The following is a 72,089-nucleotide window of genomic DNA, read 5'->3' as shown; positions in this document are numbered from 1 at the left end:
AACTTTCTCCTAATCTCATTAGGAGGTTTCTAGATCTGAATCACATTCAGATCTGGACTCTCTGAGTGGATAGGGTCAAGACCCTATCCTATCTACTAATCCATCTCAGAATTCGCCCCATTATTAACTAATTAAATAGCCTAGTTCGAAATGGGCTTTAGGCCCATTAAGCTTATGTGCTCACTTAACCTTCTTAACTGCAGCCCAGTTGGGCTTCCTTGTATGGCATGGGACCCAAGCATTGATCTACACATCAGCCACATGGGATCGGCCCAACCTTTATTACAAGGCCTGGACGAATACACTGTTATGGACAATGCACCCCCTGAAACCCATCAAATGGGCTCTATGGGCCCAACACTTACCCTAAGTGGTCCCTGGGCCAAGCCACCTTGTAACACCCAAGGACTATGGGCAGATGCAAGATTAGCCCATCAAGTATTATCCTCAATGGTCTTACACTTAACCTCTCAGCCCATAAGGAACATACACTACCTAACAAAAGAGGACCTCTCCCTCGGCTGCAAGGAACAGTGTTGCACTCTCTGCTTATATGGATCTCGGGAATTAAAACCTTTCGCAAATCATTTCAAAAAAATAATATATATACTTTTATATCTCATATAAAATATATTTTGCAAATAAAATCTCAATGATTGAAATCGGCTGCCGACAGTCTTGGTTTCCATCAGTGAGAGTGCATCCCCGATCATTACCTTTGTCCGACAAAGGGGCTGATCCTATCACTATGATTACCCACTCAGATGAATTCTCAAATTGTCCAAACATACCCAAGTTTTGACCCCCACTAAGGATCTCATTGATTGGTATATCAAAGACAGCCCAATCCGACACCTAGTGCAGTATCATAATCGAGTCTAGGGGTCGGGTGTAACTTTCCAGTTTTGCCCATCAATCTCCAAGGTCCAGGGCAATAATGAAAATCTGGTCCAGTTCAAAGATTCAATTAATCCTACACTGTATGTGCCTAGGGTCTCACCCTGGCAGCTGAGACAGGCCACCCCAACTGACTTGGTGGCGCAACAGTGTCAGCCTTATCAGGATAGGTCTCCCCAGATTGACCCACTGGCTGTGTACATTCTAAACTAACACGAATCTCATTAAGTGTCCAGTTTAAGGGGATTACACAGAAACATACCAAGGGAACAAGAATCAAATATCCACTTTTATTCATTTACAATAAACTCATAGAGTACATCATTCTAATTGAATCTCAGGGCATACAAAACTGTCTAACAGCTCCCACTTGCACTTAGGTCCAATCAGGTAGAAGTCGGAGTCCCATGCTTTCCACGTGTTTCTCAAACACTTTCTGTGATAGTGGCTTCATCAATGGGCCTGCTACATTTTCCGCTAACGCTACCTTCTGAATCAGGACGTCCCCTCTACCAACAATCTCTCGTATTACGTGGTACTTGCTCTCGATGTGCTTCGACTTCGACTGGGCTCGTGGCTCCTTAGAATGAGCAATGGCTCCATTGTTGTCACACAACAATGGGATGGGTGATGTGCTGGACGGAACTAATCCCAACTCGTGAATGAACTTCTTCATCCACACAGCTTCTTTGGTAGCCTCACTTACGGCAGTGTACTCGGCCTCGGTCGTGGAGTCTGCAGTGGACTCCTGTTTGTTGCTTTTCCAGCAAACAACACACGATCCGACTGGAAATCGACATCTATATACCCTTGGATCTGTAGTGAGCTACCATCGAATACTAGACAAAACTCTTTTGTCATTCCCAGGTACTTAAGTATGTTTTTCACAGCAGTCCAGTGCTCCTACCCAGAGCAGGCCTGAAATCTGCTTACTACACTCACTGCCTGAGCAATGTCGGGAATAGTGCATAGCATGGCATACATGATGCTTCCTATGGCAGAGGCATAGGGAACGTCTTTCATGCCATCAATCTCCTTAGAAGTCTTGGAAGACATCTTCTTGGAGAGCATGACTCCGTGCCTGAAAGGAACATTTCCTTTCTTGGAGTTCTCCATGCTGTAACTTTTGACTATTTTGTCAACGTAAGCAGATTTGGATAATCCTATTATCCTCTTTGATCTATCTCTATAGAGTCAAAGACCTAGTATATAGGAGGCTTCTCCAAAATCTTTCATGGAGAATTGCTGTGAAAGCCATACTTTCACCATAGTTAACATTCCTACATCATTTCTAATGAGTAGAATGTCATCTACATACAGAACCAAGAAGGTAACCTTATCTCCACAGTACTTCCTGTAGACACAGGGTTCATCCAGATTCTACTCGAAGTCAAAACGGATGTTCCAACTTCTAGAATCTTGCTTAAGTCCATAAATGGATCTATTAAGTTTACATACCATGTTTTCTTGACCTGTAGTAATGAAGCATTGCAGCAGCTGCATACAGATATCTTCAGTAAGATCTCCATTTAGGAATGCAGTTTTGACATCCATCTGCCAAATCTCATAGTCATGGTATGCTGCTACAGCTAGCAGAATCCTAATGAATTTAAGCATGGCCACATGCGAAAATGTTTCCTCATAATCGATGCCCTCTTTCTGAGTATACCATTTCGCCACCAGACGAGCTCTGAAGGTCTCAACCATACCATCGGGGCCCTTCTTCCTCTTGTAACTCCATTTGCAACCGATTGCTTTTACCCTGGAGGGTGGATCTACTAGAGTCCAGACTCCATTGGTCTCCATTGAGTTTATCTCTGCTCTCATGGCCTCCACCCACTTCTCAGAATCTATGTCCAACATAGCTTCCACATAAGTCACGGGATCCTCCTCACTAGTCAAGGTTTCCACTAGGTAACCTGGTCATAACCATAACGGACTGGTGGCCTGGATACCCGAGTGGATCTTCTAGGTTGGTCACTACCTGGAACTTGTGGGACATCTCCCACTGCTCCTGGGCTCTCCTCATCAAGAACAACTTCCTGACGATGGGTGTGCAGGATGAAATCGGTTTCCAAGAATTGTGCATTTCGACTGCAGAACACTTTCTGCTCACTTGGGTCATAGAATAGGAAACATACAGAGCCTTTTGGGTAGCCTACAAATAGGCAAAGACTAGTCTTGGATTCCTACTTGTCTGCACTCATTCTTTTAGCGTGTGCTGGACAACCCCAAATCATCAAGTGTCTAACACTTGGTTTTTTTCCGGTCCAAAGTTCATATGGAGTATTTGGAACCAATTTGTTTGGAACCCGATTTAGCACGTAAATTGCAGTCTCTAATGCGTAACCCTAAAAGGATGTGGGTAACTCTGAGTGTATGAGAAGCGACCGGACCATATCCAATAAGGTCATGTTCCTTCTCTCTGAAACACCGTTAAGTTGTGGTGTAGCAGGAGGAACTAATTGTGATACTATCCCATTGTCCTTTAAGTAGTCCCTGAATTCGTCAAAGAGATACTCGCCACCTCGATCAGATCGAAGGGCTTTAATTTCTCTCCCCAACTATTTCTCGACCTCTTGTCTAAATTCTTTGAACTTCTCAAACGATTCAAATTTGTGTCTCGTTAGGTATATGTTACCATATCGTGAAAAATCATCTGTGAAGATGATGAAATACACGTTTTGATTTCGTGTCCTAACACTCAGGGGACCACATACATCAATATGTATTAGGTCAAGTGTGCATGTACATCTTTTAGGTTTACCGTTAAATGGTCGTTTCATCATCTTGCCTTGTAGGCAAGCCTCATAGGTGGGAAGATCTTCTACAGTTAGAAAATCCAAAGGACCATCCTTTACCAACCTTGTGATTCAATCAACACCGATGTGGCCAAGTAGGTAATGCCACAGACACGTGGGGTTAAATGTATCACGGGCTCTCTTCTTGGGGATTCAGCCGACGTAGTTTCGGTTATGTTAGTTTCTAGAGAAGGATGTAGAACATAGAGACTGTTCTCCAGTTCCTCGTATGCGATGAATCTGTTATTTCTTTTAATAGTAATCGTATTACTAAAGAAGACAGAATAACCATCTGCACACAGTTTTGAGACAAAAATCAAATTTCTCCTTAAATTTTGTACATAAAGACAATCTTTCAGTACAATTGTTCTTTCTCTAAAAAGTAACTCCACCGTTCCTAAGGCCGCGGCTGCAACAGTTGCAGTAGTCCCAAGTAGAGTGTGACCTCTCCTTCACTCAAACTTCTGCTTACCTTGAACCCCTGTAGTGAATTACACGAATGAGTTGTAGCCCCGAAGTCAATACACCAGGACGTAGAAGCTACCAACAGATTGGTTTCTATAACACAAGTTTCGAGATTACCTTTCTTGGATTCCAGGTAGGCAGGACAGTTCCTTTTCCAGTGGCCGGTCTTCTTGCAGACGTGAAAGGCATCCGATGCTTTGTCTTTCTTTTGTTTCTTACCCTTAGTGGCTTTCTTCTGAGGCTTCTTTGCCTTCCTCTTTCTCTTGCTTGCTTTGCTAGCTTCAACAAGCATAGCTACAGGTTCATCCTTCTTAATCAGTTCTTCAACTCTTTGCAACATATTGTTGAGCTCTTGCAAGCTGACATTCTGCTTGTTCATATTATAGTTCATAATGAACGGATTAAAGGAAGAAGGCAAAGAATTAAGGATAGCATCTATCTGGGTTGCAAGGTCCAGCCCGGATCCAAGAGCCTCCAGTTCGTTGATTTATCCCATCATCCGAAGATAATGGTCGTGAACTTGTTGGCCCTTGGTCATTTGTGCGGTCATGAACTGTTTCTAGACCTTTTGTCGAGTAGAACGATTCTGCTCTTCATACATCATCCTCACACTGTCCAATATGTCATTGGAAAGCTCGTTCTGATCGAACTGCCTTTGTATTGGGTTTGTCCAAGGAGGCAATGATGTAACACCGGGCAAGAGATTATTTCTCCTCCCATTCCTGATAGTCTCTCCTTTGGGCCTCAAAAGCCTTATCGCCTGGACGCTCCGGGGCAAGATTCTTTGCCACTCTGTCTAGCTTTTCAGAAACTAGGACCAGCTTAAGGTTCCTATACCAGTTAGCATAGTTTGGGCCCTTAAGCTTGTTGTCGTCAAGAAGATTTGCAAATGATCCGTTTGCCATTTTCTGATAAAAGAGCAAACATCAGTCCACAACCTAATTTGATTCATGTTGATTACATAGATATGGATTCTAATCTACGTTACATTTCCATTTATTCATCTCTAAGATTTCCCTCCTTTCTCAGTGACGAAGACTACGGGTTGTCTCTGGAAATGTGGGATATTACATAGGGTGCATGGAGCCAATTGTTTCAGCTGCTTAACCCCACCACCTTTTTGTGAAGGACCATGTCCACTCATCATATGAGTTTTCCCTTTGGCCTCTGTCAGACAAGGTTCAGAGCCATTTTTAGGTAAACCTTTCTGTCCAGTGAATGCTTACCCATCATATTCGTGAACGCCAAGGTATCGTGAGAGAGTTTCTATTTTCTGGTGAAGCCCCTCCCACATCGGTCTATGACGTCCCTATCATCTTATGAAACACTCAGACAAGCCCAACAGCAAATGGATAGCCCATTTTCTGGTGTGTTTCCTAATTACTGAAGGACCCATCCTCATGCTAATGATGGAACGCCTTTAGAGAGTTCATCATATGAATCTCCCTATCACATGCACTCATATTAGTTGGAGGGAACAATTAAATACACCCTAGTTTGATCTAGGTCAAACCAAGGTGGCTCCCATTGACTTTCATAAAGTCAGATTTCGGTGGGCCTAAATCGGCTAGGGTTCCGTACTTAACCTCTTGATGAGGTGTGGGGTCCACCACTGAGGGAGGTCATCCAATGACCATAAGGAACACCATGGCAATGATGAGCATTCAGCCATGGTGTGCTCAAGAGCCACTGTCGATTGGGCATGGGCCAAGCACTTATGGCCCATGTACGTAGCACATCACACATCCATACATCTCATGTAGGGATACATTGATTCAATCAATTAATCATCTATAAGGCCCATTTGAAGCCCATTTTAAATCCATAACATTAACCATTAATATTATCTAGGTATATGGGTCGAATGGCTCAGCTCATGTAGCTTTAAGTGGGTTTTTAGCAGTTTTAACTATTTAAAACTAGGCCTTTATAGGTTGGGCCGAATTAACCATTTAATTAAATATCAATCCTCAGGCCCATTAGTGGAAAAATTAGGGCTGACTTTCAGCATTGATTAAACCCTAGATTTGGTCCAAACAGTTTGAACCAATCTTGGTTCGAATGGGTCTAGGGTTTGATCTTTAATTAAATCTTTAATTCAAGAAAATAATCTGAAATTAAATACTGATAAAAGAAAATCAAGAATCAATCAAACAGGGTTGTTCACACAATCCATCCTGCCAAACAGAGGTTAGATCACAGTTTGCAGTTTCATAAACTGCAAATCGTAGATTGTATTTCTTCCATCTGCGAAATCTTCTTCTCTGTGAAATCTCCCTTTCTGCACTGCCATCTTTGATCAAAAAATAAAAATAAATAGAAATCCTATTTCTATTAATGATTACATCAGATCGAATACCTATACATTTAGTCAAAAAAAGTTATTTTACAAACCAAATGTAATAAAGCAATCCAAAAACTACAAAATCATAGGTTCCCTATGCAAATCAAGATTTCGATCTCCTCTTGTACGAACAACCCATAAATCAAGAAAATCATAAAGAATAGTTTTAAATAATAATCAGATTTTTATAAAATTAATTTCAGATTATTTGCCCATTAATTTTGGGAACAAGTTTCCCAAAACCCATAACTGTGCAAATCGGGTAGAATGCCTTCTGCCCATTTTCGCAGGTTCAGATCTAAAACAAATTGGTTCAAGATTTGAATCATGGCTCTGATACCACTGAAGGGATGAGAGATCCATCCTATGGATGCCCAAAGATTGCGGAATAAGGGGATGAATTTCAAAAGTTTTTCTCTCCCTTCAACTGGGAATCAAATTCCCTTTTTAGAAAATCATATTTTCAATGATCATTCTTGAACCACAAACTGAACCAGATCTGAACCAAAAGGAGTAGGAGAGGATTATACCTAATATGGAGAAAAAGTATCCCCCAACGAAGGTGTTCACGCCCAAGGAAGGATCCAAAGACTGCTCCCACTGATGATGGCGCAGTGCAGGATGGAGCAAAATCAGTAGTGTTCTTCTCCAAGAACTCTATCCTTTGCAAGAATCAGCAGGATGGTACATGAGCACAATTTCCTATCAATTCTTTCTCAAAGAACTGATGTCAAGATCAAATCTTGACTTCTCCCACAACTAGATATCGAACTGGCATACAGGGCGGCAAGAACAGGGAGGCAGCTAGAGAGAATTCTGCAGGGTTGCTTAATTCTTTCTTCTCTGTGATTTCAGCTCTAAAAAAAACCTAATTGTGTGTCTTCTAAAGGCTGACGCCCCCTCCTTCTTTTGTTAACCTAAAAGATAAGCTCCTAATCCAATTAGGAGCTTCTTATCCAAATCATATTTGGATAAGACCTCTCTTTAGGTGATAGGGATAAACCCTTATCTTATCTGCATATTAGATTAGCTTTCTCCTAATCTCATTAGGAGGTTTTTAGATCTGAATCACATTCAAATCTGGACTCTCTGAGTGGATAGGGTTAAGACTCTATCCTATCTGCTAATCCATCTCAGAATTTGCCCCATTATTAACTAATTAAATAGCCCAGTTTGAAATGGCCTTTAGGCCCATTAAGTTTATGTGCTCACATAACCTTCCTAACTGCTGCCTAGTTGTGCTTCCTTGTATGGCGTAGGACCCAAACATTGATCTATACATCAGCCACAAGGGTTCGGCTTAGCCTTTATTACAAGGCCTAGCCGAATACACTGTTATTGATAGTACACCCCCTGAAACCCATCAAATGGGCTCTATGGGCCCAACACTTACCCTAAGTGGTTCCTAGGCCAACCCACCCTGTAACACCCAGGGACTATGGACAAATGCAAGATTATCCCATCAGGTATTATCCTCAATGGTCTTACACTTAACCTCTCAGCCCATAATGATCATACACTGCCCGACAAGAGAGGACCTCTCCCTCAGCTGCAAGGAACAGTGTTGCACTTTCTGCTTATATGGATCACAGGAATTAAAACCTTTTGCAAATCATTTCGAAACCATAATATATATACTTTTATATCTCATATAAAATATATTTTGCAAAACAAATCTCAACGATTGAAATCAGCTGCCGGCAGTCTTGGTTTCCATCAGTGAGAGTGCATCCCTGATCATTACCTTTGTTCGACAAAGGGGCTGATCCTTTCACTATGATTACCCACTCAGATGAATTCTCAAACTATACCAACATACACAGGTTTTGACCCCCGCTAAGGATCTCACTGATTGGTATATCAAAGACAGCCCAATCCGACACCTAGTGCAGTATCATAATCAAGTCTAGGGGTTGGGTGTAACTTTCCAGTTTTACCCATCAATCTCCAAGGTCCAGGGCAATACTAGAAATCTGGTCCAGTTCAAAGTTTCAATTAATCCTACACTGTATGTGCCTAGGGTCTCACCCTCGCAGCAGAGATAGGCCACCCCAACTGACTTGGTGGCACTACAGTGTCAGCCTTGTCAGGATAGGTCTTCCCAAACCGACCCACTGGCTGTGAACATTCTGAACTAACACGAGTCTCATTAAGTGTCCAGTTTAAGGGTATTACACAGAAACATACCAAGGGAACATGAATCAAATATGCACTTTTATTCAATTATAATAAACTCATAAAGTACATCATTTTGATTGAAGCTAAGGGCATACAAAACTATCTAACAGTACTATTCCTAAAAGACTAGGTGAGAAACACTAACCTAAGTTGTCCATTCTTCTTCTTTTCTAGTACTATATTGCCTAGCCACTAGGGGTGTGCTATAGGCTTCATGAAACCTACTTTCAGGAGTTGCTCTACTTCCTCTTTGATCTTCAAGGTTATTTCTGGCTCGAAAATCCTTTGTGGCTGCTTCACTGGTTAGAACGTGGGATTTATGCAAAGGGAGTGTCTAACGAGGTCTAAATCTAATCCCGGCATCTGGTCGTATGACTAGGCAAACACATCTTGAAACTCTATGAAGGTACACAGATTAGACTATTTCGAGTTTTTAAGTTTTGTGATATGGAGAGCTCCTTACCTTTTAGTAGTGTGATAAGCTTTTCTTTGTCCTCGGCTGCTAGTTTGGTGGACATGTACAATGGTCTTTTTTTATGTTCCTTCGCTAGCTAAGTTGATTTCTTCCTACGGTTCTTCTACCGTGTCAACGAAATCTGTCATGCACCTGGGAGGTGCTCTGACTTCATCATAGTATTCTAAAACATCATCTTTCAACTCCTGTCATCGCTCACATTAATATTTTTCTCATATTCTTTGGTTTTTTTTGTTTGGTATAATTGTGATTAAATGTCGTACCTTTGTGTCAATCTCAGTGGCTAATTTATTCTCCGATGGCATTACTATAGTGACATCAGTTTGTGAGGATGGTGCGATGAAATAATGTTGGTTGAAACATTACTTAGAGTTTTTTGTTAGATGATTATGATGACTTTCTTGGAAGAAAATATGCATATGTAGTAGCAATATATTTGGAGGGAATTGCAATTCATGATGTATTTTCTTGATGATCTTGCAAACAATCAGAAATAAAACTAAAGAGGATCATACATGGATTTTTGAAAAAAGAAAAACATTTAGCATCGATACAAGTTGCGATAAGGCTACCTTTTCATGTTTAGCAGATTTGAATGTCACAAGATAAACTATAATTCTATGAAGTCATACATCAGGGATGACCTTCTTGGCTACTGGTGGCTCGCTGTCCTCGTAATCCACAACGATGGTGTAATAGTCTTTTCCATCGGTCCCTGTCACTTGGATGCACTTGCTTCTTTTCTTCTGCTTGACAGTCTCTGCAAGCTTTCTCTCTGTGGGATTAGGTAGTTCCGTCCCTTTGACCTTGGCTATTCTTGTCTCCTCTTCGTCTTCTAGCTCTGTAAAGTAGATAGCATCTTGTAGGTGTGCTTTTGACTTATCAAAGGGAACCCTAGTAGCTGGGATCCTGATTAATCATCCCCGATGTTTGGATTTAATGCACTGGTGGTATGTTGAAGGGATGAGGGCCAAGGCATGTATTAGCGGGTGTCCCAAGAGGGCATAGTAAGAGGTCCTCCCTGGGATCACCTAGAACTCCTATGTGATGCTGAACGGGTCGATCGCTATTTGCAGTTTAATGGACCCCTCTGTGATGGATGCATTCCCATTGAAATCTGTCACCTCTAATGGCAGTCCCTTGATATCTTCCTTCTGTACGTTCATCAGTTTCAATGTGTGGTTGGAGATGAGATTGATAAAGCTTCATGGGTCGACCATCGACCTTCTCATTTCAAAACTACCTATTTTCACCAGGATGTATAGTGGTATGTTGTGGTGGGGGTCAGCGGCTAACATGTCATTTGTTGTGAACTCTACATTGTTGCAGTCATGGCTATAGGGCTGTACGGATTGGATGCTTGAAGACTTCCACCAGCGCTCTGATGGCCAATTTCTACATTGCTATGTTGGCCCCTTACTTGGTGAAGAACTATTGTAACTCTTGGCTCTGCTCCAGCTTTTCTATTAGGGCATCGGACTGGTACTAGCTGGCTGCTCCTACCACATTGATGATACCTCCCTTGGTATGGGCTGGGAGGGGATCGGTTTCTACACGTGTCGGGTCTCTTTTGACAAACTCATCCAACTTTACCTTTTGTACAAATAATCTTCTCAAAGTAATACAATCCATTAGGTCATGATGCGGCAACGGTGAAAGTTGCACCATCTCCCACCGCGCTTATCCTTCTCCAGGTCTACTCCTGCTGGTGGTGGCCACAAGTTGATGACCCTATCTTCAACTAGTTTATTCATTATCATGATCACCTCCTCCCTTGTACAGGAGAAGTGGGGAGGGATGCTTCTTCTTCCTAGGGCATTTCCGCACTGGTACGGCCCCTGTCCAGCTCCTTTGTTGCTCCTGGGCTTCCAATCAACTGCATATGCTTCAATCTTGTTGTATAGAGAGGAGTCTTTGATGGTGCATGCCATCCTCTCCGCACACCTCTAGGGTTGGCTAAAAGTTTCAACTTCAATGTTTTCGATGCCAATTCTGTACATAGGGCACACGCCCTGTATGCACTACTCAACGAAACTCTTCTTTGTAGCGTATTCTTCAAAGACAGAGTGCATTATCTTCTGGAACCTGATGACATAGGCTAGAAGATCCTTCCCTGGTCCTTGTTCCATGTTCAGCATATTGGCCATCGTCAGTTTTCTCTCCAGGGTGAACCACTTTGACAAGAACTTTTTGGCCAGTTCACCCCATAAATCGATGCTCCCGGAGGTGAGGCTTACGAACCAGGTGTATGCTGGGCCGATCAAAGATTTTGAGAACTCGCGTACTTTGAGGTCCTATCCAAAGCAAAGGAACTGAGGGTGTCTTCGAACTTTCTGACATGCTCTTGTGGGCTACCCCTCTATCTGTTGTACTGTAGCCATTGCTGGGGAGGAGTATCCCATGCGGGGTAGGGCTTGTATAGGATGTAGTCAGAATACGGCTTTTGTAGGACAGCCGAATCCTGTGCCCAATTGCGGCTTTCAACTACCAACCCCTGGACATATTCCTTCAGCTCATTTCAGCTGAGGGGGGTTTCTACAATCGAGTTGGCATATGGAGAGGCGTGAGACTGGTGGACAGGTTGGTGGCTTGTCTAGGTTGGAATTGTGTTGGCCCTATTAGGCTGCTCTAGGACGGTGGGAGTTTGGTTGGAGGCGTGGCTGCTGGGTTTGGAGATGTTAGACAGTTATGCCCTTAGATCCAATTAGATTGATGTATCTTTTGATATTTATTGTAAATGAATAAAGTACATAATTGATTCATGTCATTGTGGTGTGTTTCTATGTAATACCCTTAAACTAAACATTTATGAGACTTGTGTTAGTTTAAAATCTTCACAGCCGTTGGATAGATCTGGGGAGATTATCCTACCAAGGTTGACACTGATGTGCTGCCAAGTTGGTTCGGGTCGCTTGTCTCAGCTGCCAGGGTGAGACCTGAGGTACATGCAGTGTGGGTTTCTCAAAACCCTGAACTGGACCAAAATTCCAGTATTGCCCAGGACCTTGGAGATAGATGGGAAAAACTGAAATGTCACACTTGACCCCTAGACTCAATTATGGTACTACACTAGGTGTCGGATTGGGCTGTCTTTGATATGCCAATCAATGAGATCCTCAAAGGGGGTCAAAACCTAGGTATGCTGGGAAAATCTGAGAAATTCACCTGAGTGGGGGATCATAGTGACAGGATCAGCCCCTTTGTCGGACAAAGTGAATGATCAGGGAATGCACTCTCTCCGATGGAAACCTAAACTGTCGTTAGTTGATTTCAACCATTGAAATTTGTTTTTGCAAAATATATTTATATAGAGATAAACATATATACTATGGTTTCAAATGTTTGCAAAAGGTTTTAATTCTCAGGATCCATGGAGTAGAGAGTGCAACACTGTTCCTTGCAGCTGAGGGAGAGGTCCTCTCTTGTCGGGTAGTGTTTGATCATTATGGGCTGAGAGGTTAAGTGTAAGACCATTGAGGGTAATACCTGATGGGCTAATCTTACATCTGCCCACAGTCCTTGGGTTTTCATAAGGTGGTTGGACCCAAGTGTTAGATAGTTTTGTATGCCCTTAGCTTCAATCAAGATGATGTACTTTATGAGTTTATTGTAAATGAAAAAAAGTGCATATTTGATTCATGTTCCCTTGGTATGTTTCTGTGTAATACCCTTAAACTGGACACTTAATGAGACTTGTGTTAGTTTAGAATGTTCACAGTCAGTGGGTCGGTCTGCGGAGACCTATCCTAACAAGGCTGACACTGTGGTGCCACCAAGTTGGTTGGGGTGGCTTGTCTCAGCTGCCAGGGTGAGACCCTAGGCACATACAGTGTAGGATTAATTGAATCTATAAACTGGACTAGATTTCCAGTATTGCCCTGGACCTTGGATATTGATGGGCAAAATTGAAAAGTTACACCCGACCCCCAGACTCAATTATGATACTGCTCTAGGTATCGAATTGGGCTATCTTTGATGTACCAATCAGTGAGATTCTTAGCGGGGGTCAAAGCCTGGGTATGTTGGGATAGTCTGAGAATTCATCTGAGTGGGTGATCATAGTGACAGGATCAGCCCCTTTGTCGGACAAAGGTAATGATTGAGGATGCACTCTCACTGATGGAAACCAAGACTGTCGGCAACTGATTTCAATCACTGAGATTTGTTTTGCAAAATATATTTTATATGAGATATAAAAATATATATATATATATATATATACATATATATATATATATATAATATATATATATATATATATATATATATATATATTGGTTTTTAAAAGGTTTGCAAAATGTTTTAATTCCTAGGATCCATATAAGCAAAGAGTGCAACATTGTTCCTTGCAGCCAAGGGAGAGGTCCTCTCTTGTCGGGCAGTGTATGATCATTATGAGCTAAGAGGTTAAGTATAAGACCATTGAGGATAATACCTAATGGGCTAATCTTGCATCTACCCACAGTCCCTCGGTGTTACAAGGTGGCTTGGCCCAGGGACCACTTGGGGTAAGTGTTGGGCCCATAGAGCCCATAAGATGGGTTTTAGGGGGTGCACTATACACAATAGTGTATTCGGCCAGGCCTTATAACAAAGGTTGGGTTGAACCCATGTGGTTGATGTGTATATCAATGTTAGGGTCTCACGCCATACAAGGAAGCCCAACTGGGTACTAGTTTGGAAGGCTAAGTGAGTACATAACCTTAAATGGGCCTTAAGCCCATTTCGAACTGGGCTGATTTGATTAGTCATTTAAAGGGGTGAATTCTAGATGGATCAGCTGATAGGATTGGGCCTAGACCTTATCCACTTATAGAGTCTAAGATTTAAATAAGATTTAGATCTAGAAGCCTCCTAATTAGATTAGGAGATGGCTGATCTAATCTAGATAAGATAGGGGTTATCCCTTATCACTTAAAGGGACTTCTAGTCCAAATTTGATTTGGATCAACAACTCTTAATGGGATTAGGAGCTGATCCCTTTAAGTCTATAAAAGGAGGAGGGGGAGGCAGCCTTTAGATATGCAATACACAACTCCTGTCTTCAGAGTGGAAATCACAAGAAGAGAGAATTTCTGCTCCCTGCGAATACTCTCTTGCCGCTTCCTTCCTACAGCCGCCACCTCCAGCAGTTCAATCTCCTACTCTATAGGAGTAATCAAGATTTGATCTTGATAACAATCTTTTAGAGAGAAGATTGATAACAATCTTGATAACAAGTCATTCTGTTGATTCTTGCGAAGGGTCAAGTTCTTTTGGAAGAACACTGTTGATTCTGCTCCATCCTGCACTACGCCATCTTTAGTGGGAGTAGATTTTGGATCCTTCCTTGGGTGTGAACACCTCCATTGGGAGATATTGTTTCTCTGTATCAAGTACATCCTCCCTCTCACTCCTTTTGGTTCAGATCTGGTTCAGTTTATGGTTCAAGAATGATCCTTGAAAATATGATTTTCTAAATAGGGAATGCAATTCCCAGTTGAAGGGAGAGAAAAATTTTGGAAATTCGCCCCTTATTCCACAATCTTTGGGCGTCCATGTGATGGATATCCTATCCCTTCAATGGTATCAGAGCCAGGTTCAAATCTTGAACCATTTTGTTTCAGATCTGAACCTGCACAAATGGGCAGAAGGCGTTCTACCCAATTTGCGCAGATATGGGTTTTGGGAAATTTGTTCCCAAAATTAATGGGCAAATAATCTAAAATTAATTTTATATAAATCTGATTATTGTTTAGAATAGTTCTTTATGATTTTCTTGATTTATGGGTTGTTTGTACAAGAGGAGATCGAATTCTTGGTTTGCGCAGGGAACCTGCAAGATTTGCAGTTTCTTGATTTATTTATTACTTTTGGTCTGTAAATAATTTTTTTTATTCTTAGACTGAATGTATAGGTATTCAACAAACTAGAGGCTCATGGATCCGGGCTAGATCCGGTAACACAGATCGATGCTATTCTCAACTCTCTGCCTCCATCCTTTAATCCATTCATCATGAACTACAACATGAACAAGCTGAATGTCAGCTTGCAGGAACTCAGCAATATGTTGTAGAGGGCCGAAGAATTGATTAAAAAGGATGAGCCCATTTCCATGCTTGTTGAAATTGGCAAATCGGGCAAGAAAAGGAAGGCAAAGAGAAAGCCCTAGAAGAAGGCTGCCAAACCCAAGAAGTAGAAGAAAGACAAAGCATCGGATGCCTGTCACTTCTGCAAGAAGAACGGCCACTGGAAAATGAACTGTCCTGCCTACCTGGAACCCAAGAAAGGTAATTTTGAAACTTGTGTTATAGAAACCAATTTATTGGTAGCTTCTGTGTCCTGGTGTATTGACTCTAGGGCTTTAACTCACGCGTGTAACTCACTGCGGGGGTTCAAGGTAAGCAGAAGGCTGAGTGAAGGAGAAGTCACACTCTACATGGGGACTACTGCAACTGTAGCAGCCACGACCAAAGGAACCATGGAATTATTTTTTAGAGAATGAACAATTGTACTGAAAGATTGTCTTTGTGTACAAAATTTAAAGAGAATTTTGATTTCTGTCTCAAAACTGTGTGCAGATGGTTATTTTGTCTTCTTTAGTAATACGATTACTATTAAAATAAATAACAGATTCATCGCATACAGGGAACTGGAGAATGGTCTCTATGTTCTACATCGTTCTCTAGAAACTAACATAACCAAAACTACGTAGGCTGAAATCCCCAAGAAGAGAGCCGTTGATACATTTAATCCCACGTGTCTATGGAATTACCAACTTGGCCACATCGGTGTTGACCGAATCACAAGGTTGGTAAAGGATGGTCCTTTGGATTTTCTAACTATAGAAGATCTTCCCACCTGTGAGCCTTTCCTACAAGGCAATTTGACGAAATGGCCATTTAACGGTAAGCCTGAAAGATGTTCAGGCACACTTGACCTAATATATACTGATGTATGTGGTCCCCTGAGTGTTAGGACATGGAATCAACACGTGTATTTCATCACCTTCACAGATGATTTCTCATGATATGGTTACGTGTACCTAATGAGACACAAGCCTGAATCATTTGAAAAGTTCAACGAGTTTAGACAAGAGGTCGAGAAACAGTTAGGGAGAGAAATTAAAGCCCTTCAATCTGATCGAGGTGGTGAGTATCTCTCTGACGAATTCAGGGACTACTTAAAGGACAATGGGATAATATCACAATTAGCTCCTCCTGCTACACCACAACTTAACGGTGTTTCAGAGAGGAGGAATAGGACCTTATTGGATATGGTCCGGTCGTTTCTCATACACTCAGAGTTACCCACATCCTTTTCGAGTTACGCATTAGAGACTGTGATTTACGTGCTGAATCGGGTTTCAACCAAACCGGTTTCGAAAACTCCATTTGAACTTTGGACCGGAAAGAAACCAAATGTCAGACACTTGAAGATTTGGGGTTGTCCAGCACACGTTAAAAGAATGAGTGCAGACAAGTTGGAATCCAAGACCAGTCGTTGCTTATTTGTAGGCTATCCAAAAGGCTCTGTAGGTTACTTATTCTATGACCCAAGTGAGCAGAAAGTGTTCTGCAGTCGAAATGCACAATTCTTGGAAACCAATTTCATCCTGGACACCCATCGTCAGGAAGTTCTTCTTGATGAGGAGAGCTCAGGAGCAGTGGGAGATGTCCCACAAGTTCTAGGTAGTGACCAACCTAGAAGATCCACTCAGGTATCTAGGCCACCAATCTGTTATGGTTATGACCAGGATAGTTACCTGGTGGAAACCTTGACTATTGAGGAGGATCCCGTGACTTACGCGGAAGCTATGTTGGACATAGATTCCGAGAAGCGGGTGGAGGCCATGAGAGCATAGATGGACTCAATGGAGACCAATGGAGTCTGGACTCTAATAGATCCACCCTTCGAGGTAAAAGCAATCGGTTGCAAATGGATTTACAAGAGGAAGAAGGGCCTCGATGGTAAGGTTGAGACCTTCAAAGCTCATCTGGTGGTGAAAGGGTACACTCATAAAGAGGGCATCGATTATGAGGAAACCTTTTCGCCTGTGGCCATGCTTAAATCCATTAGTATCCTATTAGCTGTAGCAGCATACCATGATTATGAGATTTGACAGATGGATGTCAAAACTGCATTCCTGAATGGAGATCTTATTGAAGATATCTATATGCAGTAGCTGCAAGGCTTCATTGTTGCAGGTCAGGAAAACATGGTATGTAAACTTAATAGATCCATTTATGGACTTAAGCAAGCTTCTAGAAGTTAGAACATCCGTTTTGACTCTGTTGTCAAATCATTTGACTTCGAGCAGAATTCAGATGAACCCTGCGTCTATAGGAAGTATAGTGGAGATAGGGTTACCTTTTTGGTTTTGTATGTAGATGACACTCTACTCATTGGGAATGATGCAGGAATGTTAACTACGGTGAAAGTACAGCTTTCACAGCAATTCTCCATGAAAGATCTTGGAGAAGCCTCCTATATACTAGGTCTTCGACTCTATAGAGATAGATCAAAATGGATAATAGGATTATCCCAATCTGCCTACATTGACAAAATAGTCAAAAGATACAGCATGGAGAACTCCAAGAAAGGAAATGCTCCTTTCAGGCATGGAGTCACTCTCTCTAAGAAGATGTCTCCCAAGACCTCTGAGGAGATTGATGGCATGAAAGACATTCCCTATTTTTCTGCCATAGAAAGCATCATGTATGCCATGCTGTGCACTCGTCCTGACATTGCTCAGGCAGTGAGTGTAGTAAGCAGATTTTAGGCCAACCTAGGGAAGGAGCACTAGACTGCTGTAAAAACATACTTAAGTACTTTCAAAGGACAAAAGAGTTTTGTCTAATATTCAATGTAGCTCACTACAGATCCAAGGGTATACAGATGTTGATTTCCATTCGGATCCAGGTGATAAAAAGTCTACATCTGGATATGTTTTCATGATAGGATCATGTGTTGTTTGCTGGAAAAGAAGCAAACAGGGGTCCACTGCAGACTCTACGACTGAGGCCGAGTACATTGTCGCAAGTGAGGCTGCCAAAAAAGCCGTGTAGATGAAGAAGTTCGTTCACGAGTTGGGAGTAGTTCCGTCCAGCACATCACCCATCCCATTGTCGTGTGACAACAATGGAGCCATTGGTTAGTCTAAGGAGCCACGAGCCTACTCGAAGTTGAAGCACATCGAGAGGAAGTACTACGTACTGTGGGAAATTGTTGGTAGAGGGGACATCCTGATTCAGAAGGTAGCATCACCGGAAAATGTAGCAGACCCATTGACAAAACCACTATCACAGAAAGTGTTTGAGAAACATGTGGAAAGCATGGGACTCCGGCTAGTACCTGATTGGACCTAAGTGCAAGTGGGAGCTATTAGACAGTTTTGTATGCCCTTAGCTTCAATCAAGATGATGTACTTTATGAGTTTATTGTAAATGAATAAAAGTGCATATTTGATTCATGTTCCCTTTGTATGTTTCTATGTAATACCCTTAAACTAGACACTTAATGAGACTCTGTTAGTTTAGAATGTTCATAGCCAGTGGGTCAGTCTGGGGAGGCCTATCCTGACAAGGCTGACACTGTGGTGCCACTAGGTCGGTTGGGGTGGCCTGTCTCAGCTGCCAGGGTGAGACCCTAGGCACATACAATGTAGGATTAATTGAATCTATGAACTAGACCAGATTTCTAATATTGCCCTGGACCTTGGATATTGATGGGCAAAACTGGAAAGTTACACCCGACCCCTAGACTCGATTATGATACTGCACTAAGTGTCGGATTGGGCTGTCTTTGATGTACCAATCAGTGAGATCCTTAGCGAGGGTCAAAACCTGGGTATGTTGGGACAGTCTGAGAATTCATCTGAGTGGGTGATCATAGTGACAGAATCAGCCCCTTTGTCGGACAAAGGTAATGATTGGGGATGCACTCTCACTGATGGAAACAAAGACTGCCGGCAGCCGATTTCAATCGTTGAGATTTATTTTGCAAAATATATTTTATATGAGATATAAAAGTGTATATATATATAAATATATATATATATATATATATTGGTTTCTAAAAAGTTTGCAAAAGGTTTTAATTCTCGGGATCCATGTAAGCAGAGAGTGCAACACTGTTCCTTGTAGCCGAAGGAGAGGTTCTCTCTTGTCGGGCAGTGTATGATCATTATGGGCTGAGAGGTTAAGTGTAAGACCATTGAGGATAATACCAGATGGGCTAATCTTGCATCTACCCACAGTCCTTGGGTGTTACAAGGTGGTTTGGCCCAGGGGCCACTTAGGGTAAGTGTTGGGCCCATAGAGCCCATAAGATGTGTTTCAGGGGGTGCATTGTACATAACAGTGTATTCGGCCAGGCATTGTAACAAAGGTTGGGCTGAACCCATGTGGCTGATGTGTAGATCAATGTTAGGGTCCCACGCCATACAAGGAAGCCCAACTAGGCAGCTGTTTGGAAGGCTAAGTGAGTACATAACCTTAAATGGGCCTTAAGCCCATTTCGAACTGGGCTAATTTGATTAGTCATTTAAAGGGGCGAATTCTGAGATGGATCAACTGATAGGATTGGGCCCAGACCCTATCCACTTGGAGAGTCCAAGATCTAAATAGAATTTAGATTTGGAAGCCTCCTATTTAGATTAGGAGATGGCGATCTAACCTGCAGATAAGATAGGGGTTATCCCTTATCACTTAAAGGGACTTCTAATCAAAATTGGATTTGGATCAGCAACTCCTAATGGGATTAGGAGTTGATCCCTTTAAGTCTATAAAAGGAGGAGGGGCGGTAGCCTTTAAATATGCAATACACAACTCCTGTCTTCAGAGCTGAAATCACAAGAAGAGAGAATTTCTGCTCCCTGCGAATACTCTCTTGCCGCCTCCTTCCTGTAGCCGCTGCCTCCAACAGTTTGATCTCCTACTCTATAGGAGTAATCAAGATTTGATCTTGATAACAATCTTTTGGAGAAAAGATTGATTGGAGCTATATTCACAAGCCATCCTGTTGATTCTTGCAAAGGGTCAAGTTCTTTTGGAAGAACACTTGTGATTCTGCTCCATCCTGTACTGCGCCATCTTTAGTGGGAGCAGATTTTGGATCCTTCCTTGGGCGTGAACACCTCCATTGGGAGATATTGTTTCTCTGTATTAAGTACATCCTCCCTCCCACTCCTTTTGATTCAGATCTCATTCAGTTTATAGTTCAAGAATGATCATTAAAAATATGATTTTCTAAATAGGGAATGCAATTCCCAATTGAAGGGAGAGAAAAATTTTTGAAATTTGCCACCTTATTCCTCAATCTTTGGGTGTCCATGTGATGGATATCCTATCCCTTCACCAATGACCATTTAGTGTAAATGCTAGGCCCATTAAGAGTCCATAGTGATGGATTCAAGGGTTCACTGTCTTCTACATTGAATTCGGCCAGACCTTGTAACAAAGGCCGGGTTGATCCCATGTGACTGATGTGTAGATCAATGTTTTGGTCCCATGCCATACAAAGAGAGCCAACTAGGTAGCATGTTAAGAGGTTAAGTGAGTACATAAACTTAAGGGGCCTAAAGCCCAGTTCAAACTGGACTTAAGTTAGTTAATTAAAAGGAGGCAAGATATGATTTATAATTTGATTAGGATTAGCTGAAGGATAAGATAAGTCTTATTCAATCAAGAGTCTAGATCCAAATATCAGATTTGGATTAAGGAACTGTCTCCTAATTGGATTAGGAGGCTAATCCTGAGAAGGATATAAATAAAGGGGGCAAATTCCTTAGTTATACACAACACAACAACTAGCATAATTATCTCCTATTCTTGCCATCCCTACCCAGTTCGATCTACTCTTGAAGAATTGATCAAGAAAGGTTCTTGATATTGTTTCTTAGTTGAAGAAACAATCTTAAGTCATGCTCACTAGCTCCTATTCGATTCTTGTTTAAGGATCCTGGTTCTTGCTGAAGAGCCATCATGCTGATCCGACTTCATTACACACAGTGTCATCTGAAGGGATAGGAAATCCATCACATGGACGCCCAAAGATTGCGGAATAAGGGGGCGAATTTCAAAAATTTTTCTCTCCCTTCAATTGGGAATCGAATTCCCTATTTAGAAAATCATATTTTCAAAGATCATTCTTGAACCATAAATTGAACCAGATCTGAACCAAAAGGAGTAGGGAGAGATAATACTTGATACAGAGAAATAATATCTCTCAATAGAGGTGTTCACACCCAAGGTAGGATCCAAAATCTACTCCCACAGAAGATGGCACAGTGCAGGGTGGAGCAGAATCAGCAGTGTTCTTCCAAAAGAACCTGATCATTCTCAAGAATCCCCTGGACGGCTTGTGAATGCAACCCCCAACAATCTTTTCTCCAAAAGATTGGAATCAAGATCCAATCTTGATTTCTCCCAAGGAATGGAGAACGAACTGCTATAGGCGGCGGCTGTAGGAAGGAGGCGGCAAGAGAGTATTTGCAGGGTGCAAAATTCTCTCTTCTGTGATCTCAGCTTTGAAGACAAGACTGTTGCTGGTGGTTGTCTGTTGTGTTGTGTCTAAAGGTTGCCACCCCCTCAGCTCCTAATCCCATTAGGAGTTGCTAACCCAAATCATATCTGGATTAGAAGTCCCTTTAAGATAAGGGATAACCCTTATCTTATCTATAGATTAGATCAGACATCTCCTAATCTAATTAGGAAGTTTCTAGATCTAAATCTTATTCAGATCTTGGACTCTCTAAGTGGATAGGGTGTGGGCCCAATCCTATCAGCTGATCTTATCTCAAAATTCGCCACTTAAGTGACTAATCAAATTAGCCCAGATCGAAATGGGCTTAAGGCCCATTTAGGGTTATGTATTCATTTAGCCTTCCAAACAGCCCAATTGGGCTTCCTTGTATGGCGTGGGACCCAAACATTGATCTACACATCAGCCACATGGGTTCAATCCAGCCTTTGTTACAAGGCCTGGCCGAATACATTGTTATGGATAGTACACCCCCTGAAACCCATTAGATGGGCTCTATGGGCCCAACACTTACCCTAAGTGGTCCCTGGGCCAAGCCACCTTGTAACACCCAGGGACTGTGGGCAGATGCAAGATTATCCCATCAGGTATTATTCTCAATGGTCTTACACTTAACCTCTCAGCCCATAATGATCATACACTGCCCGACAAGAGAGGACCTCTCCCTCGACTGCAAAGAACAGTGTTGCACTCTGTCAAATATGGATCCTGGGAATTAAAACCTTTTGCAAATCATTTCGAAACCATAATATATATACTTTTATATCTCATATATAATATATTTTGCAAAACAAATTTCAACGATTGAAATCAGTTGCCGGTAGTCTTGGTTTCCATCAGTGAGAGTGCATCCCCGATCATTACCTTTGTCCGACAAAGGTGCTGATCCTGTCACTATGATCACTCACTCAGATGAATTCTCAGATTGTCCCAACATACCTAGGTTTTGACCTCCGCTAAGGATCTCACTGATTGGTACATCAAAGACAGCCCAATCCGACACCTAGTGCAGTATCATAATCGAGTCTTGGGGCTGGGTGTAACTTTCCAGTTTTGTCCATCAATCTCTAAGGTCCAGGGCAATATTGTAAATCTGGTCCAGTTCAAAGATTCAATTAATCCCACACTGTATGTGCCTAGGGTCTCACCCCGGTAGCTGAGACAAGCCACCCCAACTGACTTGGTGGCACCACAGTGTCAACCTTGTTAGAATAGGTCTCCCCAGACCGACCCATTGGCTGCGAACATTCTAAACTAACACGAGTCTCATTAAATGTCCAGTTTAAGGGTATTACACAGAAACATACCAAGGGAACATGAATCAAATATGCACTTTTATTCATTTACAATAAACTCATAAAGCACATCATTTTGATTGAAGCTAAGGGTTTACAAAACTGTCCAACAGCTCCCGCTTGCACTTAGGTCCAATCAGGTACTGGCCGGAGTCCCATACTTTCCACGTGTTTCTCAAACACTTTCTGTGAAAGTGGCTTACTCAATGGGTTTACCACATTCTCCGCTGATGCTACCTCTTAATACCATCCTCCCATAGGTCCAGTGTTGTCATACAACAGTGGAATGGGTGATGTGCTGAATTCCAAATTCAGGAATGAACACCTTCATTCAAAAGGCACCTCACTTACGGCAATGCGCTCAGCTTGGGTTGTGGACTATTAATTTGCTACTCAGGACCTCTGTTTGCTGACATTCAGGAAACAACACACGATACTATCGTGAAAATATATCTAGATGTAGACTTTCTATCATCTGGATCCGACTGGAAATCGACATCTGTATACCCTTGGATCTGTAGTGAACTACCATCAAATACTAGACAAAACTCTTTTGTCATTCAAAGGTACTTAAGTATGTTTTTCATAGCAGTCCAGTGCTCATGCGCTGGGTTGGCTTGAAATCTGCTTACTACACTCACTGCTTGAGTAATGTCAGGGTAAGTGCATAGCATGGCATACATGATGCTCCCCACGACAGAGGCATAGGGAACGCCTTTCATGCCATCAATCTCCTCAGAAGTCTTGGGAGACATCTTCTTGGAGAGAGTGACTCCGTGCCTGAAAGGAACATTTCCTTTCTTGGAGTTTTCCATGTTGTATCTTTTGACTATTTTGTCAATGTAGGCAGATTGGGATAATCCTATTATCCGCTTCGATCTATCTCTATAGAGTCGAAGACCTAGTATATAGGAGGCTTTTCCAAGATCTTTCATGGAGAATTACTATGAAAGCCATACTTTCACCGTAGTTAACATTCCTACATCATTACCAATGAGTAGAATGTCATCTGCATATAGAACCAAAAAGGTAACATTATCTCCACTATACTTCCTGTAAACATAGGGTTCATCCGGATTCTGCTCGAAGTCAAACGATTTGACAACATAGTTAAAACAGATGTTCCAACTCCTAGAAGCTTGCTTAAGTCCATAAATGGATCTATTAAGTTTACATACCATGTTTTCCTAACCCGTAGCTATGAAGCCTTGCGGTTGCTGCATATAGATATCTTCAGTAAGATCTCCATTCAGGAATGCAGTTTTGACATCCATTTGCCAAATCTCATAATCATGGTATGCTGCTACAGCTAGCAGGATCCTAATGGATTTAAGCATGGCCATAGGCAAAAAGGATTCCTCATAATCGATGCCCTCTTTCTAAGTGTACCCTTTCGCCACCAAACGAGCTTTGAAGGTCTGAACCCTACCATTGGGACCCTTCTTCCTCTTGTAAGTCCATTTGCAACTGATTGCTTTTACCCCGGAGGGTGGATCTACTAGAGTCCAAACTCCATTGGTCTCCATTGAGTCCATCTCTGCTCTCATGGCCTCCACCCACTTTTGGGAATCTATGTCCAACATAGCTTCCGCGTAAGTCACGGGATCCTCCTCATTAGTTTAGGTTTCCACTAGGTAACTAAAAAAGCCAGTTTACGCAAATCTGGTAGAACAGTTTCTGGCCATTTGCGCAGCTTCAGATCTGGTCTAAATTTGGTTCAAGTCTTGAACATGGCTCTAATACCACTGAAGGGAAGGGACATCCATCATATGGATGGCTGAACAATGCAAGGAGGCTGGGAAAATTTAAAAAAAAATTATTTCTCCCTTTCGGGAATCGTATTCCCATTTTTAGAAAAACTACATTTTTCAAGGTTTGTTATTAAAACAAATCGGACCATATTTGAAACCAAAATAAGAGAGAGTTATACCTGATACGAAATCCACAAACGTAGCTCAAAAAGTAGGTACTCACGCCCAAAGAGGTCACCAAATCCTACTTCCACTGAAAATGGCACAGCTTGAGATGAAACATGATCAACAAAACAGTCCAAAACCTTCTAATTCTTTTCAGAAATTGATTTATTTCCCAAATTTCCCCTTCATATCAATCGTCCAAAGGTAAATCTTCAACTTTAAATTCTCTTATTTTTTATATTTTTTTTCATAAAGTTTGTATTATTATTATTTTTTTTTTGTAGAAACCAGCCTCAATAGTAACTATAGGGCCATTTTGGACAATTTTCATGCCCCTTGTTAGAGGATTCTAATAGAGGGGGTCTACTTGCACCTATGTCCAAAAGTTTAGGAGAGATGATTGCAATTACCAAACTTCATGGCGGGTTTTAGCAACGATCAAAAGCTTTAGGGGAAGTTTCGACAATTTATATATTCTTTATTATTTGTCTAACAAAACTATGAATGACATCTTTAATGTAGTCCCTTTCTAGCTTAAAATGGAATTTTTTTTTTATAGTTTGAGGGTGAAAATGGTTATTTTCTTTTACAAAGTTGAGTTGTTGGAGCCAAAAGTCCCTTTCTAATATCATATTATATCATATATATATATATATATATATATATATATATATATATATATATATATATATATATATATATGTATATGTATAAACAAAGCGGATATAAACAAAGCGGTCATTAAATTTTCTCCTTTTTTTATTCCATGTCATTTTTGAAACAACCAATGAGATGCACTTTCCCAATAACTTAAATAATCTCTTCTTCTAAAATTTCTCCAAAACTACCTCCCCCACTTTCTCCAAAATTATCTCTAATGTAGTGAGACTTTTTCTCCTAAATTATATAAGTATTCTAACAAAATTATATAATAACTTTAAAATATTTATTAAAAACACAAAAAATAATTCTATATATTTACAAAATATATCACGAAATTATGTACCAACAATTTAAATTATGTTTTTCTGTATTATCAATTTAAATGTTTTTCAAATATTTAATAATACGTAATAGCTTTAAATACATAAAATTCAAATATTTTATAGATTATTTAATTATTTAAATATTTAAACAACTAAATATTTATCATGACTATGCTTTAAATAGTTAAAATAACGAAATTATCTAATAAATAATTTTATATTTTTACAAAATATATCACAAAATTATATAGTAACAATTTAAATTATGTTTTTCTGGATTATCAATTTAAATGCTTTTCAAATAATTAATAATACATAATAGCTTTAAATAAATAAAATTCAAATAACAAAAAAACTTAAATCTTTTATAGATTATTTAAATAGTAAGTATTTACCATAACTATATTTTAAATAGTTAAAAAAAATAAAATTATCTAATAAATAATTTTATATTCTTAGAAAATATATCACGAAATTATGTACTAACAATTTAAATTATGTTTTTCTAGATCATTAATTTAAATGTTTTTCAAACATTTAATAATATGTAATAGCTTTAAATAAATAAAATTCAAATAACAAAATATTTTATAGATTATTTAAATATTTAAATAACTAGATTTTAAATAGTTAAAATAACCACATTATGTAATAAATTTAAAAAATTTCTTTAAAGAAAAAAATAATTATAACATAATATTGAAATTAATAATAATTTAATATTATGTAAAATTAATAATGAAATTATGTAATAATAGTATAAATTATGATTTTATGGATTATTAAATTCCATAAATAACTAATATTTTACATATTATTTAAATATTTAATAACTAAGTATTTTAAATAAAAATATTTAACATAACTATATTTTAAATAGTTAAAATAATGAAATTATGTAATAAATTTAAAAAAATTCTGAAAAGTAGAAAAATAATTATAGCATAACATTGAAATTAATAATAATTTAATATTTTTACATAATATTGTAAATAACTAATGTCATTTTTATCAAGTAATAATTCAAGAAAATTACTTTTAAAAAAATTTATATTTATTAATAATAGTTTTAAACTCTAAATCTGTATTTATTATACAATTATATATACGAAAATTAATATTTATTGTATTTGAATAATTATTTTTTTTGTGATAAATGTATTTTCAATGATTATGTATAAATTTATTTTGTTTTGTTATTTAATATAAAACTTTCAATAATTATTGGAGATTAACCTAATTTTTGTGAATTTTTTAAATTTAATTTATTGTACTTATTGTATTTATTATATTTCTGTTATGACTTGTTGATTAATATTTATTGGAGATTAAATTATTATTTGGGATTATACTATTTATTGACTAAGTTAATATACTTTTAGTACTTATTTTATTTTTGTAATTATTGTATTTTTTTCATTATCAATATATTTTCAATAATTGTGTATTTTTTCTATAAATTTTCAATAATTATTGGAGATTAAACTATTGTTATTTATTAGAGATGAGACTATTAATTTAGCTAAAATTATGAGTGTTCATGAGTTGGTTCAGTTCGGTCGTAGGCTATTTGGCCAACCAAATTGACATGGTCAGGTTGGGGAATTGGTCAACTAAAGCTGACTAACCTTTTGTGAAAACTGACCCACTCAAGTTGTAATGGTTTGGGTCGATTTTTTGGTTTGGTCAGTTGGTTCAAAAGATTTAAACTTAAAATTATAAATTAAAATTTAAAAATTATAGTATAATTATTACAAAATAAATTTAAAATTAGGTTTATGATATAAAACATTTTAGACTAAGAAATATGGGAAATTTTCCACTTTTTCATATTAAAAATATAAAATATTAATATATATCCATGGTTAGGTCATTTGATTTTGGTTGGTTTACAAATGGCCAAAGTGAAATTGATCCAACTTGGTCAAATTGGGAAATTTTTGAATCAAAGCCACCCTAAAAACTAGAAAACCGACCAACTTGGGGCGAGTTGATCGGGTTGGTCGGTTTCATTAGTTTGATGAATAAACATAACCAAAATTAATTATTTTTATTTTTGTATTATAAAAAAATATTAAAAGTAGTATATAAAATATGGATAATTATTAATTATTTAAAAATTTGAAAATGTAAAACAATTGCATACTCTTATGTGATTTTATTAGGGTCATTTAATAGAACACATCTTATAGTTTTACATATTTACTTAAACATACCTTATAGTTTTCATTTTATTAAAACATCCCATATATTTTACAACTTATTTACTCAATCAATCTTTCATTAAGGAGTGTTTGTTTTGCCATTTGGTCCATGATGTTGTATTCCAAAAATACCCTTAACACTTTTTTTTGTATGAAAAGCAAAATTAACTAAATATAGTCAATAGAGTGGTTGTTTATGTCTTATAAAGGGCAAAAATGGTATTTTCATTTTTATTTTTATTTTCTTTTGATTAAATTTATTTAAATGAACATTGGGGTCAACACTGTCATTTTCCATTGTCATCTAATGGAAGATTGATTGAATCCATTGCAAATTATAAATGGTGTTTTAGTAAAATTTTAACTATAGGGTAGATTTTAGTAAATCCATAAAATTATAAGGGGTGTTTTAGTAAATGACCCTTTCTATTATTTAACTTTCGCTTAATAAATCCCATGCATCGCATGGATCCTCACTAGTATATATATAAAACAAGGTTGTCCACGTCACCATGTCTCTCCTTGCTCAAAACCCTTCCTAATTTTTTGTTTTTTGATTTTTTTATTTTTTAATTCCATTAAACCAATAAGGAAACAAAATAGTCTAAATTATCTCTAACAACTAATCTTTCCCATCCATGTCATTTTTTTAAACAACCAATGAGATACTCTCCTTCCCCATAAAAAAATATCTACTCTATCTTTCTCTCTCTCTTGCCCACATGTTCCCAATAATCTCCTCTCGTAAAATTTCTCCTAAACTACATCCCCACTTTCTCCTAAATCATCTCCATTTCCTATTTATCTCCTAACTTATCTCTAATTTACTAGAGAGTTTCTCTCTAAATTATCTATAATCCTTATTTATCTTCTTCCCACATTTTATCTATATCTATCTAAAGAAAGTTTAAATTAAAAAATTTAAGAATTATTTAAACATTTTAACCAAATTATATAATAACTTTAAAATATTTATTGAAAACACAAAAATTAATTATAATAGATTTAATAATATTCATATTATTAATAATTTTGTATTTTTACAAAATTCATCATGAAATTATGTACTAACAATATAAATTTTGATTTTCTGAATTATTCAAATTAAATGTTATTCAAATAATAGAAATTTAACATTAAAAAATAAAATATTGTTCAAATATTTCAATAACTAAATATCTTAAATAGTAAAATACTAAAAATATATACATAATTATATAGAAAATATTTAATATTATGTAATAAATTTAAAATAAATTAAATTCAAATAATAAAAAATTTTAAATATTTAAATAACTTCATTCATAATTTTTTGGAATTCAAAGAGTGCATTTTTAATCCAAAGGGCATAACATTTCATTCATAATGCCCGAAAGGAACTATGAAGGTTTTTTTATACCTGTCCTTCTTACTTATTTGAATTTGCCAATAACATGTCTTTAGGTCGAACTTGGAAAATATTTTTGCATCATGCAACCTATTTATTAGGTCTTGTTTATTAGGGATAGGATATCTAATCCATCTCAAGGCTTTATTGAGTGGTTTATAGTTAATCACTAGCCTTGGTACTACTCTTTCTATTTCAGCTATTTCTACATAAAACGATGGACAACTCTAAGGGGATTTACTTGGTCTAATTAAGCCTTTAGTTAATAATTCTTGAATTTCCCTTTTGCAGATTTCTAATAATCTACTATTCATTTGGATTGGTCTAGCTTTAGTGGGAATTTTTGTTTCGCTATATCCTTCCTCATAAGGAAGATCTATCATATGCCTTTTTTCTGTGCTAGAATGCACTGGGAGTTTCAACACATATTTCCTTTTCTAATTTTGTTTGAAACTTTTCTATTTCTAGTTGGGCTTTTGGTTCTTTTAGGGATTTAGCCAACTATTTTTTCTTTTATTCCTACTTGTAATTCAGAGATAAATTTGATTTTATCTTTTAAGCTTTATTTTAGAGTATTTATTGCTGTTATTTTTGGATTCTGGCAGAACTTGTAAGTGACCATTATTTTACCTATGGTGACAATAATTCCTATAGAATCTATTTGGCAGGGAAGAATTGATAGACGAACTAGGTCCAATCCAAGCTAATCAATATTTTAGACCGGATTGGTCCAATCAATGTCTTGTTGGTCCGTCCAATCCATCCAAATTGATTTTGGACCGGATGGGATCCAATCCAAAACTGGTCCATTCACACCCTTACTTGCTTCCCTCTCTTCACGAGCATATCATAAGCCAAAAAGAAGTAACAATGCTGAACTAGGGATATTTTCAGAATAAAAATAGGATGATACGATGCCTTCACACATTTTTCACTTGTTTTAAGAGGTCACGTGGTCATTTCCATAGGGATATACAAATTATAACTAATAGAAGTTGGAACAGCAGGTGCAAAATATGGGGTTGCTATAGGTTGTGTTTGGTACCATTACTATTTTTGATTGGTCAATACAAATTTTATGAGAATATATTTTTTTCTACTACAAATGCTTTGAGTTATTAATACAACATTTGGTACCATTAGTGCTTCTTCATGAAATGTCAAATATGATGTTTCTATAAATGCCAACACCCAATCCAATGTGTACACTTTTTTTAGTGGAAGTGGTTATTTGATGTGATGTGACAAAATGATTTCTCAAAATTTTGTATTGATAAACTCTACACCTTTCTAGTAGAAACAACAATGATACCAAATGGTGTTTTCAAACCGTCATTGACTTAGATGGTTGAACTGTTCAGCTTGGAAACCGTCTAGGCAATTGGTTTTGTTTCACCCTTAATCTGTTCCTAAGCAAAAAATCGTTGACTTGGTCAAAGAACCATTGACCAAGGTGGCTGAACCATCAACCCGGGCAATGGTTCACAGTTTAATAAGGAAGTAGGGGAGATTGAGAGATGGGGAGGGATTGAGACAAGAATGATCTCATATTTGATATCACTGAGATCCCAAAGAGAGAGAGAGAGAGAGAGAGAGAGAGAGAGAGAGAGGAGAAAGATAGAAAAACAAGATTGGAGAGATCGGAGAGCCATCTCTATCGCTATTGTCATTGTCGTTGAACATCGGGTCTTCTCCTCCTTTTTTTCCCTCCTTTCTTTCTTTTTTTTTTCTTTCCCTCCTTCCTGCATTTATTTATTTTTTTCCTTTCCCTCTTCCTTTCTTTCTTTTTATTCCTTTCCCTTCTTCCTTCATTTCCTTTTTTTTTCTTTCTTTTTCAACCAAAACCACAAGTCCACATATTCTTTTCTCATAAAAGATTAAAAGAGTTTGCCTTAATATTCTAATCTAATCAAACTATCTGAACCATTTGACATGGATAATCGAACCATTGACCCAAAAACCGATGGCCACAACGATTCCGTTTTCAGATCAATTTTTAAAACCTTGACACAATTATAATAATACACAAACTATAATAATGCTTTAATAATTAAGCAAAATTATAGGGGTGTATAAGTAAACGACGAGAAAATGATGCTCACACCGTGTTCACGTCACGGCGAAGATATTCCCAGTGTACAGCTGCAAATGGCTGTGACTCTGTGAAAATGGAATGAGAACGATTTTGTGTGGAATGAATCCGATTCCTCCTAAAAAGACTTAAAAAAGTAGAAAGAAATCGACTTAATTTTCGGTTATCAATAAAAGAATTGACTTATTTCCACTTTCGGTGTTTCCGCCCGTGTAGAAGGCGTAGTTATCAAGCCAGACAGCGCAATAGCCAATAAGTCATTCAGTTCAGCAACTTCAGCCCTAATCTCAATATCGACACAACAGTTGCAGAGAGACCAAAGGAAGAGAAGCGAAGGAAGCTCTATAGATTTCTTTAATGGCGGACGGGGAGAAGCCTCTTCGGAAGATTGCGGAGGCATTTAAAGACCTCTCAGTTACTGTAAATTCCCAAACGCAAGACGTCGAGGTCACGCCGTTCTCTCATGCCTGCTCTCTCGTTTCCCCTCTTTTTGGCTGCTTAGGGATTGCGTTCAAGTTTGCGGAGATGGATTACGTTGCTAAGGCACTAATCTCATGTGCTTTCCTCGTTTCTAAAAATTGTTTTTATTCTTAAATTGACCAATTAACATGTTTCTGGTAGCTTTTCGATCCGTTTATCGTGTTCGATTCAATAGTTCATATACCTATTGGTGTTTCTATGGATAACAGGTTGTTGATCTAACAGAGGCGTCAAAATCAATTGACACATTGCGAACTATGCTCGATCGTGACATCCAACACAACTGTGTGAGGAAGGCTGGTAGTCATTCGAGAAACCTTCTCAGAGTGAAGCGTGGTCTCGACATGGTCAGAGTACTGTTTGAGCAAATTTTAGCCACAGAGTATGTGCGGCAGCTCTTTTTTTCTGTCAAATTGGTGAATTTAGGATTACTTGATTGCCTAGTTTCTTATGATTATGGGGCAGGACTCTACCCACAAATAAATAAATAAATAATAAATAAAAAAATAGTGAGGGGTATAAACATGCTTTACTAATAGAGATCCACTACAAGACCCAGTACATTGCTATATTTTGCAGTTTATTCCAGGAACCAGAAGGCATACTGTGTAATGATTAATGTATTGGTTCCAAATGGATTTCTGAAGCAAGAAGTTGAATATATAAAGGCAAACGGCATTCTCAAACAGGGTAAACTCCTTTTATGTGAAGTGAGGACATGGATCTAATCCTCAAGGTTTGCTGTGGAAGAAGATGTTCTTTAAAATGCACAATAGTTCCTGTATGACCAAGAAATAGAAAAGAATACATAAAGCAGAAGGGTGTTCCCAAGGATGAGAAGCTCCCTTTATGGGTCTTGAAGGATGCATTATATATGAAGGGGGCTTAGGATTAACATGATAGGCCGCCAGTGAGGAATAAAGGGATTTGATTGGATGACTACTGGTGCTGCTTAAGTTTTAACAGCCCAATATGCTATTGAGCCTCCAAATAGAAGTTCCTAGAAGCAGGATGTGGGATGGGAATAGGGACTGGGTGGTTTCTTAAAATGGAAACCATCCTAAATGAATGCACACTGTGCCACTTAAGCAAGATACTAATTGCACACCTCTTATGCTTCTCCTATGAAATCTGGTGCTAGTTCCAGCTTGGCCAGTTAGGGGTTTCTCCTAAAGAGGAAATATTTTAGAAAACTTTTGACCTTTTTGCCAATATGTGGTGTCTATGGAAGGAGCAAAATCCTAGAGTCTTGATCAAAATAGCTTCCCTAGGGAGAGAGTTAGGGAGACTTGACAGATCCATTTTCTTTTGGTTTATCCATTCTATCGAACTTTTATAATCTTACTTCCCCAAATTTTTGTAATTATTCGTAGGTTATTATCTTCTAAGCTTACCTGTATCGTATTGATTGTGAATGTTGTATATGAGTAAGTTATACTCTTAGGACCATGTGAACTTTGTAGATGGGACTATGGTTATTTTCTTCTTTTTGATATTTATTCCAAATTTCCAATACTTGTTCTTTTTGATATTTTAGTTGCCAGCAGGTTTGCTTGGCTGATTTTGTATGTAGGTGATATTTTGGTTGTCAACAGAGATATGGGCTTGCTGTACCAAGCCAACGAATTTCTAACATAGAAATTCGATATGAAGGACATGGGAGAAGTCTCCTATGTTCTAGGAATTGAGATCCAAAGAGATAATGCTTGTAAGATATTGGGTTTGTCCAAAAGGGCATATATAGAGGATCTTAGAGAGGTTGGATGGCATAGTGTGCACCAAGTGTAGTACCAACAAGGGGGTTAAACTTATTGTGGATGATAATCCTTAGACAGAATATGCAAGGGAGAACATGAGCATAGTTCCCTATGCATCGGTTGTGGGAAGATTGATGTGTGCACAAGTACGTACAAGATCGGACATTGCATTTGAAGTGGAAGTACTGGGTAGGTTCTAAAGGAATCCAGGAAGGGAATACTGGAATGTCACTAAGAAGGTGTTTAGGTATCTACAAGGAACAAAAGATTATGTTCTCATGTACAGAAGAGGGGATAGTTTGGAGCTATAGGGGTACATTGCCTTTGACTATGCTAGTTGCCCCAAGACCCCCGACACCAGAAAGTCAACATCAAGGTATGTATTTCTATTGGCAGAGGAGCTATCATGGAAGAGTTAAAGTAGGAGTTGAAAGCATCCTTGACCATGGAAGTGGAATTCACAGTAGGCAACTTCCCGATGTCTTCCAATATTAAATCCAAACAATGGGCAGCACATGATGTCCATGTCAAATGAGGATGCTTTTCCATCAAGAACTTCCCCAATAATACAAGAAAACAATTCCAGAAATAAGAACTTAAGAACTATGACCAGTGTTGGTAAGTAAAAGGGTTAAGAAGCTAACGAGGGATTTCTTGTGGGAACTAGGGAAGGAGAAGAAGGACCATAGAGTTAAACAGGAAGTGGTGTGCAGAAGTAAGAAACATGGAGGCTTAGGTCTTGGGAACATTTTTGATGAATAATAATAAGTTTATTGATTCAGAAGCAACTTTAGAGTGAGTTCATACATCAACCCAACGAGAGGCACGAGCTGCAGCCCCTCCTTGAATCTTACAAGTAAACTAGGAAAGAAAAACAAAAATCACAACTGAGCCCAAAATAATTCTTCCCTATTTACCCCTTGCTTAGGTAACACTCTGACAAAGTATTTGCTGATCTCCCCACCCATTGTACAGTGACCAACATATTCCTTGTCAACCAACTAAATTTCTTCTTTTCATTCTTGTATCGCCACATAGCCTCCTCAGAATTTTTCAACCAACCCACCACCACTTTGGAATCCCCCTCGATTATTAGGTGTTGTACCCCCAGCTGGTTTGCAAATTGCACCCCTTGTACAACAGCTAAAAGTTCTGCCTTGATGGAGTTTCCAATTCCCAAGGGACTTGAGTAGAGCAACAAAATCTCTCCCTTCTCATTTCTCAAAGCACCCCCCACTCCGGATAATCCTGGATTACCCATGCTGCTTCCATCAAAGTTCAACTTTATTGAGCCTTCGGGTGGAGGAGACCAGCTTGTAATTGATTTGTCCTTTAAAGACGAGCACCTTGCTACTGGTGACCAATTTTTCCAAAGGTCATTAAAGGAGAATTGATGGAGGATTTCCAAGGTCTTCAGCCAATGTATTGCCCTGTTTAACACACAGTCTTTCAAATCTTGGCTGTTCCTTTCCTTGTCTTGAAAAATTATGAGATTCCTTTCTTCCCAAAGAGTCCAAGTCAAAGCAGCACGAGCACATCTCCACATAATTCTCCCTATTTTTGTAGGCCAATAAAAGGTAGAATGGTTGAAGAGCATGTGAACTTCTGCTGGTAGACTCCAACTACCCCCAAACAATGAAAGTAGCCAAGCCCAAAGGTCTGCAGAAAAGGGACAAGCTACTGTAGATGGTAACAATCCTCACCGTGAGCTCTACAGAGGATACACCAATTAGGAGAAATACAGAGAAAAGGTCTTCTCTTTTGTAGGTTGTCTAAAGTGTTTACTTTCCCATGGAATACTTCCCAACAAAAATCCATAATTTTTGGGGGGACTGTCCTACACCAAATTTCTTTTGACGGAAAGGGTTGGTGAGTAGAAAGTTGAGAGATGGACTTGAAGAAAGAAGCACAAGAGAAGGTTCCATTGGGTCTAGGAGTCCAAACCCTCTTATCTGGCTTGGAGGGATCCAAACAAACCTGATTAAGGCAACCAAGCAAAATAGAAAGAGATTCAATTTCAGCTTCCCTAAGTCCTCTACGAAACCCAAAATCCCAAGTAGGATCTAAGGGTGTTCCCAAAGGTGAAACAAATTTTGAGACCACCTCTTTTTTGTACAAGGAAATAGAAAAAAGCGAAGGGAACAAGTCCTTTAACGGTGAGTCTCCTACCCAAATATCCTCCCAAAAAAGAACAGAGTTGCCAGAACAAACTTCATACCTGATAAAATTGAGGAATTGAGGAAGGGTGTTGTGAATAGCCTTCCACAGTGCTGCTAGGTTAGCTTGCCTCGATACACCAGCATCCCATCCGTTCTCTGACCTCCCATGAATGCTTCCCACCACCTCATGCCACAATCTCTCTCTTTCCAAAGGCCATCTCCACAACCATTTCCTAATAGAGCTTGATTCTTTCTAATTAGCCTCCTAATTCCCAAGCCCTCCTCTTTTTTACTTCTGCACATAATTTCCCAATTAACCAAGTGATCATTTTTTTCTTGTCCCGGCTCCCATAAGAAGTCTCTCATCAAATTCTCCAGTTTCCTAGCTTCCCTAACTGGTATCCTAAAGACAAACAAATAATAGGTAGGTAAGTTAGCCAAGGTAGCTCTTATTAGGGTAATTCTCCCTCCTAAAGAGATATAGTTCCTCTTCCATGAGGCTAATCTCTTCTCAAACTTTTCTATCACTGGGGTCCAAAATCTACTCTCCCTAGGATTTTCCCCTAAAGGAAGCCCTAAATATGACATAGGCCAAGCAGAGGTGGAACACTCAAGACACTCTGCAATAGCCTCGACCTCCCCTACCTCCAAATTTATACCCGCTATGCAGCTCTTTTCCAGAATCATTCTCAAATTAGAGACACTTTCAAATCCTTTTATTATCTCCTTTAGGTTTGCTACCTTTTCACTAAGACCTCCTTCACAAAAAAATCATTACGTCATCTGCAAACTGAAGGTGGGTGACGGGGACTTGGTGTCTCCCTATTCTCCAACCCCTAATGGCATCTTCGCTGTTAGCCTTAGTAATGATCCTACTAATCACATCAGCTACTAAGGTAAAAAGGAAGGGTGAAAGTGGATCCCCTTGCCTAACACCCCTGCAAGCTGGAAAAAAGTCTCTCACCGTACCATTTACCAGAATAGAGTAGTGACAAGTACTGATACACCCAAAGATCCAACTACACCACTTGTCCCCAAGTCCACAGTTCTGCATAACCTCCAATAGAAACTTCCAGTCCACCAAATCATAGGCCCTTTCAAGATCCAATTTACAAATGAATCCTCTCTTACTAGACCTTTTCATTTCCTCCACACACTCATTCGCAATTAAGATCTGATCTGTTATTTGTCGCCCTTGAATGAAAGTCCCCTGGGTTTCACTAATGATGCTAGGGAGGACTGTTTTGATCCTCAATGAGAGCACTTTAGCCAGAATTTTATAGATGCTTGTCACCAAACTAATAGGCCTATAATCTTTTGGGTGGTTGGCATCATTCTTCTTAGGTATCAAGGCCAAAAAGGTGGCATTAATTCCAGAGCTTATAGTGTGATTGTCTGCAAATTCCTTAAAGACTTCAGCTAGATCCTCTTTCAACACCTCCCAACAGTCTTGATAAAAACCCATTGTAAAGCCATCTGGACCCGGAGCCTTGGATCTATCCATTAGAAAGACAACTTTCTTAATCTCTTCTTCCTCGAAACCCCTTTCCAGCCACCTTGCCACTCCTTCATCAATTCTTGGCCAATTCACCATTTCCATGACTGTCCTCTCTCTCAAAGGCCTTCTATAAATCGATTTGGGAACATTCAAAAAATAAACATTGCCTTGTTAGGGAAATGACCATGGAGGCTGCCTTTGGAAAGAGATAAATTGTGGACAAAGGTAGTTGTTAGTATCCATGGGCTTGCGGCAAACGAGTGGGATTTTGGATCTTGGCTAGAGCTACAAGAACCTCTCCATAGAAATCCATTCATGCCATCCTTCCTTCCTTCTTGCCATTCTTCAGGTTTCCATGTCTTTGAAGCCTAGTTAAATTTTGGGAACATGTTTGGTTGGGTAACTCACCTTTAAAAGAATAGTTTCCTTCCCTTTTGTCCTTTCTGCCCTGATGGGGGAGCCCATTTCATCTTTTTTGGTTCCCTCTTGCTCTTAGATTTGTCTAGGATTGGGGTTTTAGAAGATGCCTCTAGGAGAATGAAATTTGCAGTGTCATAAACCTGTTTCAAAATCTTGAAAAACTAGTATTGGATCATTCAAAAAGTGACTGTAGAATTTTGACCCCTTCTCCCTGTGGTTCCTTTACCTATGCCTCTTTCTTGAATTTGATACAACCGAGGGATACTTGGGGAGAGCCCTTTCCTGTTAAAGAGGTATGGATCACACCTATTCCACCTAGGATTGGTGGTTTTTGCTGGAAGCGTATTTGGAAAGAATTAACACAAGTGACTTGCTTCAAAGATAATGACCTAGCTAGAGTGTCTTTCACCCTCTTGGCGCCTTATCTGTAAGGCTGACGGTGAGTCTTGCTATCATTTATTAATCTCCTGCCCTTTTCTTCTTTAATTTGGGAATGATTTCTCTCTTTGTTTGGGTGCAGATGGAACTCCTCACCTACTATTCAAAGTGTATTCTCCTCTACCTTTGTTAGATGGCTGAAGAAGGGAGGTGGAATTCTATGGCAATGCACAAGGGTGGCAGTTTGTTGGGCACTCTAGGAAGAAAGGAATCAAAGAACATACATGGAAAAAGAAAGGAGCAGGGAGGCGATGATAGAAGCCACATCCATCAGAGTGGTTCATAGGGTGAAGACCTTGAAGATGTTTGAGGACATTCCAGAAGGTGAGTTGATGAGTAAGTGGAAGGAAATTGCTGATTCTACTCCTCTTAAGTGAGTTATAGACTTCAATGGTCCCCACCATTAAGAGGGTTCATTAAGTTGAATTTTGATGGGTGGTAGTGAAGGCAACCTAGGACCATCTGGTATTGGAGGTGTGTTCAGAACTGAGGAAGGAAAAATTATTGCCTTGTTCTCCAGTCCAATAGGGGTAGGTGATGCTCTAAGAGCTGAAATACTTGCTGCATTGGAAGGAATACAAAAAGCAAGGACTTGAATATTCACAAGCTTTCAATTAAGGATGATTCAAAGTTGGTGATTAGATGGCTGCAAAAGGAAGAGGATGAGGGACGGTGGGAATGTATTTATGAGAGGATTAGAAGGTTGCTCCAAGGGATGGAGGTCACTTTGCATTGGGTGAAAAGAGATGCTATTTCTTTTGCTGATTCTTTGGCCAAACAAGGGGTGGGAAGAAATCAATTATTTTGGGCTTGTTTGTAACTTGTTCATCTTTTGGGAGAGATAAGAGAGTTTCTCTCTCCCTTCTTTGCTATGTACCGTTCCATCTTCCTTAATGTTTTCAACGAATACAATTTTTGTTATTGATAAAAAAAAACTTAAGAACTATGACTCTAACATGTGAAAAGGCTCGAGGAAAGTTAAATTGGAATAATAATAAAGTACAATTCTCAATGGCTAAGACATAATTTGATGCATTGTCTGTAATAACTTGGAGAACATTTTTCTCACCAATTCTCTCCATCTTGTCAAGTAAGATAAATAACCTCTCAACTGCTTTTACATCACTTGAAGCATTAATGCTCTCTATAAACATTGTCCTAGCATGGTTATGGACCAAAAAATTTATGAGGGTCCTATCCTTTCTATCTTTATCCACCCATCAAACATAAGAGAGCAGCCCCACTTTTCCCAAGATTCCTTATGGTGTTGAAACAATGTTTTTGTACAATCAACCTCCTTCAAGATTGGAACTCGCAACTCACAGTAGGGGACTCACTCCGAGCTAAAACTATGGTTGTTTTGGAGGGTGTAAAAAGGGCAAAGTAACTAAATATTAGCAGGTTGATCATTGTAGGAGACTCAAAAGTGGTAATAAGGTGGCTAGAAAAAGGGTGGTGGCATGTGGCCGTACATTAATGGATGAAAATATTTCAAATTGTTGACTCAGGGTATGGAAGTGAGATTGCAGTGGGTCAAAAGATGTGTTAACTCCTTTGCAGATACACTTGCCAAACAAGGGGTGGGTAGGAATCATCTGTTTTGGGCTATGTTGTAATTTTAGTGTTCTCTTTGGGGAGAGTTAAGAGAGTTTACCCCTCCCCGCTTCTGTATCTGTTTCACATCCTTCTTCATTAATGAAATGGTTCTGTTATTGATAAAAAAAATGTTCTTCTTGAATATGCATATCTTCTTTTTCCTCTTTAGCTGCATTAGTTGCATCTCTGGTTCGATCCATTTCATTGAAAACCCTTTTAGCCTCCTTATCCATGCTTTTCGAATTCTATCCCTAAGTTCTTTGGTTTCAAATTCTTGAACTTCTTGGTTTTTGTTGCCAAATTTGTTGCTTCAACTCTTTGTGCATCATTCATAACTGGGTTGTGGACAGCAACATCCCAGAGATCATCATACTGGGTTCTATATAAATTTTGTTCTTATCATACTTCTGCTGTTCTGTGAAGGCCTATACCTGTACAACATCATATTGTATAGGGGTCTCCCCTTTTTGACAAATTAATACAAATCTACCTTACCTTCTAGTAAAAAAATCTCTGGAGATTATGTTTGAATTCACACCCTTACTTGCCCCATAGTTTCCTACACAATTTCTAATCCCCTTCTCTGCTGAGTGAAAAGACATTTTCTTTGCCTCTCCATTGTGATCGTTGTGAGCGATCTGAGTCACATCCCAGTTTTAATCACTGCCAAGGCTTTAATTCTGTAACTCACTTAACCTTCCATTAGGTTGTGAGGAGGACGATGATGGACAGTAACTCTTGTCTACCACCCGTCCAAGATCAGCACTCATGTGCCTATTTAAATCTTTAACTGACCTCAGCCCACCCAGCCCAATATTTTTATTCAAGTCAACTTCTAAATGTGGTGGCCCAAGTATTAGATCAGTTACAATCTAGGCCTCCACTTGGCCCATTATATGGCCCAATGCTAATATTATCATGCATGTCACATCTTTTCAGGGCATGTGTAAGGTCTTTTTCAAGAGAATTATCCAACCAACCTTGGTTCAAGCTCACACAAAGCGCCTTTCCAGCTTCCTCGGACAACATGCCACGACATGGCATATTGGGAGACTCAATAGACATCACACTCACCTGTGCAAATTCTCTTCCAAGCATCGAATAAGAAGTATTCCAAGGTCTTCCATTATGGGCCAACTTGTTGATCATCCTTTCTTCCCCCACCACACCATCATGGGCCAAGTTGTGGATTTTGCTAATTCTACCTTTTTTTTTTTTGCATTTTCCATTCAGTGAAAAAAAGTAGTATTTCGATCCCTAGCCTTTAGCCAGTTAATTTTTTCTCTTTGTCACCACTTTAGCTCATCCATGTAAGCCACTTTGTCAAATTTGAGCTATGCTTGATGCCTTTAGGCTTTGTCAGCATCTTAGATCTCACTTGTTCCTCAGCTGAGTCAGTATCCTTTATCAGTCCAAGACAATCTTCCTTCCCCTAGCAATCTTCTCATTGTGGTCCTTTCTCCAAGTCTTTATTTTTTGCTTGATAAAAGCCAACTTTTTTGCCATAACATTTAATGGTGGCCACCCCTACACTGGGAATGTTTGGGGTTACAAAAGAGCTCATGCCATTAACCTCCAACTCAGCCCACCATTCGTTGAGGCTTTTCTTAAAACTCTCTATTCCTTAAACCAATAGTTGTTAAGCATTTATGCCTGAATTGGGTCTTCTTCAAACCTAGGAACTGCTGGTGAGAAGAAGAGGTGTGTGGTCTAGATGGGCCTTGGAAGAGCTTCCTAACAGGTGTTAGGGAAATGGTCCTCCTACTTGGAAGACACAAGGAACCTGTCAAGATGCACCAAATTAGGATCTACCTGGTTATTTGGTCTGTGTGAATTGGGACAAGATAGAGGGAGACCAACTGGACCAAAACTACTTATAAAATTTACAAATTGTTTCATTGCTCTTGTAACAGAAGCACCTCTATTTTTCTTCAAGCTGAATCTAGTTGTGTTGAAATTCCCATCAATAGCCCAAGTGCAAGAAGATAAACTTGAGCTCAAGGTCCTCACAGAGTTTATCCCTACTGCCTTCATCATTTGGGCCATAAGCATTTGCAATGAGGTAGTTTAATCCCTCCATAGAAGACATGTCTGTGGAAATTGAGAACTCCCCTACTTGGTAACACACCAAATTGCATTTTAAAGGTTTCCGAAGGGTAACAAGACCCCTACTATGACTGCTGTAGGTTTGAAACCATTTCACCTGACAACAGCTGCATCTAGCATCTCCAACTTTGTTTTCTTCAAGAGAAAACATTTGCCTTCAACTTCTTCAAGAAATCACAAATAATCGACCTCCTCAGCTCCTTCTTAAGACCTATCCTTAGACATTTCATGCTATAATATTCAACTCCATAGAAAAACCAAAAAATCTACACCCTCCTCTCAAAAAGTCTTCACCTGATCCAGCCTTGTCTTGAAGACCCCAGGTCAGCCTAAGAACCTCCCTGCTTTTGAGCAATTCCTGTCCTTCACATTAACATTCCCTTTTTCCAAGAGGATGTGCTTCTCTGTGGCCTTCAAGAAATTTGTAGTCTCTTGTTTCATTCTTGCTATAGAGACTCCCAGAAGCTCCCCAAGAAAGTAGCTTTGACATCATCTAGCTAGAAACTTTGTGGCCGTTCTCCTTGATTACACCTAACTCTCCTTGAGTAGGTGTTCTCACAATCCTTCCCACTGGCCTGGCTGGCTCCAATAGGTCCCCATATGCCTTACTCGATGAAACCATTTTTGCTCTACCCCCATGCTTTTAATCGTTAGGATATTGCACATCTATCATTGCAATAGGAGAGACATCCGACGGCTCAGTCTTAGTGCTTATCTAACTGGAATTGTCCTATTCCTAGTTAGGGGCTGTTTGATAATAGCTGAAATGGATGAACTGAATCACCTTTTTTTTTTATTTTTTTTATCAATAACAATAAGCTTTATTAAAGATAGGAAGAATTAATTACAAGAGATAGGGGAGGTAAAATGGCTTAGTCAAAAACAAAGACACCCTATTCACCCCTTGCTTGGCTAGCCCATCAGCAAGTGAGTTGGCATTTCTTTTCACCCAGCTGTACTTCACCTCAATGTCCCTAGCAAGCCATTTGAATTTTTTCCTTTCATTGCTATAGCTCCACATGCTACTGTTGTCTTTCTTTATCCATCTAACCACCACCTCCCGAATCACCTTCAAGGACCGATCTTCTGATGTTCAACTCTCTTGCTTTTTGGATTCCTTCCAGAGCTGCAAAGATCTCGACCTTGAGAGAGTCACCTTCTCCAATTGGGCCTAAAAACAAAGCTGGATAATCCCTTCCTCATTCCTGAACACACCTCCAATCCTAGAAGGCCCTGGATTTCTAAAACTACTCCCGTCAAAGTTAAGTTTTATGAATCCATAGGATGGAGAAGTCCAAAGGGGGCTAGAAATCCTCTTAAACTGAGCAGAGTTAGATATCTCTTTCCAATTTCTCAGCAAGTCAGTCATGGAAAAATCTGTAAAAAGGTCCAATGATTTCATCCAGTGGACCACCCTTAAGTGTATAATATCTATTAAGCTCTCAGCTGTTTTTTTCCTTGTCTAAAAAAATACGTTAGTTTCTTTCTTCCCATAAGGACCAACAGACTGCTGCCCTGATGCATCTCTATATAATAGTTTTAGCATTCAAAGGGGGATTCCAAAAATACGTTAGCGAACAAACTTTGCACATTCAAAGGGGGATTCCAATTACACCCAAAAAGGGAGAAAGCCCACGCAATTAGTTTTAGCATACAGGCAAGTAACCATAAGGTGAAGTGGTGTTTATTACAACACCTTTGAATATGTTATTACAAGAGGTTGTGGACTTTTAGCATTGGCTTTTAGTTTTAGCGAACAAACTTTTAGCATTGTCTTTTAGTCAATAAGTTATTACAAGAGGTTGTGGACTCCTTTATGTATGAAGCTGAAGTGGTGTTTATTACAGCACCTTTGAATATGTTATTATTCAATTATCTTATCTATTGTAAGAGAAAACATTAAATTACTTAGGCCTTGTTTGATGATTACGTACTTGTTAAAAGTACTTATTTTAACAACCACTTAAGGCTGTTTGGTAACCCACTTTTCAAATCACTTATTATGTTTTTAAGCACTTACTGGGGTGGGGATGTTTGGTAAGCTACTTTCCCCATAAATGCTTATATTGGCACAAATGACAATTTTACCCTCCACTGTAGATTACTCAGATCTCTCCCTTTCCCTTTCATTTTCTTCACCGGAACTGTCGGAACCGCCTGAACTGTAGATTGGACAACAGAGATTCCTCCAATTAACAACCTTCACAAAATTCTCGGATTCCCATTTTCGCCTCCTGAGTCTCTATTGGCTCCCTCTCCTTCTTCTGTTGTCTTCTAGCTTTATCCCCAGCTAGTCCATTTGATATCTTAGCATCTGGTTTGCCTCCGTCCCCGCTGAGATACACAACACAACACACATAGACTCACCTTTAATTTGCTCCCCCAGCTGTTTTGTAACCCACTTTTTGATTCTGCAGCTAGCCCTACATCTGAACATAAAGATAGTAAACGGTGACGATAGTCTGATCACAATTTAGGATTAGTAAGACCAGTAGCAATCAGAAGGAATCCTACAGGAAGAGTCTTTAATGTGATTGAACTAATGAGAATCCATTTTAACAGAATGAAATTTCTATTTGAGACTAGAAAGGGAATATTTATAAGTTCCAAGTTTATATGATACAGGCTTCGCTCTGTGGTGGCCTCAGGAGCCAATGTTTTGCTTTCTGCAGATCCTATAGTTGAAAGTTTATTCAGATAGCTTCTTGTCATCAGAACAACTGTCTCACGATAGGATTTCTCAAAACCCAAACTTGCCATGCGAGCAACAGCATCAAGAAGCTACAAGAGTTCAATTATAACAGGCTGAGAACCTATTCAAATCACAATTGACTAAGTCATTGGCTATAAATGAATGGTAAAAAGGGGGAGGCAGAGACTGAGAGGAAAATCTATGAAACACCATAAATATGTTCAGAAGTTGAAGTCTCATACTCGGAGTCACAATAAACGAGGAGTCGATGCATCGCCCTCTTATAAGCTTTCAATAAATAGAGGCAATAACATGTCCACAACTTAAGCCTTATTAACAGAGACATTCAGATCTGCTAGCAAGCGTATAGCATTAAGCTAGATGACAGGAATCGCCTGTTTCTCTTTTCCACCCTGGGATTGGTAAAAGAGTGATGGGAGTGAAATGTTCCCTCATTAAAGAAGTGCTTTTGCTCACCGTGGAATGTCGCCGGTGGACTTGCAACCAAATGCCGCCGCTGCCTGTTGTAGGGTTTCGAATGGAAGAAGAAGATGATAAACTCGAGTGGGGGTAGTTTTGTCATTAAAGAAAAAACAGGGGCATGCTTGTCCCATTCCAATGAAGAAGCACTTCTTCATAAAGTGCTGAAAGAAAGCCACATCCATGTCACTTTTTTAAGAAGTACTTTTTTAAAAGTAAGTACTTCTTACCCTCTTTTTTACCAAACACCCATAAGTACTTAAAAACCACTTAATCTGTGGTCCCATGTCTTGAAAGAAGTACTTGTTTAAATAAGTACTTCTTTTAAGTGTTCTCAAACACTACCTTAGTTCAGCCACTTAAGCCATTATCAAATAGATGGCCCCTAACTGTCAAGGAAAAAGGGTTGGGCTACCCTCCCCTCTATTTTCTTCTCTTTTTTTTTTCTTTTATTGTTGGACAGGTGGACTATTTTCTCCTCTTTGCCTATAAATATGTTTAGGTCCCCTTTTTTTTATAAATAACAGATTTTTTTGTGACATCAGATAATAAATGTGATTTCTTCTTCTTCTTCTTCTGATGTTGAAGTAATTCTAGTTTTCTTGATGCTGCTACTAATTCCTTCAGGAAGCTATTAGGTGCTGGCTCTTAGAGAATCCTAGGTGCTTATTCCTGGGTTACTTTTATCTACTTTTTCTTAATTTGCTGGATTCTTGTGCGTCACTTGTACTTTGTTTTCATAATTATGGGTTTTCTTTGGTAATTGGAAAGCATGATTATTTTTTATCAATGATGGAGAATTGTATTAATATAAAAACTCAGTGCCTCGAAAAGGATATAAATAAACTGTACAAGCAGCATAAGATGTCAAAGACAATTTGCATTTAAGTTAGATTTACAGCAATGCCAGACTCTGGTATTCCCATAAAAGTTGTTCCCTTTCACTCCCTGAATGAGGAGTCCATCTGAATGAGAAATTCAGATTGGATGCCAAAGCAATGGTTTCTCTTATCATCTGTTGCAGCCTCCAAGGACCCTCATCTTTGTTCTCCATCCATCCCATGACCATTACAGTCTCCTTCAATCATTAGATCTGACCATCCTTGTATAGGGCTAATTTTAATCCTTGTAGAAGTGCAGCAACCTCAGCCTTTAAAAGTTACCTACATCAATATTGGTTGTGTAGAGCTCATTATAAAATTCTCAAGATGGTCTGCTACCATATTTATTTGTTGGGTGCACATCACAGCTTTTACTATAGGGGAGAGGCATGATTCTTTAAGCATTCAAACGAGCAATTCAAGGTGCAACTCAACAACCTCCAACCTTTGAAAAAGCAAGATTTTTAGTGTCCAGAGGTTGATTCAGCATTATCGAACGCCACCTCAGAGTGGAACCCTCCAGCCATAAATCCTCCCAAAACTTCACCTTATTACCAGAAATTGTCATACCTCGGAGGTAGCTTGAGTGCTGAACAATTCTTAGGTAATTTTGGCATTCAAATGAGCAATTCAAGGTGCAACTGGATGACCTCCAACCTTTGAAAAGGCAAGATTTTCAGCATTCAGAAATTGATTCAGCACTACTGAATGCCACCTCAGAGTGGCACCTTCCAGGTCCAAAATTTTGAGCGGTCGGGTTGTCAGGTGGTTGAGTCATACTATGGGATCCAGGGTGTTTAAAAAATCAGGGAGTGGGCTGGGAGATATTTGGTGTCAGTTTGCTTACAGGAGACAAATGAAGAGTGGGTTTGGGGACTGATGAAAGTGTACGGGCCCTGAATGAGGAAGGAAAAAGAGCAGAGTTCTGGGAGGAGTTGAGAAGGGTAAGGCAGAGCTGGCTGAAGGAAAGGAAAGGAAAGAAGTACTGAAGAGATTGTGGCTTCAGTTGGCAAACTCATCACAAGCTGGGTCATTTCTTGTCCAGAATTTGAGCAAATCAGACTTTCAAACTTAATGTGAAATCAATTAGTCTGATCTGAAGTTTGATGAATGCTTGCTTTGATTTAGGATGTTATCTTGACACCTGAACAGCTTGTATCTGTTTTCGTTTTAATAAAATTTTTATATTCTTCAAAAAAAAAAAAAATCCTCCCAAAACTTCACCTTGTTACCAGAAATAGTGTCATACTTTATATGTTGCAAAAGAAGGTAGGAAGCAAAGACAAGATAGATTTCCAATGACTCTTAACCAAGGACTTTCTGGATGGGCTCATGTCCGAGCCATTAGAGTGTCGTCCATAAATGTTTTTAAGACCAAATGCCACAAGGAATCACATTCTTGAGGGAAACCATGACCAGGGAACACATCTTTGAACTCTTTTGTACTATGATGTTATATTCAACACCAATTACCAATCTCAACTTTGGGGCTTGACATGATAATTAGCTACTTGTTTTCTGACAATTTACTGGTGTCCCATCATACACAGTTGACATAATAAGGTCCTTATCAAAGAGCTCACTAATTTCGCTTAAAAATGAACAAAGTGGGCTCACTTGTGAGAGGCTTCTTGGTGTCTCTCACCTTTTTTTTTTTTTGAGCAGTAACACTTTCATTAAATCATCAGTAGAAAATTTACAAGTGGAAGACAAACACACTTATTTTCCAAGAGCCACAAAGAGCCTCAAGAAAGGAAAAAAGAAAAAAAGACACTAAAGTTACAGCTTAGCCCAAAACAGTGAATCCCTTTCTGCCCCTTGTTTAGCTAAACTGTCAGCTAGGGAATTAGCCGATCTTTTAATCCAACATGTCTTAACTTCCATCTCCCGCACCAGCCCCTTGTTTAGCTAAACCCTTCAATTATGAGTTTCTTGATGTTCAACTCCTTAGCTTTCCGGACTCCTTCCATAACTGCAAATATCTCAGCTCTAAGGGAGTCACCCACTCCAATTGGGCCTGAGAACATGGCAGAGATGACCCCATTTTCATCCCTAAAAACACCCCCAATCCCCGATTGTCCTGGATTTTCCCTACTACACCCATCAAAGTTTAATTTCAAGAATCCACTAGGTGGGGGGGGGGGGGTCCAAGCCACACTCATTATTGACTTGGTCTGTGTGCAATTTGCAATTTCACCCCACTTCCTCAACATGTCATCCATAGTGTAATCTGTGAATAGTTCCAAAGATTTCAGCCACTGTACCGCCCTAATACGTATGATAGCCCTCAGATCTGCTGCTCCTCTCTGAGTTTCTGAGAATATCCTAGAGTTTCTTTCTTCCCACAGTGTCCAACATACTGCAGCCCTTAGTCCTCTCCACATTGGCCTTCCCCTTTTTATCCACCACCTGAAAAAGGAAGGGGAGAAAAGGCCCTGCAAGTCTGATGGGGGATTCTAGCTGCATCCAAATAAGGAGAAAGCCCAATCCCAAATTGACCTTGCAAAGTGACAAGACACCAGTAGGTGAAAACCAGTCTCCCCATCCGCTTTACACAGAACACACCACTGAGGTGACAAGTAAGTATTGGGTCTTTTCTTTTGGAGTAGATCACCAGTATTGATTCTTTCCAGATAGGCTTCCCAACAAAAACTACAAACCCTAGGAGGTATTGCTTTGCACCAAACCTCACCAACAGGGAAAGGGGGGTGTCTCTCACCTCATGTATGTGTCCTCTGTTTGAGAAGTGGGGAAACCACTAACCATCTCTTGCTGCATTGTACCTTCACCTCTCAGTTATGAGAATACTCTTTCTCTCTAGTGGGGTGTATTTCAGTGCTTCCTACAGATATTAAAGAGTTGTTTGGCACAAACTGAATAAGATGTTACACAAAGAGACAAAATTCTATTTATCCAGAAAAAAAGACAGAATTCTGTGGCAATGTGTTAGGTGTGCTGTGCTATGGAGTCTATTGCCTGAAAGGAACATCAGTACAGAGGAGAAAGCAAGAGGTGTGGAGGAGTTATTTGAGCTCACCATGATTAGCGCTGCCCATTGGACTTTAGTGACCAAAAAATTCAAAGGCGTTTCCCCTAGGCTATGTTTGGTTTGAAGGAAAAGGTAGGGAAAGGAATGGAAGGGTAGGGAAACCTATACAAGGTTTGTAAAGGTTTCCCTATCCTTCCCTTCCTTTCCCTACTTTTTCCTTCAAACCAAACACAGCCTAAATGATCTGTTAAGGGGATGGAAATCTATTGCTGACTTTCAGGAAAGGAATTTGGGGAGGGTGGTCAGTTGGTGTGCACCGACAGCAGGGAAGCTAAAGTTAAATTTTGATGGGTGCAGCTTTGGGAACCAAGGAAACTCAAGTATTGGGGTTGTTGTCAGGGGCCATAATGGGAACATCCTACTCAGCTACTCTAGGCCTATTGGATATGGTACCTCTTTAAGGGCTGAATTGAAAGCTCTAGGGGGCTGGAACTGATGAGGTTAAAGGACCTAAAGAACATGGAGGTGGAAGGTGACCGTCAAACTCGTCTGTTGGATGAAGAAACAGGACCTAATACCTTGGAAGGTTAGGCCATTGGTAAGACAGTCACAATACTTGGGTTCCTTATTGAATTCTTCATTCAATTGGGTGCCTAGGAGAGTGCTAATGGCCTGGCTGACTCTTGCTAGGGCTGGGGTAGAGAAAAATCAGCTGGAATGGGGCTACCTGGGACCGGGTGGTGATTTATAATATCTGTTTTTTCTCTTATGTTTTAATGATGTTAGTGCTCTGTGCCTTTGAGAGCTGTTTTTATGAAAGCCCATTTATACTTTGCTTTTGCCTGCTGCTTTTTGAGAAAACAAAAAACAAAAGAACAAGGATGGTTGCATTGTAGAAATTGGTCAGTCTGGTTTCCATTCTGTATTTTATCACAAAATAATATGTTATATGTTCCTAACCATCCAGTCCAATCTATTGCAATTTTCAGCCATAAAAGGAAGATATCCAATAAAAAAATGTCAATAGTCATGCTTTCATGTTTCCCTATGAGATCTCTCTGGTGGGATCCATCAAATAGTGACTTGAAGACCTCTGTATGCAACCATGATTCTAGTGTGTGTATGCACACAGGATCCTTAATTGCGTTTTCCTCTTGGCATCTGCCATATGTACTAATATTTGTTGAGATGGTCACTTGGAGTCGCACCAAAAGAGGTGTGGGATCAAACCTGCAGTTCTGCGGGTTCTCAGTGGTATTGACCTGTGGGCCTCATGTGCACCCTGCTCTGTCCCTACCCATGAATCCCCACTAATGTCTAAATACCAAAAATAAAATAAAATAAAATAAAAAATAAAAAAGAGGTTTAACTTGTGGCCTGACCAAACTCAACCAACCTAACCTAAGTCAATTTGCTTGGTCTAGTCTTTTAACAGTTTTAAATGTCAAGTTTGACTACCACAAAGAGACTTCTGGAATAAGAATTGGTTTTACAAAGCATCAAGTGATTTTTTTCTACTTGATTCAAAAGTGTCTTGCATTTTCTGACAATACATGACACTTGTTAGCAGGGGAAATTCCCTCAAAGGTCCAGCTTCCAAGGCTTATGACCAGGTCTTTGCTCCGCACCATGGGTGGGCTATCAGGAAAGCTGTTGCTGCAGGGATGTATGCCCTTCCTACAAGAGCCCAACTCTTGAGGAAGCTAAATGAAGATGGTAAGTCAATGCCTCCTCAATCATCAAATAGATAAGACAGTTATACATTAATGCAACTTTAAGTCCAGTTCTCATGTCCTTTGCTCATCTGTTGACACACCATCAAACTTTGAAAAAGAAAAAGGAAGAGAAAGGGAGTAGATTTAACATGTTACTGAAAACTCAATTGGTTAATCCAAATTATACTTGCAGAATAGATTTATTTGTCAAACCTGATTCTTTGGAAAATTTGAATGACTGAATGCCATCATGACTAGGGCTCATGTTGTCATGCAATGCAAGTGCAGACATGTAGTTAACTTGTGAGTTATTTAGATTTTACAGAATCCAACTAAAACTTGGACTAATTGGGAGACTTTAAAGTCTTTAGGGATTGGGGTCTGAAGCCAAAACTTTTATATTTACCTGAGCTTAACTTATAGGCTTTGGTGTTAACTCTGAATGGTAAATGGCTTGGTTGAGTGCTAACCAGAGCTTTAGACCGATACTTGCTCAATATTGTAGCCACACATTTTCAATTTTATCATGTATTACGGCCACACTCATGGTTACAATCTGATGCATTCCATGTTTATTGATGCTTTCAGAGGCTTCCTCAAGGATTCAGATGCAAACCTATATTGCTGCATCAGCTCCTGTTATACTTTATATTGACAAGCTATTCCAGTCAAGGGAATTGGGTATCGATTGGTGAAACATTAGTCTATTTGATAATTATCAAAAAACAGTGGTCTATTTGATTTCCTAATATTGATTTGATTAGGATTCTGTACTTTGTTGTCAGTGATATGGTGTGATTTATCACTGTTGCTGCATATGTAAATTAAAAGGTTACAGAGGTGATGTAAATTAATAGGAGTCTTGCAAAATTGTTGCATAGGTTTAGGCATTTGCCATCATCTAGTGAGTTGGAATTTCAAGTTATTTTATATTAATTTTTTATCAATAAACTTTTAGTTGAATACTTTAGTGCTTCATTCAGTGGTAGCTTGTGAGTTGTGACTTGAGAAATGGAATCTTGGGTTGGCCTGTCAGTAATCAGTATACCCTTTACACTTACAGCAATATACCTTTAACGAAGTTTTTGACAGAAAAAGGAACTCCAATACTACCAGAGAAGGTAAGAAAATCTAAGGTTTTAGAAACTGACCTGGAAAGGGAACTGCTCTGGTCACCGGTTTTTGGGTCAGTGGTTCAACCATCTGGGTCAAATGGTTCAGGTGGTTTAGTCCTTTATTATGAGAAAGAGACATCTGGTTGTTGGCACTCGGCTGAGAAAGAAGGAAAGAAAGAATGAAAGGAAAGAGAGAAAGGAAGGAGAAAAAGAGTAGAGTGAAAGGAAAGAAAGGAAGGAGGGAAGGAGTGAAGGAGGATCATCTGACATTCACCCGGAAATGACAATGGTGATGGTGACGGTGACAGCATTGACAACAGAAACGCAGCATCTCTCTCTAGTCTCTCTCTCTCTCTCTCTCTCTCTCTCGGATGATCTCAGATCTGAGATCATTCTTGTATCAGGCCCTCATATCTCAATCTCTTCTTCCTTGTTCGTAAACCGTTGTTCGGGTCGAATGGGTTAACGGTTTGACTGCTCGGGCCAGAGGTTCTCTAACCAAATCAATGGTTTTGGCCCAAGAACAGGTCAAGGGTGAATGCAACTGGTTGCCTGAACAGTTTTCGGGCTGAATGGTCCGATCGTTCGGGTCAAAGATGATTCGAAAATACAAAGAAAATCTATTAGACTCAGTTTGGAAAGAGTACAAATACAAATATGTAGAGTGCAGAACCTTGTATTTTATATTATTTTGTATGCATTTCTACTGTACATATCTACATTTGTACTCTTCCCAAACTGAGCCTTAGGCTGTGTTTGGTTGCAATGCAAATAAATTTGCACTGATGCAAAATCATGGTAGTGCAAATGATTTGAGTGTAAATTTTGACCTATTTTTCTTTCAAATTTTAGTTTATTTTGTTTGATTGCAGTATAAATGAATTAAATTAAGATATGAAACAAAATAAATTTTCACATTTGCAATTTCCATGCATTTGTATTAGTGCAAATAAATTTGCGCAACCAAACACAGCCTTAGGAATTGGAAGCCACTTTTCACACCTACGGGCAATTTTCTTCTTATTCTTCTATTTTTTTGCCGGTTGGGATGGAGTGTCAACTGTCAAAGACAAGTGAGATGTATTAGTGATGTGCGGCTCCAGTGTCTTGTCGGTGCTTGCTCGGGACGGCTTTCATAATGTACCAGCTTATGGAGTCAAGAAACCCGTAAATTTGTGGAGTCCTATTTGGTTAAAATATGGAAATCTCAAAATGCATTAGTGCCCGTGGCAATGCGTGGGCTTTGTTAAGTGGAAGTGAAAAAATAAAAATATATAAAAATGGATAATGTTTTATATTTTTTAAATAATTAATAATTATTTCAGTTAAATTAATAGTCTAATCTCTAATAAATAATAATAGCATAATCTTTAATAATTATTTAAAATTTAAAGCAAAATGCATAAATTAATGAAAATATAATATATAATTACTAAAAATATATTAAATTAATCAATAGTGTAATCTCTAATAAAATATTAATCAATAAATTATAATGACAATACATAATTACTAAAAATAATTTTATAACAAAAGTACAATAGATTCAATAAGTATAATATTAATCAATAAATTATAATGACAATACATAATTACTAAAAATAATTTTATAACAAAAGTACAATAGATTCAATAAGTATAATAAATTAAATTCCAAAAGTTAAATAACAATAGTTTAATCTCCAGTAGTTTTAAAACTAAAATACATTAAATCTAATAAATATTAATTTTTTTGAAAATTATTTTCTAGAATTATTAATTGATATGTGAAATTATGTTATTATTAGTACAATAATAATTATAATTATTGTTGTATTTTTTTAATATGTTATTACATATTTAATATAAATATAACTTTTAGGGTGTCATTCCTGAAGTAGGTCTGAAGTTGTTGCAGAGGTGAAAATGGAGTTTTCGAGGTACCTGTAGAATCAAAACTATGCAGCAAGGAAATAAGACCTGGGAATTTCACAATATGTTCAAAAAATGATACTTTCAAGAAAAACTACATTACGAGAAATTCGAATACGACGAACCTAAGGGTCATAGCAAACATACCCTTTATGTTCAGAGTTGTACCCCATAAAGGCACACAAAGCTGCTTGTGTAGTTAACTTTGTGTTTTCATGGGGTGGAAGGTGGACAAAACAGGCACATCCGAATACTCTAAGCATGGATAGGTTTGGGGATTTGTAGAAGAGGGATTAAAATGGAAAGGAGTTATTTAAATTGATGACAGAAGACGATTTATGAGATACACAACAGTGCTGGCCGCCTCCATCCAAAACCAAGAGGGTATGTGGGAATCTTGTAGGAATTCTAACTACACTCAAGATATGCCCATTTTTCCTCTATGCAACCCCATTTTGTTGTGGCGTTCTTGGATAGAACTTTTGGGTTTGAATTCAATGTTGTTTTAAATAGTTTTGGAAATCCCCATCAATATACTCTCCCCTTGAATCCGGTCGTAGCACACAAATTTGGGCATCAAATTGAGTGGTAACATAGGCGTGAAAGTGCTGAAATTTGGGCATCAAATTCAATCATCAATAAAGGTTACAAAATATTTAAAAACTATCCGTGAGACAACTGGAGAAGACCAAACATCACTATGTATTAAATAAAAAGGGACTGTTGCATATTTAGAATAAGAAGGAAAAGGCAATGACTCTTACGTAAGCCACAAGTAATGCAATCTTTATTCACATTCTTAAGATAAACATTAGAAACAAGTAAACTATAAAAAGAAAACAACTGATCAAGTTTCTTAGAGAAAAGATGGCCCAAACGTTTATGCCACAGCTGCCAATCTTTATTACAATTAACAGATTCAAAACTAGAAGTAGTAGAAATCAAACATGAAGTAGAAGCAGGCAATTTTATTCTTCTCAAATTCTAGAGCAAAGAGTCTTCTCAGTCTACACCCCTTCTCCTTCACCTCCTTAGTTTTGTCAGTCCTATATCAAACAACCATCAGAAGTAAATAAGAGATTGTTACCTTCCTCTACAAGTTGGCCAACATAAATTAAATTGGTGGTAAATTTAGGTACAAATAAGGTTTTGGACAAATAAAATGGAGATGACTTAGAAGTAGATAAATACAAATCATCACATCCAAGTATATCTAATTTCTCACCATTAGCACTAACAATGTATTTATTGGGGAGATGGGGTTTAGGACATTGACCAAGAGTGGTCACTGTCATATGGTTAAAGGTTCTTGAGTCAATGTACTATAGATGGTTCAGTGAGGGATAATAGGTAGGAGACTTACTAGACATGCCCATAGCAGAGAAGGCTGAAGAGATAACAGAGAACATGAGTTATCGATTTTGTTCTTCAGACATGCTACCTAAAGTGTCATTTTGGCTAATCACAGAAGTAATGGAGGATGTTGCATCTGATCCATCTACACCCATCTGATAAGCCTTGTAGCTTCTTATCTTTTAATTTGATCCATTGCTTTTCTGAGGCCGAGTGTAGCATTCAGTGATAATATGGCTGACTTACTTATAGTAGGTACATGTATTCTTTTTCTTACAATGAGAAACAACATGCCCTAACTCCTTTCTTTCATAGCACTGTATTTTATTTTGGTTTTGTTGCTAGAAAGATGTTATCAATGTTGGACTCCTTTCTTTCATCCAGAGTAGTCTATTGGAAAATTTGGTTTCAGCCCTCAGAATTTCCCCAAGAATAGTATTCAAGTCAGGAAATGTTCCTTCACTCTGGATATTAGATCTAACAACTTCGAATTCAGGTCTAAGATGCATTAGGAAGTGCATAATCTTTCTTCTATCAAAATGTTCCTTCATATACTTCACACAACATTCTGAAGGATCATTTTCCATGTGAACAAGCTCATATTCAGTCCAAAGGTTAATAAACCCAGCATAGTATTCTTGGACCTTTCTTTCTCCTTGACAATAGGAGAAGATGTCAACTTCTATTTGGTATTGTCTTGAGGTGTTTGATTGCTAATATACTCTCTCGAGATACTCGTACATCTCATAGGGAGTCCTGTATCGTCTCATAGAAATTGCAACGTCAGTTTCAATAGATCCTAAGATCTATGATGCAATTTTTGCATTATTAATTCTTCATTGATTAAGATCCTTGATGTTCGAATCATCAGGTTTAAGTATTGATCCATCCAGATATCTCCAGAGACCTTTCGCCTCTACATGAAAATGGAAATTGAATTTTCAAAGTGCATAGTTCATACCATTAAACTTGATGGGGAAATTTCCATCATTTCTGATGCCATTGAATCACAAGAGCAAGAAAAACCACATAAATAAGTGTTCAAAATAGTAGAACAAAGAAGTACCTCTTAGTAGATGTCCAGAAAAGGAAACCGTAAGGGTCTGCCAAACTCTAAAGTGGCTCAAAACCCTTCTGAATCAAATATGATTCAAACCAAACCAACTGGAAACAATAGATCTGCCCTGGGTGACACTAGATGTAAAGTTTCAGTCTGATCCAATACTTCTAGAGGGAGGTCCAAACCGAAAGAAAAATCTGGTGGCATAGTAGTCTAGGAAGAGTTTGTCGAGTTTTGATTGAATGCAACCTCAGAAATAGGATTCAAGGACACCCAAGAGCCTCCCAAATACTGTTACAGAGTACTTTAGATAACAGATAAGAAATGGGTGAAGAAGTTACTTGCAGATCAGATTGTGACCTGCTCTGATACCATGTAAGAGTCAGATCGAAAAACAAAGAAAGAGAAAGAAACAACACAGTTGAATGGTGGGTGTAACACATTGTGTCAGTCGACACCCTAAAAGTTCTATTTATATTAAAATGTAAAAGGACAAATTTGCCCTTAATATACAAAAGAAAGAGAATAAAGAATAGTTATACAACAAGGGAAAAGAAAAAGTACAATTAGCCCTACAACTAGTTTCCCAGTTCTCTACACTTTTTATCAAATATTCTTGAATCTATTATAAGTATTTTTGTGTTTTTAATAATTTTTTTAGAGTTATTAGATAATTTGTTAGTTAATCTATTTTTATTATTTAAATCATACTTAAAATATGTAAATTAGTTATTTAAGTAATTTTGTTATTGAAAATTTTAAAAAATTAATTATTATTAAATTGAGTAATCCATAAAATCATAATTTGTACTAATATTACATAATTTCATTATTGTTTTGTAAAATATCAAATTATTATTATTTTGAATATTATGAAATCTATTATAATTATAAATTTTATTTATTTTAAAGTTCTTACATAATGTTGAATATTTTGTTATATAATTATTTATCCATTTTTAATATTTTGTTTATTATAATATTAATTTATTAAAATATTTAAATAATGTTATTTTTTAAATTTTTATTATTTAAATAACCTTTAAATTATTTTGTTAGTTAGAGTTTGAAAATATTATGTAGTTATTAAATTGAATAATCCATAAAGTTATAATTTATATTGTTACTACATAATTTCGCTATGAATTTCATAAAAATATAAAACTATTGATACTATGAACATTATTAAATCTATTATAATTATTTTTATATTTTTAATAAATAATTTAAAGTTATTACCTAATTTAGTTATAATATTTAAGTAATTCTTAATTTTTTTTTTAATTCAAACTTTCTTTAGATAGATATAGATGAGAAAGCAGGAGGGGACAAATAGGAATTAGATATAATTTAGGAGAGAATAATGGATGTGTTTATTATGGTGCTATTGTTTCTTAAAATAATTCTTTTTTTTTTATGGGAAAGTGGAGGAGAGAATAGAGGGGTATTGGAGTGGGATTCAAAAGGGGTAATGGTGCCATGTGGCTAGATATTCAAAAAAGCAAATCTTTATATCTTTATCTATTAGTTGTTTGTAAAACTATATGGGATAAAGTAAAATCAAAAAGAAAAATATGAGAAAGGGTTCAAATATGATATGGAAAAGATATGATATCCAAAAAACACCTAACCAATCAAATGGAATCAGACTTAGTAGCGAATCAGGTGTTATTTATCAAAATTTATGGGTGGATTTTGATTGGTCAAAACTATTTCCATACCATATCTTTTCCATATCATAGATTTTCCCGAGAAAAAAAGGATAGATTTCCTTGTTTTAGTGTACGGAAAATATGAGCTTGAGCCTAAAAATGACTTTCCCAAAAAGCCATTGTAGGTAATTTTTTAGAAGCAGCTCTATCAACATAATTCAATCACCACACAAGCCCTCCCAAATGGGCTCTCGGTAGGGGTGTGGGTAGCATTGTGTGTAGTATATCCGGACTCAGATTCATCACTCAACATGGATCTGGGTTGGGTTTGGGTATTCGAAGCAACTTGCAGCTAACTTCTGCATCCCCGACAACAGGATTTTCTGTCTGAACTCTTGGTAGGAAGATGATATTTCACTTTTTCCTTCAAAGCTAGTCAATGATTCTGTTTTATTGATTTCTAATTTTCAACAAGGTCCTAGATAGGGCTATCAATGATTTGAGTTTGGAGCAGGTCATGGTAGAACCAGTGCTGAAGCAATATGAGGATGCACAGACCAATTGGGTCTGAAAGTAATAGAACCAGAATCAACCCTATTGTTGCTTGGGTTTATCATGTCTGATCTGATATAACTAGACCTGTCAATGATACTTGAAACTTTAGAACCCAATCCACTTTCTGATCTGACTATCCAGATTGGATGATGTACTATGTAATCAGATTTGGATTTGATTTCATCTGATTAAAATCTAAATCCAATTAGTTTATAACATGTATTGATTTTAATATATAAAATTTACATAATTATATTTATAATTATAAAAACACATTTCTATATATAAATTTTAATATACAAAATTTATGTAATTATATTTAAAATTATAAATATATTTCAAATCCAACTGGATATTGGATTGAATTCATATGCAAGTTTTCAATAGTCAAATTTACTAAAACATGTTTTATAGTTTCACAAATTTATTTAAACCTACCCTATAGTTTGTGTTTTCTAAAACATCCCCTTTAATAAATTGATTGCAAATTATAGGGGATGTTTTAGAAAACATCCCCTATAGTTGTGTTTTGACACTAAAATGTCCATTTGAATAAATATAATCAAAAGAAACTAAAAATCAAAATACCAAATTTCTCCCTTTGCCTCTATTTGGCAAATTTTGTTTTCCTTACGAAGAAATGTTGGGGATATTTTAGGAATAAATAATCATGGGTCATCTCTTGAACATTTTCCAGTTAGTTTAAGTAGTCATGTTACCATTTTCAGATGGCAAAACAAATACTTCTTAGTGAAATGTCCATTAAATAGATAGGTCGCAACCTATAAGGGGCATTTTAATAAAATGAAAATTATAGGATGGATTTAAATAAATTGGTCAAATTATAGGAAGTATTCTAGTACAAGACCTTTTATTAATAATTGGATCACATTAGGATTTTGCTGAATCTGGTCTGTTTATAGCCCTAGATATAACAGACAAGGCTTTAGTTGTGGTAGTTAATTTGATGATAAACTTGTTCATTCTGCTCTCTTCCCAAAAGATTTTCATAATCCTCAACAAAATGATAATTAAACACCTACTACGTGAAAGTTACTACTATAGGCAAAACCATAAAAACTATGTATAAAAGGTTGGAGGTATATTTGTTATAAAACATAAATGTTTTAGGGTAAATTACAAAGACCCCCTTGTCAGTGACAAAAGGACCTCCTAGACTTTTACTTGCGACAAATACCACCCCCTCAACCATTACCAAAATAAGTTCTGAAGTAAAAGTAAGGAGAGGGAGAGTAGAAGGATACGTCAGTGAGAGAATTGATTAAAAAAAAGAAGAATCTAAATAAAACAATAAGTAAACTACTAGAGTACGATCAGACCAGGGGGGGGTGACAAAATTCCAGCCACCCACGGGAAACATGGGAAACACGTTGAGGGACATTTTTGACTGTAATACATGAAACCGAGAATGCACATTCCAGATTTCTGTGTTTATACCTGTCTTAGAGGATATTTACATTCACAATTGTTAGATAGTGTATGCCCTTACCTCCAATCATATTGATGTATAGGTACATTTATTATAAATAAATAAAAGTACATAATTGTTTCATATTATGAGAATGCTCATTCCAGATTTCTGTGTTTATACCTGTCTTAGAGGATATTTACATTCACAATTATTAGATAGTGTATGCCCTTACCTCCAATCAGATTGATGTATAGATACATTTATTATAAATGAATAAAAGCATATAATTGTTTCATATTATGTTTGATATTTTTCTATGTAATTACCCTTTAAACTGGACACTTATGAGAATCGTGTTAGGGTTAGACCCAAAGTACATGTAGTGTGTGTATTTGAAGCACTAAACCCGAACAATTTTCCAGTTATGCCATAGACCTTGGAGACTGATAGGCAAAACTGGAAAGTTACACATAACCCCTGGATTTGATTATGGTACTGCACTTGGTGTCGGATCGGACTATCTTTGATATGTCAATCAGTGAGATCCTTTAGGGGGTCAAAACTTAGGTATATTGGGGCAATCCGAGAATTCACTCGAGTAGGTGATCATAGTGATAGGATCAGCCCCTTTGTCGGACAAAGTGAATGATTAGGGCTGCACTCTCTCTGATGGAAACCAAATCTGTCGATAATCGATTTCAACCGTGTTTGAGATTTGTTTTGTAAAATATATTTATATGATAATATATTATGTTTTAAGAAAAGTGTTTGTAAAAGGTTTTAATTCCTGGGACCCATCTGAGCAGAGAGTGCAACAGTAAACCTTGCAGGGAGGGGAGAGGTCATTCCCTACCGGGTAGTGTTTTATCACTATGGATTGAGAGGTTAAGTGTAAGAAACCATTAAGGGTTGTTTACCTGATGGGTTATATCTTAAGTCCATTATCCTTGGGCCTTCATAGGATGGATGGACTCAAGGATCATTTAACTGTAAATGTTGGATCCATTTTGAGCTCATAGTGGTAGGCTCAAGGCTTCACTGCATTTGGTAGTGAATTTGACCAGACCTTTTCACAGAGGCTGGGCCGAACCCATATGGGCTTATGTGAGGTCATTGTTGGGGTCCCATGCATACAAATTGAACCTAAATGGGCTAGCAAATATTTTGGGACATGAGCCACTTTCTTAATGGGCCTAAGGCCCATGATTAATGTGATTAATCAGGATGTTACATGATAGTTTAAGCAGTCATGTAACATGGGCGAATATGGGTCTGGATATGGGTTTAGAGCACCCATTCTCATAAGAGGATAACTCTTATCCACTAATAGAGTCCAGATCCAAATAAATATTTGGATTAAGAACCTCCTAATTCGATTAGGAGTGGTGCTCCTTAAGGCTTAAGAAAAGAGATCAAATTGCTCTTTATCACTCTGCTTTTAGTTCTCTCTCTACTCTTGCCGCTCCAGAAACCCTAATTTGATCTCCCCTTTTGTGATTGATCTTGATCAGTTTAATCTCTGATTTTTGCAAGAAAATTTGTACTCACCTCCCTTGTTCGATCCAAAGAGTTGGATTGCAATTTTGCTGAAAACTGCATTGTTGAACCGGCTTCATTCCAAGCTGTGCCATCTTTAGTGGAGGCTGGTTTTGGGATTCAATTTCGGCGTGAACTACCACTTTGGAAGATACATTTGTGGAATCCGTATCAGGTATAGTTCTCCTTTTTTTATTTGATTTAAATTTCGTCCAATATCGAAGCAAGAACGATCCTTGAAAAATGCAGCTTTTCTAAATCTTGGGAATGCGATTCTTGGAAGGATGAAAGAAATTTTTGAAATTTCATCCAACCCTCTATCATGGTTTGGCCATCCATATGATGGATCTCACCTTCCTTCAACAACTTTAGTTGTTCTTGTTAACCACTTTGCTTTCCTCGTCAGTGGGCCCTGCTCGATCTTCAAAGTGGACTATACAAAATGCAATACTCACATATCAACTGGAACCTTGTTACCTACCTTGAGTTCAACAATATCACCTGGAATGAGTTCCCTGGCTAGAAGAACGAATATCTTTTTCCCTTCACAAAATAGATAAGATAGGTAGAGACAATTATAACTCCTCTGCTTCCTTCATTCATAAAAACTTTCGCTGAAACATTGGACTTCAAACTAGGCAATATCATCTCCTTTTTGAATTAATTGCATCAAAACAAATTGACCGAAAGGTGAAGACAAACGAATAATCCAACTTGAAATTATCATAAGAAGAATTTGATGATGCCCGATCAGGTGTTCCCTACTGGCGAATAGCTTGGATGTTAGGCTAAATAGGTCACTTCGTCGAGCTACAGAGAGAGAGAGAGAGAGAGAGAGAGAGAGAGAGAGAGAGAGAGAGAGAGAGAGAGAGAGAGATCAAAGTATTTGGGTTGCTTTACCCAGGGTGAGCACTCCGATGCTTAAGTTAGCAAACTAGAGATGTGATTGCAAGAACGCAAGAGACATAAACTGCTTGAGAGCTAAATTGTGCATACCTTTTGAGGTTGGAGGTGAGGCCCTTATATAGGTGGGCTGCTGTAAGCCTCATGAAACACGTCCGGGACCTCTGACCCCTTTGGTTCAGAGGTGGTTTCATGCCTAGAGGTGGATTCCGCGTAAGCGGATAGGGCTTATCCAGTTGCACCTGAAGTGGGCGGGGTGATAATCGGCTCTTCCGGCATGGCGTTGTGATACCGGGGAAGTCAGAGACAATAACCCACTTAAGGAGGAGGTTGCCTGGAAAGTCACTAACTGAACTCAGGTCAAGTTGGCAGAAGCGAGTCACCTCTCATTGCCGACTTCATTTCCATTCTCCTTTTTGTTCATCTCAAGCTTTTCCTTGGGACCTTGCCACCACCTTGAGAGACCGAACTGCGAACAACTATGATGCCACATGTCATGATGTCATTGGATGACCAAATTATCCCTCATCAATTGGCCCCCACTCCCAAGTTCGGAGTGGTTAGTTTGACAAGGGACTAGTTATAACTTGAGGTGATTTGGTCTATTCTCCATCCTCATTTGTAGTCTGATCAATGGTTCGGTATTTGGTTAATTCAGTCGGTCCAGCCCAGGTACAAGGTAGCATACTGTGGACGCATGGATGTCACACAACTATTAGGTCACATAGACATAAAAAATGTACTAAATTGATTTTGCCTCAGAATATGAACCATCTTTCCCTTGTGAACCATTGGATCCAACTGATCTCAATTGCCCATAGTTCGATCGATCCATCTATAAATGGGACCCTCAGAGGCCCATTTTTCTCATCCCTATCTTTGGAGTTCCTAGTGAGATTGCGGAGCTCAATGTTATCAGAGTGATCAGTATTGTTGGTGAGGTTGGCCTGTTCATCTTAGGTGAGTCATTTCCCTTAGCTCCATTTTATTCACAATGTCTAGTAGTGAGTCCAAGGAAGAGGGGGGTCCATCCTATCAGGTTGAGGAAGGGACCTTGACTCAAGACCAGCATGGTTCTCATAACATTTATGTGCTCAGAGCTCGGTCCTTCCGAGCTCTTTGCTAATAACATTTATGAGCTCAGAGCTCGGTATAGGATTCTGAATGAGTTTGGAAACTCTTTTCCTCATGAGGGATGCCTGTGGATGAAGGGATAGGATATCCATCACATGGACGCCCAAAGATTGCGGAATAAGGGGGTGGATTTCAAAAATTTTTCTCTCCCTTCAACTAGGAATCGAATTCCCTATTTAGAAAATCATATTTTCAATGATCATTCTTGAACCATCAACTGAACCAGATCTGAACCAAAAGGAGTAGGGAGGGATTATACCTGATACGGAGAAGCAGTATCTCCCAATGGAGGTGTTCACGCCCAAGGAAGGATCCAAAATCTGCTCCCACTGAAGATGACATAGTGCAGGGTGGAGCAGAATCAACAGTGTTCTTCCAAAAGAACTTGACCCTTCGCAAGAATCAACTGAATGGCTTGTGAATACAACTCCAACCAATCTTTTCTCCAAAGATTGGTATTAAGATCAAATCTTGATTTCTCCCAAGAACTGGAGATCGAACTGCTGGAAGCGGCGGCTGTAGGAAGGAGGTGGCAAGAGAGTATTTGCAGGGAGCAGAATTCTCTCTTCTTATAATCTCAACTCTGAAGACAAGAGTGTGTTGGTTGCATGTCTAAAGGCTGCCGCCCCCTCCTCTTTTTATAATCTCAAAGGGATCAACTCCTTATCCCATTAGGAGTTGCTAACCCAAATCATATTTGCATTAGAAGTCCCTTTAAGTGATAAGGGATAACCCTTATCTTATCTACAGATTAGATCAGCCATCTCCTAATCTATTTAGGAGGTTTCTAGATCTAAATCTCATTTAGATCTTGGACGCTCTAAGTGGATGGGGTTTGGGCCCAATCCTATCAGCTGATCCATCTCAGAATTTGCCCCTTTAAGTGACTAATAAAATTAGCCCAGTTCGAAATGGGTTTAAGGCCCATTTAGGGTTATGTATTCATTTAACCTTCCAAACTGCTACCCAGTTGGGCTTCCTTGTATGGCGTGGGACCCAAACATTGATCTACACATCAGCCACATGGGTTTGGCCCAGCCTTTGTTATAAGACCTGGCTGAGTACACTGTTATGGACAGTTCACCCTTTGAAAACCATTTCATGGTCTCTTTGGGCCCAACACTTACCCTAAGTGGTCCCTGGGCCAAGCCACATTGTAACACCCAGGGACTATGGGCAGATGCAAGATTAGCCCATCAGGTATTATCCTCAATGGTCTTACACTTAACCTCTCAGCCCATAATGATCATACACTGCCCGACAAGATAGGACCTCTCCCTCAGCTGCAAGGAACAGTGCTGCACTCTCTGCTTATATGGATCCCGGAAATTAAAACCTTTTGCAAATCATTTCGAAACCATAATATATATACTTTCATATCTCATAAAATATATTTTGCAAAACAAATCTCAATGATTGAAATTGGCTGCCGGTAGTCGTGGTTTCCATTAGTGAGAGTGCATCCCTGATCATTACCTTTGTCCGACAAAGGGGCTGATCCTGTCACTATGATCACCCACTTAGATGAATTCTCAGACAGTCTCAATATACCCAGGTTTTGACCGCCGCTAAGGATCTCACTGTTTGGTATATCAAAGACAGCCTCTGACACCTAGTGCAGTATCATAATCGAGTGTAGGGGCCGGGTGTAACATTTTAGTTTTGCCCATCAATCTCCAAGGTCCAGGGCAATACTGGAAATCTGGTCCAGTTCAAAGACTCAATTAATCCTACACTGTAAGTGCCTAGTGTCTCACCCTGGCAGCTGAGACAGGCCACCCCAACCGACTTGGTGGCACCATAGTGTTAGCCTTGTCAGGATAGGTTTCCCCAGACCGACCCACTGGCTGTGAACATTCTAAACTAACACGAGTCTCATTGAGTGTCCAGTTTAAGGGTATTACACATAAACATACCAAGGGAACATGAATCAAATATGCACTTTTATTCATTTACAATAAACTCATAAAGTACATCATCTTGATTGAAGCTAAGGGCATACAAAACTGTCTAACAACTCCCACTTGCACATAGGTCCAATCAGGTATTAGCCGGAGTTCCATGCTTTCCACGTGTTTCTCAAACACTTTCTGTGATAATGGCTTAATCAATGGGTCTACCACATTATCCACTGATGCTACCTCTTAATATCATCCTCCCGTAGGTCCAGTGTTGTCATACAACCGTGGAATGGGTGATGTGCTGAATTCCAAATTAAGGAATGAACACCTTCATTTATAAGGTAGCCTCACTTACGACAATGCGTTCAGCTTGCATTGTGGACTATTAATTTGCTACTTAGGACCCCTGTTTGCTAACATTCAGGAAACAGCACACGATCCTATCGTGAAAACATATCCAGATGTAGACTTTCTATCATCTAGATCCGACTGGAAATCGGCATCTGTATACCCTTGGATCTGTAGTGAGCTACCATCGATTACTAGACAAAACTCTTTTCTCATTCGAAGGTACTTAAGTATGTTTTTCACAGTAGTCTAGTGCTCCTGCCCTGGGTTGGCCTGAAATCTACTTACTACACTCACTGCCTGAGCAATGTCAGGATGAGTGCACAGCATGGCATACATGATGCTCCCTACGGAAGAGGCATAGAGAATGCCTTTCATGCCATCAATCTCCTCAGAAATCTTGGGAGACATCTTCTTGGAGAGAGTGACTCTGTGCCTGAAAGGAACATTTCCTTTCTTGGAGTTTTCCATGCTATATCTTTTGACTATTTTGTCAATGTAGGCAAATTGGGATAATCCTATTATCTGCTTCGAGTCTAGACTCCATTGGTCTCCATTGAGTCCATCTCTGCTCTCATGGCCTCCACCCACTTCTAGGAATCTATGTCCAACATAGCTTCCGCATAAGTCACGGGATCCTCCTCACTAGTCAAGGTTTCCACCAGGTAACTATCTTGGTCATAACCATAATGGACTGGTGGTCTGGATACCCGAGTGGATCTTCTAGGTTGGTCACTACCTGGAACTTGTGGGACATCTCCCACTGCTCCTGAGCTCTCCTCATCAAGAACAATTTCCTGAGGATAGGTGTCCAGGATGTAATCGGTCTCCAAGAATTGTGCATTTCGACTATAGAACACTTTCTGCTCACTTGGGTCATACAATAGGTAACCTATAGAGCCTTTTGGGTAGCCTACAAATAGGCAACGGCTGGTCTTGGTTTCCAACTTGTCTGCACTCGTTCTTTTAATGTGTGCTGGACAACCCCAAATCTTCAAGTATCTAACACTTGGTTTCTTTCCAGTCCAAAGTTCATATGGAGTGTTCGGAACTGATTTCCGATTCAACACGTAAATCGCTGTCTCTAATGCGTAACCCCAAAAAGATGTGGGTAACTCTGAGTGTATGAGAAGCGACCAGACCATATCCAATAAGGTCCTATTCCTCCTCTTTGAAACACCGTTAAGTTGTGGTGTAGCAGGAAGAGCTAATTGTTATACTATCCCATTTTCCTTTAAGTAGTCATTGAATTCGTCAGAGAGATACTCGCCACCTCGATCTGATCGAAGGGCTTTAATTTCTCTCCCTAACAATTTTTCGACCTCTTGTCTAAACTCTTTGAACTTTTCAAAGGATTTAGACTTGTGTCTCATTAGGTACACGTAACCATATCGTGAGAAATCATCTATGAAGGTGATGAAATACACATGTTGCTTTTGTGTCCTAACACTCAGGAGACCACATACATCAGTATGTATTAGGTCAAGTGTGCCCGTACATCTTTCAGGCTTACCGTTAAATGGTCGTTTTGTCATCTTGCCTTGTAGGCAAGGCTCACAGGTGGGAAGATCTTCTATAGTTAGAAAATCCAAAGGACCATCCTTTACCAACCTTGTGATTCGATTAACACTGATGTAGCCAAGTTGGTAATGCCACAGACACGTGGGATTAACTGTATCATGGGCTCTCTTCTTGGGGATTTCAGCCGACGTAATTTTGGTTATGTTAGTTTTTAGAGAAGGATGTGGAACATAGAGACCGTTCTCTAGTTCCCCATATGCCATGAATCTGTTATTTCTTTTAATAGTAATCGTATTACTAAAGAAGACAGAATAACCATCTGCAAATAGTTTTGAGACAGAAATCAAATTTCTCCTTAAATTTTGTACATAAAGACAATCTTTCAATACAATTATTCCTTCTCTAAAAATTAACTTCATGGTTCCTATGGCCGCGGCTGCAACAGTTGCAGTAGTCCCCAAATAGAGTGTGACTTTCTCCTTCACTCAGCCTTTTGCTTACCTTGAACCCCTGTAGTGAGTTACACGCACGAGTTGAAGCCCCGGAGTTAATACACCAGGATGCAGAAGCTACCAATAAATTGGTTTCTATAACGCAAGTTTTGAAATTACCTTTCTTGGACTCCAGGTAGGCAAGGCAGTTCCTTTTCCAATGGCCGGTCTTCTTGCAGAAGTGACAGGCATCTGATGCTTTGTCTTTCTTCTGCTTCTTACCCTTAGTGGCTTTTTTCTAAGGCTTCTTTTTCTTCCTCTTTCTCTTGCCTATCTTGCTAGCTTCAACAAGCATAGCTACAGGCTCATCCTTTCTAATAAGTTCTTCGGCTCTTTGCAACATATTGCTGAGCTCTTGCAAGCTGACATTCAGCTTGTTCATATTATAGTTCATGATGAATGGATTAAAGGAAGGAGGCAAAGAATTAAGAATAGCATCTATCTAGGTCGCAAGGTCCAACCCGGATCCAAGAGCTTGTAGTTCGTTGATGTATCCCATCATTTGAAGACAATGGTCGTGAACTTGTTGGCCCTTGGTCATTTGTGCGGTCATGAACTGTTTCAAGACCTTTTGTTGAGTAGAACGATTCTGCTCTTCATACATTGTCCTGAGACTGTCCAATATGTCCTTGGCAAGTTCGATCTGATCGAACTGCCTTTGTATTGGGTTGTCCAAGAAGGCAATGATGTAACAGCGGGCAAGGGAGTTTTTCTCCTCCCATTCCTGATAGTCTCTCCTTCGAGCCTCAGAAGCCCTATCGCTAGGATGCTCCGAGGCAGGATTCTTTGCCAAACTTTTCATAAGCTAGGACCAGCATAAGGTTCCTGTACTAGTTGGCATAGTTTTGGCCCTTAAGCTTGTTGTCGTCAAGAAGCTTTGCAAATGATCCGTTTGCCATTTTCTGATAAAAGAGGAAACATCTGTCCACAACCTAATTTGATTCATGTTCATTTCATAGATATGGATTTTAATCTACGATCCATTTCAATTTATTCATCTCTGAGATTTCCCTCCTTTCTCAGGGATGGAGACTATGGGTTGTCTCTGGAAATGTGGGAAATCACATAGGGTGCATGGAGCCAACTGTTTCAGCTGCATAACCCCACCATCTTTCTGTGAAGGATCACATCCACTCATCAAATGAGTTTTCCTTTGGCCTCTGTCAGACAAGGTTCAGAGCCATTTTCAAGTAAACCTTTCTGTCCAGTGAATGCTTACCCATCATATTCGTGAACACCAAGGTACCATGAGAGAGTTCACATTTTCTGGTGAAGCTCCTCCCACATCGGTCTATGACACCCTATCATCTTATGAAACACTTAGACAATCTTGGTTCGAATGGGTCTAGGGTTTTAACTTTTAATTAAATCTTTAATTCAAGAAAATAATTTGAAATTAAATATTTGATAAAAAGAAAATCAAGAATCAGTTAAACAGGGCTGTTCGCACAATCTATCCTGCAAAACAGAGGTTAGATCACAGATTTGTAGTTTCATAAACTGTAAATTGCAGATAGCGAATGTCCCATCTGCGAAATCTCCTTCTCTACGAAATCTCCCTTTCTGCGCCGCCATCTTTGATCCAAAAATAAAAATAAATAGAAATTCTATTTCTATTAATATTTACATCACATCGAATGCCTATACATTGAGTCTAAAAAATAAAAAAAGTTACTTACAGACCAAATGTAATAAATAAATCAAAAAATTGCAAATCTTGTAGTTCTCCTTGTGCAAACCAAGAATTCAATCTCCTCTTGTACGAACAACCCATAAAACAAAAAAATCATAAAGAACTATTCTAAACAATAATCAGATTTATAAAATTAATTTCAGATTATTTGCCCATCAATTTTGGGAACAAATTTCCCAAAACTCATATTTGTGCAAATTGGGTAGAACGCCTTCTGCCCATTTGCGCAAGTTTAGATTTGAAACAAAATGGTTCAAGATTTGAACCATGGCTCTGATACCACTGAAGGGATAGGATATCCATCACATGGACGCCCAAAGATTGTGGAATAAGGGGGTAAATTTCAAAAATTTTTCTCTCCCTTCGATTGGGAATCGAATTCCCTATTTAGAAAATCATATTTTCAAGGATCATTCTTGAACCATAAACTGAATCAGATCTGAACCAAAAGGAGTAGGGAGGGATTATACTTGATACGGAGAAGCAGTATCTCCCAATGGAGGTGTTCACGCCCAAGGAAGGATTCAAAATCTGCTCCCACTGAAGATGACATAGTGCAGGGTGGAGCAGAATCAGCAGTGTTCTTCCAAAAGAACTTGACCCTTCGCAAGAATCAACTAGATGGCTTGTGAATACAACTCCAACCAATCTTTTCTCCAAAGATTGGTATCAAGTTCAAATATTGATTTCTCCCAAGAACTGGAGATCGAACTGCTGGAGGCGGCGGCTGCAGGAAGGAGGCGGCAAGAGATTATTTGTAGGGAGCAGAATTCTCTCTTCTTATAATCTCAACTCTGAAGACAAGAGTGTGTTGGTTGCATGTCTAAAGGCTACCGCCCCCTCCTCCTTTTATAATCTCAAAGGAATCAACTCCTAATCCCATTAGGAGTTGCTAACCCAAATCATATTTGGATTAGAAGTCCCTTTAAGTGATAAGGGATAACCCTTATCTTATCTACAGATTAGATCAGCCATCTACTAATCTAATTAGGAGGTTTCTGGATCTAAATCTCATTTAGATCTTGGACTCTCTAAGTGGATAGGGTTTGGGCTCAATCCTATCAGCTGATCCATCTCAGAATTCGCCCCTTTAAGTGATTAATCAAATTAGCCTAGTTCTAAATGGGTTTAAGGCCCATTTAAGGTTATGTATTCATTTAGCCTTCCAAACCGCTGCCCAGTTGGGCTTCCTTGTATGGTGTGGGACCCAAACATTGATCTACACATCAGCCACATGGGTTCGGCCTAGCCTTTGTAACAAGGCCTGGCCGAATACACTGTTATGGACAGTGCACCCCTAAAGACCATCTCATGGTCTTTATGGGCCCAACACTTACCCTAAGTGGTCCCTGGGCCAAGCCACCTTGTAACACCCAGGGACTGTGGGCAGATGCAAGATTAGTCCATCAGGTATTATCCTCAATGGTCTTACACTTAACCTCTCAGCCCATAATGATCATACACTGCCCTACAAGAGAGGACCTCTCCCTCAGCTGCAAGGAACAGTGTTGCACTCTCTGCTTATATGGATCCCAGGAATTAAACATTTTGCAAATCATTTCAAAACCATAATATATATACTTTCATATCTCATAAAATATATTTTGCAAAACAAATCTCAACGATTGAAATCGGCTGCTGACAGTTTTGGTTTCCATTAGTGAGAATGCATCCCTGATCATTACCTTTGTCCGACAAAGGGGCTGATCCTGTCACTATGATCACCCACTTAGATGAATTCTCAGACAGTCTCAATATACCCAGGTTTTGACCCCCGCTAAGGATCTCACTGTTTGGTATATCAAAGATAGCCCAATCCGACACCTAGTGCAGTATCATAATCGAGTCTAGGGGTCGGGTGTAACTTTCTAGTTTTGCCCATCAATCTCCAAGGTCCAGGGCAATACTAGAAATTTGGTCCAATTTAAAGACTCAATTAATCCTACACTGTAAGTGCCTAGGGTCTCACCCTGGTAGTTGAGATAGACCACCCCAACTGACTTGGTGGCACCATAGTGTTAGCCTTGTCAAGATAGGTTTCCCCAGACCGACCCACTGGCTGTGAACATTCTAAACTAACACGAGTCTCATTGAGTGTCCAGTTTAAGGGTATTACACATAAACATACCAGGGGAACATGAATCAAATATGCACTTTTATTCATTTACAATAAACTCATAAAGTACATCATCTTGATTGAAGCTAAGGGCTTACAAAACTGTCTAACGGTGGAAGCATTGGGACAACGGGATTGTAATCTTCGAGGAGGCCTTGAAAGTAGGTCTTTGGTCCACCTTCATCTGTTGATCCCTAAGGTACTAAACTATTACAACATTAGTTTAGATAGGCTTCATCCCAACTCCATTAGGACTCTAGTTGGCACCATCTCATTCGGTCACCACGTCGGCATGCCCCTAGATGTTAAGACCTTCATTGGCCTGTGCCATATAAAGAAGAACCATTCCATCACTCTCGGGATGTATAGTTATTACCTGTCCTACCGACCTTGGTGTAAGCTACTGAACGGCTTCCCCTCCAAGGTACCGGCCTGGAAGAGGAAGTATTTCTTCCTTGACATATGTTCTGGATGGCCATTCCTAACGACTTGGAGAGAGGAAGTGAGGGACTCCGTTGAGGAAAATCTGAGTGAGCGGTTACAAGAAAGAGTGCAGGTCCTAGTGGACCGAAAATCCATGCTGTGTACTTAGCTG

At 38.8% G+C, this 72,089-nt stretch overlaps 1 protein-coding gene across 2 annotated transcripts; it reads left to right on the top strand.

The window, feature by feature from the left end:
* The first annotated feature begins 30,989 nt into the window (after positions 1–30,989).
* ACD11 (Glycolipid transfer protein (GLTP) family protein) lies at positions 30,990–51,738 on the top strand. Of its 2 annotated transcripts, none has more exons than XM_088977885.1 (4): positions 30,990–32,105; positions 32,252–32,424; positions 50,629–50,774; positions 51,362–51,738. In XM_088977885.1, exons 1-4 carry the CDS (start codon positions 31,920–31,922, stop codon positions 51,466–51,468), a joined length of 612 nt encoding a protein of 203 aa, XP_088834011.1. In that variant the 5' UTR covers positions 30,990–31,919; the 3' UTR covers positions 51,469–51,738. The 2 variants fall into 2 exon arrangements, with proteins under 2 accessions (XP_088834011.1, XP_088834010.1); XM_088977884.1 differs by having other exon boundaries at positions 31,724–32,105; positions 50,626–50,774.
* The last annotated feature ends 20,351 nt before the right edge of the window (positions 51,739–72,089 follow it).

This window comes from Nelumbo lutea, chromosome 3, assembly GCF_056320005.1.
Source record: "Nelumbo lutea isolate HS-2025 chromosome 3, American lotus-T2T, whole genome shotgun sequence".
Taxonomy (NCBI): domain Eukaryota; kingdom Viridiplantae; phylum Streptophyta; class Magnoliopsida; order Proteales; family Nelumbonaceae; genus Nelumbo; species Nelumbo lutea.
The sequence above is the reverse complement of the archived record's forward strand: the minus strand, read 5'-3'. Positions and strand labels throughout refer to the sequence as shown.

Bases quoted from the DNA above. Each gene is read 5' to 3' on its own strand.
- ACD11 (XM_088977884.1), top strand. From the start codon at position 31,920: ATGGCGGACGGGGAGAAGCCTCTTCGGAAGATTGCGGAGGCATTTAAA. The intron at 32,106-32,251 runs GCACTAATCTCA...TATGGATAACAG, and splicing joins AGATGGATTACGTTGCTAAG to GTTGTTGATCTAACAGAGGC. The intron at 50,775-51,361 runs GTAAGTCAATGC...TGATGCTTTCAG, and splicing joins GAGGAAGCTAAATGAAGATG to AGGCTTCCTCAAGGATTCAG.